General features: G+C 38.5%; 4 protein-coding genes across 6 annotated transcripts; 2 read left to right on the plus strand and 2 right to left on the minus strand.

The window, feature by feature from the left end:
• Window positions 1-1,477: 1,477 nt before the first annotated feature.
• LOC146481855 (uncharacterized) lies at window positions 1,478-21,939 on the minus strand. 3 transcript variants are annotated; one of them, XM_085107893.1, is made up of 7 exons: window positions 18,796-18,959; window positions 17,703-17,823; window positions 12,113-12,232; window positions 10,926-11,081; window positions 8,803-9,325; window positions 8,267-8,512; window positions 1,478-4,574 (listed from the first exon to the last, which is right to left on the minus strand). In XM_085107893.1, the coding sequence occupies exons 1-7, from the start codon at window positions 18,876-18,878 to the stop codon at window positions 4,201-4,203; spliced, it is 1,623 nt and encodes a 540-aa protein (XP_084964019.1). In that variant the 5' UTR covers window positions 18,879-18,959; the 3' UTR covers window positions 1,478-4,200. The 3 variants fall into 3 exon arrangements, with proteins under 3 accessions (XP_084964019.1, XP_084964017.1, XP_084964020.1); XM_085107891.1 differs by having other exon boundaries at window positions 12,113-12,235; XM_085107894.1 differs by lacking the exons at window positions 17,703-17,823; window positions 18,796-18,959 and adding an exon at window positions 21,889-21,939 and having other exon boundaries at window positions 12,113-12,235.
• Window positions 19,291-35,950, plus strand: LOC146481856 (CLK4-associating serine/arginine rich protein-like). The gene is made up of 22 exons (XM_085107886.1): window positions 19,291-19,571; window positions 20,425-20,522; window positions 21,496-21,534; window positions 22,122-22,181; window positions 22,747-22,829; window positions 23,340-23,424; window positions 24,912-25,024; window positions 25,205-25,242; window positions 25,381-25,439; window positions 26,002-26,080; window positions 26,159-26,241; window positions 27,071-27,112; window positions 27,938-28,084; window positions 29,264-29,599; window positions 30,741-30,786; window positions 31,594-31,648; window positions 31,738-31,796; window positions 32,505-32,551; window positions 32,764-32,813; window positions 33,079-33,115; window positions 33,985-34,034; window positions 34,472-35,950. Exons 1-22 carry the CDS (start codon window positions 19,473-19,475, stop codon window positions 34,549-34,551), a joined length of 1,785 nt encoding a protein of 594 aa, XP_084964012.1. The 5' UTR covers window positions 19,291-19,472; the 3' UTR covers window positions 34,552-35,950.
• A 2,261-nt stretch (window positions 35,951-38,211) lies between these two features.
• On the plus strand, window positions 38,212-42,620 carry LOC146481857 (solute carrier family 52, riboflavin transporter, member 3-B-like). The gene is made up of 3 exons (XM_085107804.1): window positions 38,212-39,335; window positions 40,947-41,134; window positions 42,282-42,620. The coding sequence occupies exons 1-3, from the start codon at window positions 38,339-38,341 to the stop codon at window positions 42,474-42,476; spliced, it is 1,380 nt and encodes a 459-aa protein (XP_084963930.1). The 5' UTR covers window positions 38,212-38,338; the 3' UTR covers window positions 42,477-42,620.
• A 2,904-nt stretch (window positions 42,621-45,524) lies between these two features.
• Window positions 45,525-55,167, minus strand: LOC146481858 (dnaJ homolog subfamily B member 11-like). The gene is made up of 9 exons (XM_085107805.1): window positions 55,069-55,167; window positions 54,826-54,982; window positions 52,834-52,937; window positions 51,880-52,012; window positions 51,433-51,658; window positions 49,120-49,177; window positions 48,246-48,357; window positions 46,970-47,129; window positions 45,525-45,971 (listed from the first exon to the last, which is right to left on the minus strand). Exons 1-9 carry the CDS (start codon window positions 55,134-55,136, stop codon window positions 45,916-45,918), a joined length of 1,074 nt encoding a protein of 357 aa, XP_084963931.1. The 5' UTR covers window positions 55,137-55,167; the 3' UTR covers window positions 45,525-45,915.
• Between the last annotated feature and the right edge of the window lie 16,204 nt (window positions 55,168-71,371).

The raw sequence follows: 71,371 nt of genomic DNA on the forward strand, positions 1-71,371 counted from the left end.
AAAAAGCTTATAAGTTTGAACAATTTAAATCAAAGCTACTGATCTTTACCATTTTAAGGGAATGTACAGTGATGCGTCAGCTTTATTTGACTCTGTGAATAAAATCTTCAAGGGCAACCCATTCAAACTTTAGCTTACACATATCTCTAGTGCAGTATTTTCCCGTTTAATATACTGTTAATTATACTGTAACGAGAGGTCTAACTTCAGAGTGTGGATGATAAAATGAAAGCTACTGAGCAGTACTTTCCTGTGCTGTTGTTTCTGCTGTACAACGCAGTTCGAAGCTTTAAAGTTGTGTGACCATAAGCGACGAGTATTCGCCTGTGATGTTAATCAAGCCGTAAAAGAAGTTAACTGTTAAGTTTGTGGATGAAATCCATTCCCTGAGTCTAAGTATTCATATCAGGAAAGCTACTTCGCAGAACTTTCCGATAGTTTTGTTTGTTTTTAAACTTATTTTTACAAATTTCTTAGTTTACACCTAAGGCATTGACAGAACAAAAGCGAATCAAGCACGTAAAATACTGAAGTGAACAACACACCCGCGTGGCGCGGCGAAAACGGGTGGCATTATTATTTAGCTTCACGTTTAGGAATCCATGTTTTCCTGTTCATATTGCCCGGGCAACAACTTTATTTCTTTGTCGAGAACGCTATCAGCACGCTGGGTTTGATAACAGAACTTTGAAAGCTTTCAAAGTTTAAGAATTCAAACATTGCAGAGCAAGGACAAACTATTTCGTGTTGAGCGTGTCTGGATGCCAAGTCCTTATCTCACTATGACAAACGTTTGCTGGTTTGCAAACTTGTTTACACAACGTTGCCATTTTATTTAAAATGTTTTGAATCTTTTTGGCAACCTTTTGACATCTTTTTGTTGGTTTTCTTTACCTTGCAGCCAATCAAATATCAAAGAATCTTCACGAAGTTCTCGGGCAATCTACCACACGTGCGACTATCTCTTAACCTTAATTAAGTACAAAACTGACAAATGTTCTTAAATTTTCCCTTCTAAAAGAAACGTTCACAAAGGAAAGCATAACCCCGATAAATACGGTTTAATGAATATGAATATATGAAACATATATTTGGACTGCGAGTGAAAGAAAGAAAGAATCCCGCATTTATTTACGCAACTAAGAAACCTGAAGAAATTCAGGCTTGAATGCTACATTTCAAAACTTCAAAGATTTGTAATGTTTTGTAATGAAGTGATTGATGTAATTATCTGCTGAACAAAATACGGAAAAATATCTCGCAACACATCTGGCCAATCATGGAAGACACAAGTAACAGGATGAACCAATCAGAACTCGAACAAAAACGTGCAACCGGTGCCAAGCGCGGGAAAACGCATGCCAAGTTACGATTGAGTTTTGTTTTGCCTCTGAGTGGTTTGTATTGATTGGCCGTGTTACAACAAGCCGCACGTGTTTCCGGCCACTCAAAACGTGATTACACTCTGACAACCAGCAACATTAAATCCACACTTTTTTATTTCTTATTCATACGAAAATAGTTATATTTACTGAAACGTGTTGCAAAAATACAAGATAATTTTAAAACTATTTGGAATGTTTTCAGTTATAGTTTCAGCAGAGGTCTATCTACTGTAGTATCATTTCAAACGAATTTCATTGCTGCATTGTAGGCGAACAAGTAGGATAATATATAAAATGGGACTGGCTTCAAAATTAACTTTAAAATTCAATAAAACAGTTACATAATCGCAGCTACCATTGCAAATAACTACAGCTTGGTTATGAAAGATGGTAAATTGTAAGCTTGGCAATGGTCCATTTTACAACTGTGTGTTTAGTAGGCTCGATTTCCGCCGCTCGCTCGGGTCCGGGTCTTCCTCCCCGAAAGAGACTCGGGGAGGAAAAAGCCCGGACCCGAGTGGGCGGCGGAAATCGAGCCTATGTGCTCAGTAACCTACGAATATTTGGCTTTATTAAAAGGGTTGATAAAGAAATTTGGTCACCGTAAAGAGATTCGGGTGCCGGCTGACGTTTCAAACGTAGCCTTTCGTCAAAGCGAATCGATGGGCCAACGCCGCTCTTTACAGTGGCCAAATTACCTTAATCAAACCAAACAGTTTTTCTACTCCCCAACATATCAGCACCACAGTTCCTTTTGAACAGCAGACCTTCACCTTTCAAAAGCTCTATTTTCACTGGACCCTGATAACCTGCATCTACATTGTTTTTTTACGGTTGGGAGCATTGTTCTGTTGTTCGTTCTTTTGTTCTCTCGACCAACCATGTAAGACGTTACAAACGGTGCAGGGGGCCGTTTCTCGAAAGTCCCGTTAACTTACCGGGCCCGATAAGTGTCTTTGGGGATAAATGTTTCTTAACAGAAGTCAATTTTTGTTAGCTTTGAAGACTAAATTTTAAAATCTTATACTTCTATGAAAACATTGGCCAAGTACCATGTCTGTAATCACTGTGTAAGCGGCGAAAAAACATTTAAAAATATACTTATCGGGCCCGATAAGTTCCCGGAACTTTCGAGAAACGGCCCCCAGGTCGCCCGTTTTGAAACCAACTCCCTATGCTTAGTAACCTAGCCTTTGAATGGAAGCCAGACTTGAGATGACTTACAACCCTCAGTGCCTTGATATGTAATATCAAGAAGTTTTGTATTCAGTGATCATTTCCTTTTATTCTTATAACCTGTTTGTTTAATCAAGCACTGATATAGTAAGGAGAAATTAGATGCTGATCCTTATTAGCTTTAAAAAGAGTTAACCTTGGTATGGTCTTGTGCGATTAGCATAAGGGGAAGTATCACGCAAATTTGCTGACATTAAAACCCAAAAATGTTTGTCTGTAAGCAGAAACAAAGAAATAATTGTCAAGTTTCTTACAAATTATCACCCCACTGAGTGCACTTAAACTTTCGATTAGTGCCTCTGGCCAGAGACAGAGTAGGCCGGGTGGATTGAAACTTGAAAAATGTTAGTCTAGTGTTTTTCAAATTCTCGCATTTTTGTTTCCAAAATGCGCTAGCACAGATCATGAGTTGTTCCTGTCAAGAACTAAGTTGATTTCTTTCCTCTCGTCATTCTAGAATTATTTGGCAGCTGATTGAAGGTCTAAAGTCTCATTCACACCAAACAAAACATGTTTAATAACACCAGGTTTAACAAAACGAAAATTGGTAACAGAAAGCTGAACCAATGGCTTTGACATAGGATTCAAGTAAACTTAAACTTATGCTTTCATTTGTGCTAAATCTGTAGTCGACAAAATTCCGAAAGCAACTTTTATAAAGGAAACAATTTTAAACTGTGTTTAACTAAACAGCTTTTAAACGTGTTTCAGCCTTGGTGTGAATGGGGCATTATTTCATCATTTTTAACCAAAATACCAAAACCCCATGATACTTCCCCTTTAAAGTCGATTGGGATCCGGTGTCGGATCCACAAGCACAAAAGCTCAGTCTTATGTTTGTGCTTACCGCGGTGGGACCGAACTGTCCTCCCACAACTGGGAAGCACGCTTCATCTCTCGCTTATGCTTGAGTTGTTAGTAAAACCTAGGCTTAGGAATTCACGTATACGAAAGAGAAACGATTGACTAATTTTCTTTGTTGCTCGAGTTAAAAAAAGTTAGCAAAACTCTTTCTTTCTCCCTTCTTTACGTACGTCTATTTTATATAAAGTAGCCAAATTCAGGGTTAGGTGCATTTCTGGAAATAGTGAGGATTTCAGTCCAATCATGACGAATCTTTTTATGCAACAGTTTTCTCCAGATCTACCCATTAAATAGTCAACAATATTTATAAAACTTTTCTTTTTCAATTGTTAGTTACCCCGTTTTGTTCCGTGATTAGTCTCGATTATTTGCCCTTTCAAATGAAAACTGACAGGTTCCATTTTTTAATGCACCATTCTCCTCTTGTATTTAAGACCACTCGACACGAATATCTTCCTTAAATTGGCTTCATTCAAAAGCCACAGGTATCCCACTATTCTTACAATGGATTCCATTGGATAATTCAAACGACAGATTAACCGAATCTCTGTCATATCATACTCCTACAAGTCAATCATGTAAAACTGCTTTATAAGAAATTTTTTGAATACCTTGACTGACGATTTTCCCTGTTGGAATAAAGACACTCACAGGAATCCCATTTTTATCTTTATATTATCAAACGCAGCCACAGGCATCCCAGTATTTTATGGCTCTATTCAATAGTCACAGGTGTCCCACTTATCTCCACAATTGCCTCATTCGCTTGTAGCTGGTCTTCATCACCCTCTGCCCCAGTCCCTTGAAAACTTCCCACGGAAACTTGTGGCTCACAGGTCATAAGACCAAGGTCCGCTGTTTTGTTATAACCGTACAAGAGTTGGTCTTTTTCCCTGGGATCTACACGGGGCACCCGGCTGCGGAACATCCGTTCGGAGCCTCCCGTCCGAGGGGAACTTTCAAGCTTGGCTAGTTGTTCTCGTTGCATTCTGCGCTGCGCACGGCATTTGCTGTCGATTCGAGGTTTGATGAAGCGCCACCGCATTTCTTCTTTCTCTGGCTCGATTGGAAACTTGTAATTTATGTGAACTGGAGACAAAAAAACGAAAAACTGTATTATTTTTCCGGATTAAGTCAGTTGAACACATCCTGGGTGTAAAAATAAAACACCACGAGCACTTAGTACCGCCAACCAATCAGCAGGCATGCCGTTTTTTCCCAACCAATCAGAAGCAAACCAAAACCGATCGCGTCTTGTCTCAACTACATTTTCCCGCGCTTGACACCGGTTGCATATTTTTCCGCGCTTCGCATTAGTTTTACATTTACGGCACTCGACACCAGTAGCGTTTTAAAGTGGAACGATTTAGACGACACCTTCACGCTTTATTTAACTCTCGTTTTAGATGATGATGATGATGATGATGATGATGATGATGATGATGATGATGATGATGATGATGATAAATGTTATTTAACAGGGTGACTCTTCAGCATAAAATGCTGATGTCAATAAGGGCCCTGCAAAAAAGAAAAGAGCCTAAAAAGCCTAAATACAGCCACTAACTTGAAAAGTAATTTAAAAGCTTGTGATCTATAGAATTCTAAAATACGAGTTTTAAAAATCATGACTGAGTTAAGATCCTTCATTTCATTTGGAATATCATTAAAAAGTTTTGAACCATTAAAATAAAAAGACTTCCTTGCAGTCTCAGTTCTCACTTTAGGAAGCATTTGACGCGACTTATTTTCTTCTATACTGGAACGGCACTAATATGAGCAGACAACGACACGTTCAGACGAGTATCAAAACAACAGATTCGTTTGGCTAATGGGGAAGTGTCACGGGAGTTTGACCTCTTTTGGTGAAAGTGCTGCGACACTAGAGAGGTTTAGAATAACTTTTACGGCAAACGACAGAAATGATCACGTGACCATGTTTATCCTACATTTCCACTCGCTGTTTTCAGTTTCTCAGTAAAGCCGGCGACACACCTGGCGATTTTCGCCGATCGCCGCGATCGGCGAAAATCGCCAGGTGTGCCCGGTGCAGCGATTGCGATTTTCGCCGATCGCGTATAAAATCGCCGATATCTGGCATGTCGGATATCCGCGATTAAATTCGCCGGCATTCGCCAAGTGTTCCCGTTCCCGCGATTTTCTACGCTCATCGCTGCGAATTGCCAGTAAAGTCAATCAATCAGGTTGGGCGATTTTATCACATGAACAATGTTGAATTGCCACATCGCCGCGATCAGCGAAAAAAATCGCCAGGTGTGTCCGCATCAATCGGTGGTGAAAATCGCTTGTGATTTTCGCTGGCGAACAAATTCGATACGCGATCGGCGTATAAAATCGCCAGCTGTGTCGCCGGCTTAAAATTAAGTAATTTTGCGTTAGCATCAAAGGCCAGAACTGTTACGCACTATTCTCATTTACTGTATGTACCCATTTTTTTCAAGAAAACATAAACGCATGTCTCACGTTTGTCGCAAACGCGACTCTAAATATCTCTAAGACCTTCACTTAGCTGCAAAATAATTCTAGATCACCGAGAGAAAGAAATCAACTGAATTCTTGACTTGAAAGTACAACTCACGGAAGGTCTTAGGTTCGACTCCTGACAGGAGCACTCGGATTTTTTCCGAGTATGTCTGTGTCTCTTACTGAGTAATACATCATTCTCAACTCATGATCTACGGGTTCTTAATCACTTTCATTTGAAAACGGAGATTTTTAAGATGCATTTTCTTAAAGTTCAGTTTTCGTAAGTGTCCGTCCGATGTCCATGTGTGCAAGATTTAGAATGATCAAAAACACTTCTTCCGAAGTGAAAAACATGTCAAGTTTTTCTAAAGACCTCAGTTTAAAATCATTTTTGTAACGTTTGCATGTGAACGGAAAGTCGACTCAAAGTGTAGAAGAAATCTTGTTTTTAAACGTTTTCACTCTACTTCTCGTAAACACCGATAAATCTTCGTTTTCAGAGAAGTCAACGTTGGGAAACGTTTTTGAAAGTTTCCATTTATAGAGCGTGTAGTTGTCAGAGGTTAACATGAATCCAACCATACGAAAACTCTCCCCATTGTAAAAACGAATCTGAGTTGACGGGGCCTTTGGTCTGTCGAGCTCTGATTGGTTCAAGAACTCGTGCCACGTGCGCTTATCAAACATACATTAGCATAACCAATCGTGACTTGCGGTTGCACACGTTTCCCGCATTTAGCACGGGTTGCTTGTTTTTACTAGCGCTGGTGATTGGGTCCTTGCATTATCTGGCTATCTACGTTCATTGTGATTGGCCAAATGTGACTGCTTTGGTTTTCGTCGTAGAGTGGTTTTCAGATGAGTCTCGTGTAAGACTCGTGTAAAGCCTGGCACAAGCATAACCATAAGAAAAATCGTGTGGGAACGGCATGAAATAAGCGCAGGTTAAGCATAAGCATAACCGCAAATAAAAGAAACTTTTTCCATTCCTTGTGCTTGTGCTTATCTCACGCATGTGCTTATTTCACAAGTGGAAACCGGCGTCAGGTAAGCACAAGCACAAGCAAGACCCCCATTTCTTGTGCTTGTTTCACATGTGGGAACGTCACAAGCTTATGCTTGTGCTTATCGCACAAGTGGGAACCAGACTTAATGACTTTAACCAATTAGAAGCTAAGGCATCGTCCCCACGTACTCCTTTTCATTTGTTTTGCTGTCCACAAGTAAACGAATAAAACCGATCGAAAATGATACTTTCTGGTTACATTCAAGTACAACTTGACATTGATCCACTGAAGAAGGGCTAAGCCCGAAACCTATGGATTTTTCTTAAACCTTTATTTGGCACTTTGATTTCCCTATCACCTAGAGATATTTCTTAACAATACGTCAGATTTACCAAAACGTTCACACCGGCATCAAATGTGAGTTTGCCAACCTCAAAAGATATCGAGATAAGAGACTAGTTCTGTTTTGTCGCCAACAGTTTGACATGTCTAAAAACTGCTGTTACCACGCTCACACACACACACACCAACATGAGTTCGGCAAACTTGCTGGGTGAGGACGCCTTAGCAAGACGGTGTCTTTTAATACAAAGGTATTTTTCCGCTCTCCGTGATGACGCGGGAAAAGCAGATCTTGAAGGGGAAGTATCACGCAAATTCGCTGTCATTTCCTTGAAAACCGAAAAATGTTTGTCAGTCAGCAGAAACAAAGAAATAATCGTCAAGTTTCTTACAAATTATCACCCCAAAGCAATAAAACTGTCGATTAGTGCCTCTGGCCAGAGACAGAGCAGGCCGGTATGGATTGAAACTTGAAAAATGTTAGGCTAATGTTTTTCAAGTTCTAGCATTTTTGTTTCCAAAATGCGCTAAAACAGATCACGAGTTGTTCCTTTCAAGAATTGAGTTGATTTCTTTCCTCTCGTCATTCTAGAATTATTTGGCAGCTGATTGAAGGTCTTATTTAATCATTTTTAACAAATATATCAAATAAACCCATGATACTTCCCCTTTAACAAGGGCAAGGGCTATCAAAATGCAAAAAGAAATATGGGGTAGCGCGTATTTTTTCAGAGATAATCAATGAATGACATTTTTTTTTTCAAATTGAAGCTTATGCGTGGCTACCCCTAATTTTCTTTTTGGATCCCAGTAACGCTTGCTAAGATCTGCTTTTCTCACATAATTATAAACCGCGCAAAAATACCTTTGTATGTTACCATCTCGAGGTACGCAGAACGTACGCGTAACAGTCAAAGCCCGCAGTGCACTGTACTTTGTACTCACCTTGAATGGCCTTTATTTTGATTGGATCAAGCAGTTCCCGCCCACGTGCTCCGTTAATGTTTGACGCGGCCATCTCGTCTCTACTGAACAACACTTCCAGCAAATTTAGAGAAAGTTTAGCGGGATTTGAACCAGAAACTTCGGCGCGGCTCAGCAACTTGGTATCCCCACAATACCAGACACGACACAGAGGATTGCTCCTGTCTCCAAGCCAACAGCCTTGTGAATAACACAAGTGTTGGAAACCTGAGAAAAGACAATGAGAGGGGGCAGACTGTAGGGAACAGAGGAAGAGGCCCAGCAGCGAAGGGAACAGAATGCAAACAAACCCCTTCCCCACCAAGGCCGTTTAGGAACGGTGTCCACTTATGCGAGATTAAAAATGTAGTGTTCATGTGTAGCTGGGGCCATGACTGAGTGTCCACTTAATTAACCGAGGTCTGTAATTCCTTGAAAGAACTAAATTTAATTTTGTAGGTCATTTAATTCCTTCCAATTCAGATCAAGCACGAAACACCTGACATGTGGATAGATACCTTTCAAAGTGCAAGCAGCACCATTGACAATATCCTGCAATGGAATCTCTGTTGTGATGCTCTTCTTACTTTTGTCCCCTAGTGACAAGATCACAGGAACTCCAACATCAGAGCCCACAGCCCCCATCTCATCTCTCTCCAGTCCTCTGGGGAGAGCTTCCATCTTCCCTTCCAACACAAAAGGCCTGGTAGCTGATTCAGTTCTTGGTGTTGATGTCATAAGCCTGGGTTGGATCCCTTGGTGTATCTGTCTCACTTCACCATCTTGTGCCTGGTGAAAGCCTTGGTTCCAACTAACGGAATTGTTGTTGTTTACAATGCCTGGGTTAACGTTGTCTGTGTGCAAGGCTAAGGGACTCAGCCCTGGGGAAAGGCACAAACTTGGTGACTTGGTGCTGTCTGCTAGAGCTGGAATATTGGTAACCCTGTGGCTTCCACCCAACTTGTTAGGTGACCTGAGACTGACTGTGGACACAGGCATCCCACTTTCTTCTTCTGGTGCTAGTGGGTGCCGTAAGGACATCTGAAAGCCAGATAAGGAATTTTGATTGGCAATAAATAAAGCACATGAGAATGATGTATTATTCAGTAATGACACAGGCAAACTCGAAAATGAAATTCCGAGTGCTCCAATCAGGAGTCGAACCTAAGACCTTCTGATTACTAGTTTGGATGCTCTTCCACTGAGCTTAAGGAGACTCGTGGGAACTAAGACCCTTAAACTAGGTTCATGGGACAAACATCCTGCATACTGCTAGGATGAGAATGTCAAGGAGTGGCATATGCACAATGAAAGGAAATGTGATGTAATATTTTATTTTTAAAGCACATGATCAGGGGTTTCAGAAAGATTTTGAACAGGTGTGCAAATCTTTAGTACAGCTGTGCAGGATAGTTAACTTGGATGTGTTCTTCTATGGAAAAGTTAGTCAAGATGCTAAAAGCAGCTGGGCAAGTTCATATTCACAGACAGCCCATTTGCTGGTGCCCTGCCCATAATGAAACCCCTGTATGATATATCGCTTAATTTGCGCGCGCTTTACAGATTCTGTAAGTGATACTATTAAGCGCGTGCTAGGGTTGTGGTACGCAAATAAGGCGGTCGATAAAGTGATCCCTCAATTTCACATGAAATGGATAATAAAGTTAAGTTTTGATCATAAATAACTAAGTTTCTCGTTTCTGGACTCTTTTTCTTTTCTTTCCAAGCAAAAAAGTCATTCACCAAGACCTTTTGCATGCTTTTCATCTTTGCCATGAAACCTAAGTAAAGCCACGCATGCGCATTTGACCAAAAAATTGTGACTGGTTGTTTTCGTGGAAATGAACTGTTTTCTAAGGAACGGCTCATTAGAATTGTTCTGGATACAAAAAATGGAAAAAATCTAATGAGTACATTTTCTAAAAATAAAGGAAACCTACTATTTATGGATGTTTAATAGTTCGCTGCGTTGCCATGGAAACGATACTTAGCTCAACAAGACGTACGAAAATACATTCTTTCTTAGTTGGTCTTACACCATACCAATTTTGGGCGTCCAGAAATACATAGTTTCCAAATAACGTCTTCTTACATCTGTACACTAAAAAACTGTATTCGGCCACCTTAAATCCTTTCATATTTGCATCTTGCATCCAGCAAAAATTCTAGGGGGGGGGGGAGGAGGAGGGGGGAGGGGAGAGGGTGGACTTAAGATGTCTGAGAATGGAAAAGAATACTTCTGAGCTTTAATATTTTGTTTCAACAAAAAGGAGGATCCTAATCGATCATTAAAAAAAATCAGACATGCTTGCTTTACACTAACCAAACTGGATTGGAAATCATTAATTATTTTAAGGAGCATTAATTTACACTACAGAGAAAAAATTTGCTGGTGAAATGCACTTCAATGAATAACAAAAGTTACCGTATGGTTCATGGACAAAAAAGCATTTCCTTGAACAAAGCGTGAAATGCACACACCACTTCTTGTTTCAAGTGGTCACGTAAACAGCAACAAAAGGTTTCTTAATAACAATATTCTTGTATCAATATTTTTCAGGGAAACCTTTAATATCTTTGATGTTTCAAAATAATGACCCACTTATAAACAAGAATGCAGAAAAATGATAAAACCACTTACCAAATCTGCATTCCTCTTTTTCTCTCTTGTGAGTTCACCTTCTTGAGCTTCACTTGCCATCAAAAATCCTTCAATCTTGCTTCCCAGTGTCTCCAGAAACTTTTCAATATTTTCCAGTTTTTTATTGTTTGCTTGAACCATGTCACTAACATAAGACTGGTGGAACAATTTAAGTCCTCATATTAACAAACAAATTCTACTCACTAGCCTTGAAATATTTCTTACAGTAGTCATAGACCTTATTCATAAATGGCGGCCAATAAACTATTCTTTTATTTTCCTGAAACTTAGCCTTACTAGCCTCGTCAGCATGTGCAAAATTCATTAGAATTTTTACTAAAGAAATAAGAAATGTGCCAAGTGCATTGTTGAGTTATTACTCCTCAGACAAGTGCGAATTTTAATGAATCAACATCAAGTTTCTCCTTACACGAGATAACGTGTAATTAAATAGTGCGCGTTCTTGCCGATCACGACACGATCACGACAGGGCACGCGACAGCGCAATCAAGTAAAAAGTCAAACTGTTTTAGTTTTTCGTCACGTCATAAGCAAGTTCAAGAAGTTAACTCCCAAGTCAAGTTGAAGTTTTAAGGTGTTGAGAGACAAGTTGAAGTTAATTAAAAGTCTGGAAACATCAGTACCCGAGACTGTTCTTTGCGAATCACTGGAGTGACAACGCATTCTGTCTCTGACTTTCTCAGATTTTTTACAGGCAAAAAATCTGACGTGTGCTCCGTGCATATGTACAATTATAATGCACGCACCATACGTACGCTTCGTGCATTGTGGAGTTATACAGAACTCAGTTTGACCAATCACAGTGCTTGCTTGACCTTGGCTATTTTATAATCTAAAATAAGGTTAGTAGCACCAATTAACATAATTATATCAAAAAGAATTTAAATTGGCTGGCATTAATGCATAAGGTCTATTTGAGAGAAGATACATTGTATTTGAACATCAACCGAAGACAGTTCTTGACTATCATTGTAGTAAATGTTGTAAAACACATCCAACATGCTGTGTAACAATGCTGGATACATGCCTTAACACTGACCATCTTACACTATGACAACATTGCAAAATGTTTGATTGAAAGCAAAGCATTTATCCAACAAATTTTTGTATGTACAGCAATGTTAGAACATTATCTAATATGGCTTTAAACAGATGAGCTTTCTTACCAAAGATTTGTTGCAGTTGTCTGTCACATATGAAGATTCCGTCTGTGTATACACATCTAATTTTAGGCAGGAGCTGGTCAACCATTCTCCTGAGGGCTTTTTATCTTTTTTTCTAAACTTCTCCTGCAAAACAATTACATCTTCAATATAGGACAGTGGATACAACAGGCTCTCACTTTAACAAATCGATAAGAGGGTTCGTTTCTAAAGAAACTGTGGTGCTGCCTCGATGGGGAGAGGAAACAAATCTCTGTTTTTATCAACAGAGTTGATAAGGTAATTTGCCCACCATGAAGATATTCCAGTGCTGACATTTCAAGCGTCAGCCCTTCATCAGAGCGGATTGCTCCTTGATCATAGCGAGCCAGATTTGCTAACGCTCAAAATGTCAGCACTCGAATCTCTTCAAGGTGGCCAAATTACTTTATATATGTTTTTTTTTAATTAGTTACCTCTGAGAATGGTGTATTATTCAGTGAGTGATACAGGCAAACTTGGAAAAAGGAAAATCCAAGTGCTCCTATGAGGAGTGGAACCTAAGACCTTCCGATTATTATACTTCGGATGCTTTGCCACTAAGGTTCAGGAGACTCGTGGGAGCTAAGGCCATTAGTTAAATCCTCAGCTGCCTACTTCTCTTTATCTTTCTTGTCATCATCCTTCTTCACCCTGAAATTTCTTCTATCTCTAACTGACGATTGCAAGACTCCTTTAAAGCTAATGGAGGTCAGATGGTCAGAGCAAATTTGATGGGTTAATGCTTGAAATGTTAGCAATTGAATCTCTTTATTGGGGTGGGGTGGCTTGGTTCTCCAAATTTTCCAGTACCTTTTTCAGACCTGGCCTCTAAAATTCGTACCCATTTTCAGACCTGGTTTCTAAACTTCATAACCATTAATTTCAATCTGTAAAATCCACACCCGTTTTCAGACTTCAGATCAAAATGGTTAAAATCTATACCCTATTCAGACCAAAATTGCAAAAAAAAAAAAAAAAAAAAAAAAAAAAAAAAAAAAAAATAAACAAAACAAAAAAAAAAACATACCCTTTGGTGCCGCACATACCTATATAGCTTAATATATACTTTTTTAAGGGGAGTAACCTCCTTCCCCTAAAGGGATGCACAACAACAGACAACTTTGGTTGAGCTTGATGTCCCAAGTTAAGTTATGCCCACAATTTACTAGCCTTTAGATAGAAGACATTACTTTTGGTACGTCCCCTCACATGAAACCAAAGTTCCATCAATTCTTAGAGCACAAATCTTCCGTCATCTGCTATTTTTCTTTACCTTAGAATACTCAATACATATACCAGTACTGCAAACCCAGAATAACTAACATCAAATTATTTGATATGGTACATGCCCTCAATCTCGTACCCAGAGTCCTCAGGCTTTTTGGTCAGCAGGTGGGCGCCAGGAGAGACTCTGGGGACATCGAAAAAATTCAAATTTTTTGATTGGCTGTTCTGTAGCGGTTTCCATTGTTTTACCGCATAAATCCTGCGGTAATAAAATTCGATGTCCCCAGAGTCTCTCCTGGCAACTAACCGCTGGCCAAAGAGCCTGAGGACTCTGGGTACGAGATTGCATGACCCTGTGAATGAAAAATTGTTGAAAGATTCACTTGGTTACACAGGACACCCACTAAATCACAGGAACTGTAGAAGATAAGGAAGCTTTCTCCTTCATTAAAGATCAGTAAAAAAAAATGTATTTACTCTCCCTCATATAAACAATCCATACAGCATACCAACCAAGTTTACAAAATCACAGATCTGAATCTCAAACAAAGTTCAGTTTTATTTTTTGCAATATGATGTTATTGTCACACTTAGCTGAAGTGCACGAGTCTAAAACCAAAAAATTGTGCTGTCAGTTCTAGAGACATTTAATGTGGTTGTAGCGGATGATTACAATAACAGTTCATGAATTATTATTGTGAAATAACATTCTTATTTGTTTGCCAACCAAATAGTTAGAAATATTACTCTTATGACTTTAACATCAAGTCTAACAAGTACATGTACAAAAAAATAAATATGAACTATCTACAGCAAAGGTGTCTTGGAATCTAGTGTAAGTCTGATAACTTAATAGATATAATTTTACAGGTTTTACTTGATAAAAGAAACCTGAATGTTAAAAAAATAAATATGATAGACCCTTGTCACATATGGTGGCCAATAAATTATTCTTTTATAGTCATGATCATGAAAACTAGCCTTATAAACTCGCCTTGTTAGCATAAGCAAAATTCAAAATAATTTTTACTCTTAAATGAGGTAAGTAGGGTTAATTTCTCATTTTACAGTCGTGTGCTTGACAGGTTTCTTTTACAGGTCACTGCGAAAATATTGACCTGTCCTTGGGTGCTTAATATTTACCTGGCCTTTGAGAAGAAGCGAGACTGAAGTTGAATTTGTTTTGATACAAACCTCACTGTTTTCTTGAAAATAGAATCACATTGTTCTTATGGAATATGCTAACTAGTTTGCATTTACATATCAACACATTGAGGTTTGTATCAAAACGAAATCAACTCCAGCATTGCCTCCGCTGAAATGCTAGGTTACTATAAGTGCAGAACAGTAAAATGAGATATTAACAGTTATGAAAAAGGTCTATAATTTTTCAACAAAGAAAACACTGTAAGAAGTTCAAATAAGTTCAACAAAATGTTTTAACCTAGTGTACAATAATAATTATTTATATTGAGCTGGCTTTGTTGGAAAAAAATATATATATTGAAAATTGAATTAATTTTACACTTTTAGTTCCATTGTCAGAGTTCGCATTGCGTTTTTACAGGTTTATGTCACTCTTAGTTTATCAAAAGAATAGAAAACTACCTAGTTAGAAAGCCTTTTTTTTCAAAATATCTTTTTTTGTTCTACTGTTCTTGAGGGTATGTTAGTCACACATGGGACATCTTCTTCACGTCATGTTCACTGCTTGTTTTTTCTGCAATTTTAAGAGTGTGAAAAGATCTATTAGCTCACTGGCTTACTGCACTTTTCAGTAACACAGAAACTCTAAAGTTCAAACCTCAGCTGATGAAGATAACTGTTTAACACTGTGGCTGTTAATGAGACTTATAATGATAAGCCAAGATGATAGCCAGAGGGGTATCTGATTTGGACAGGAATGTCAGTTTTTCTGACAAATTCATAACAAAATTGACCTAATGTATTATTGGCACCTTTAATTTGATGGTTAAAAATGCCTCCAGGACGTGCTTTTCAAAGGCCTGATAACTTACAGAGCCAGAGATGTGGTTTTTCAAGTCTGCTTTTATCAAAAAACAATATTGGACAGGTAGTAAAATTAATTAAAGTGCCTATGAAGCGAAAATTGTCTTTAGGTAGTTATAAAATTTACCCTTTCAAACACGGGATTTCAAAGTTTGAGATTGCTGAGGTAAAAATTGCCGATTTTGTGAGCGCTCAAAGTTGGGCTATTTTGCCTTCAAAAATGGTATTCGAATTGCGTGGCCAAAATACCAGGTGACATTTAACCGCTGACATCACGTTGGTGCCAAGAACTGCAATTCATCATGGCGGAAGAGAAGAAAGATAAGCGACAGCGAGGGCGATATTGCGTTGCTGGCGTCCGTAACAAAGAGAGCTGCCAGAATCGATCGTTCACAGAATCGCTAGACATACTTTTCTCTTTCTACAATCCTTTTCGGCAGCAAGAACGGAATGAAAGTAAACAAACTTTTGGCACCAATGTGACGTCACAACTTGGAATTCAGCATAAAACTCGACCCAGTCCTCTAACCATTTTTGAAAGCAAAATAGCTCAACTTTGAGCGTTTGTAAGATCTACAAGTTTTACCCCAGCACTCTAAAACTTCGAAATCGTATATGTTAAAGTGTAAATTTTATAACTACACAAAAACAATTTTCGCTTCATAGGCACTTTAAAGTCTAGTTCAACTTTGCCAAATGGTCCCACAAAATTATCAAGATTGATGGATGTGTGGAGGCTGGGGCTAACAACTTCATCCCGTATAAAAATGAAAAATAATTTGTGATGAAAACAACTGGCTAACATGACCTTTTCAACCCACAGATTACTAAAAAAAACCCTAGGATTCCACAGATATCCATGGGATATAATTTAAGTTGTAAATGTAAAATGCAATCACTGATTGTATGTTGAACTTCAAAGTTTGTGTGTTATTAAAAGATGCAGCAAACTGTTAAATTTATGACTTTAAAGTAAGTTTTGGTCACTGGTCAAGGGAAATTTACACTTAAAATAATAATAATTTAGAATATTGTTACATTTTAAAAGAAAAATTAATGAAAAAAATGTTACATGACATTTCAACGACCTTTTAAAATGTTTTCAAAATCAATCTTGATAAGAATATTGTTACACTTGTTTTTATTTTTGATACTCACAGGAATATTAAGTCTGAGAATTATTTACTGCTTTGTTTCAAAACATTAGTTTTAATTTGAATCAGGTTTATTTTTTGAATTCCTTTTATACTCATTTACAGTGTGCTGGAAGTTTGTTTGGTTCACTATCATTTAAAGCTAACTGTTTTCACTTGCTGATAAAGACATCTTTTGAGGTGAATAAAATGTTTAGCTTCTAAAGAAAGTGTGGCACTGTGTTGGTTAGAAAATGAAATACAAATAAATGGTGGTAACAACAGAACTGATTAATACAAAGTAAGTACAGTGAATCAAACTCACACATTAAGTGAACATGCACATTACTTAAATAAAAATATCTTGTATAAATTATGTACAGCGGGAGAAAGTATTAATAACCCTTTAAGCCCTAACAGTGATCAGCATCAAATTCCTCCTTGTAATATCAATGCCTATTCAACCCCTGAGGTTATGAGAATTAAGGATATGACCACCCAAGGTGAATTTTCTTGATATTTTAATAACTTCTCCCGAGTAATTTATAAAAAAGTATAGGGACAACTTAGGAGAATTTGTTCTTTGATAATAGGTGTTAAAGGGTTAACATTTTCCTTTACCCTAATGGACATGATTGAGAAAATTTTAGACCTGACAATTTTTGTTTGCATGTGTAGATGCTAATAATGGAGGTTTTCAAAACATTTTTGCAAAAAAATGTCCTTGTTCATCCACATCAGCATGGAAAAAATTTGATCTAAAATTTGCTCACCAATGTCAACTAGGGTTTAGTCATAACATGCAACTGTGATTTGAGCCCTAATGCCACGGGCAAACACGGAAATTTTGAATTTCACATAGAAACAGCTGATACTTCAGTCGCCTTAACACGTTGAAACTTTTAGCTGAAACTTGTGTGCAACGTCGAACAAAACCAGTTTCACAAAGTGGTGCTACACGGTGAAACTCATGTTTTTTCAGCACTGCAACCATTGCGAGCCTTTGCAGAAGTAGAAAGCGGTTCTACTTTTCGTGAAACTTGTCTTGTAACGAAAGTTCGAAAAAGTTTCACTAAACCAACCATGCTACACGGTGCAACGCCTGTTGAAACTTGTTTCGCAGTGCCATTGCACACAAGTTTCACCTTAAGGTTTCAACATGTAACGGCAGCTTTATAAGTACAACAAAACATTAACCAAACCTGAGAGATTTCACTTTGTAGGTCATCAGCTGCTCTTCGCTTCACTCCAGCTTTTACATTGGTTATGTTGTTATTATAAAAGTCACTTTCCATTGGTTCAATACTTGCTGAGTTTTTATCTCTGAGAAATAACAACCAGATTGCATTTGTCAACAGCTGTAAAGGCCAAGTAATATGGGCAGCATTTTCTTGTAACTTGTCGCGCAACAATGTTGCATTCCAAGTTGCGATTGGTTGTTGCTCATATTACCACCTCAATATGCAACAAATTTAGGTGTTACAAAAAGCAGAAACAGCGTCTACTTATGTTGTATGCAGAGGTGGTAATGCGGGCAACAATCAATCGCAACTTGCAATAATTGTTGTACAACAACTGTCTCTTCAATGGGACCAGGTCTACCTGGACAGCTTAATAGAGAGGTGTCCAGGTCGCAAATTTAGTTGGCAATATCTAACATCGAACACCTGTGATTTACCAGCAATCAAAATTGTTGGCAAAACTCCGTATTGTCGCAGTCAAACCGGATGCAACCCAACTGAACAACGTCAACAAGGCATTTGTTAGATCTCAAGGTTAAAAAGTGTCAAATTTCACTTTCATACAATTTCAGCTGAAAAAATTTTGGTTTCCAAAATCAGATAATCCAAGTACTGAGGATATTTTCTTTCAATAGTACAGGTTTAAAGTAGCAGAAAACCGCTAAATTTTGCAAGAGCGTGTTCCGTGAAAGACAAAGGTATCAAGCCTATTAGTTATTCCCATTCCACAAAGCGTGCAAATACGCGAAAGGCAAGACATCACGCACACCACATGTGCAAAATGAACTGCCATTAAACGTTACGCGACTGTTGTTGCAAACTACGTACTACAGTCTTTCCAATTTAAATTAAACTTCTTTTCCCACAAACGTAGAACAAAAAGCAAAATGTGATCGCAATAATGACTTCTCGAGGGTACAAACCAAATTACAAGCGTGCTAAACGTGCAAAGATCAGCGATGAAGCCGTTATGTGCGCGAAAGCGAGAAACCAGATTTACGCGAATAATTAGAGAATTTTCCTCTAATATTTAACATAGGAAAACTGTACTTACTTTGAAGTTTGCATTGTTGACAACAGCTTTTGCTGCAAGTTTAGAAATTGCGTGTTTAACGCACTATAACGCCAGGCTTCCATCGGCAAACGACCGTTCTCGAAGTATTCGCCATCACACTACAACGAAGCCTGGTCAATGCGCGTGATCAATGCGCGAACATCACGCGCGCTATACGTGATAACGGTGACAAGTAATGACAGTGGGGTCCCCTCAGAAGTTTTTACAACGTTAAATTACAAGCACTTTTTCTCAAAAGATTAATATAAGTAGAAATAGATTAACAGTTATAGTAAGAAATGATATCGTAAAATGGATTAAATTTTTAAAATAATTTAATTTTGTAAAGGAAAAACCGCGTAAACGTTCTACAAATCCTAGCATCCCCTCCCTAATATATGAAATGGCTTCGCAAAACGAAAATAGAAATTTCCCGCAGTAATTTCCCGCATTTTTTGTTTGTAAAGAGTATGCGCTTCCACGAGGACACGCTGACCAAAAATCACGAAGACTGTAAACTCAAAGCTTTGTAGATTTCAACTGAGTAAAAAGCAATGTTTTTCGCATTTTTCCCCTTAAAAAAATGGAGTATCTTGAGTTGCAGAGTCAACCGATTTAGCTTGTATAGGTTCAAGTTTGTCTGGTGAAGAATTTTTTGTGAAGGAACGCGGGCGAAGATGTGGCAAGAAGCGAGGAGACAGGAGAAGAAACTCAGGGGCATGATGGTCGATTATCGTAAGAGGGCAGAGAGAAGAAGGGCTTTCTACGAAAGGATGGTTGGATTTCTTTTTAAATTTTATTTTGTTATCGTAGATGAAGAGTTTTGAGACAAGGAAGGTAACAGTTCGAACTTGGCGCCGGAGGAAAGCTGATAAATGAAATCAAATTGATAACTTAGGGAACTGGTCATAACAAGTTTGTTCAAAGAGGACCCACCTTGTCTGGGGTAGAGGGGTTATCGAAGACACCACCTACCTAATGAACACTACCGACAAAATTTTATTGGCTTTACAATTTGATTTGACACAGAAATATTCAGCTACATGTAGCAAGAGTCAGCATTGCTACGTAAACAAGAGAAGTGAGGTTTGAATCTCATTGTCATTTTTTACTGCTGGGGTGGCTATACAATAAAGACACCATCTTTTGAGGTCGAGGAAAGGGGGGTGCAGGCAGAGACCACAATCTATTTTGTCATTTGGCGAGTCCTGTTCGAGTATAATAGTTTTGACCACTAGCCTGGCTTATAAAATCTATGTTATTCTTCAAAAACTCTCAGTCTATCAGTGTAAATAAAATCCCAAGGGGGTGGAGTGTGGGGAAGGGGTGGAGATTTGACCTAAAAAGCAAACGTTTTTATCAAGTTCTTGTGTGTTCATGAGTCAGGTTTATTCACCAGGCTTAAAACATATTAACCTACTAGTTTAATGGACTCAAATATACCTCCCACGAGTCTCCTGTAGCTCAGTGGTAGAGCATCAGAACTAGTAATCAGAAGGCCATAGCTTCCACTACAGGTGGAACTCAGATTTTTTTTCTGAATATGCCTGTGTCAGTGACTGAAACTTTTTCAATTTTTTTTTATCAAAATCCATTATTTTTCTTTCCTTGTGGTTAACACACTTTCAGAAACTAGACCCAACTCAGTTTCTCAGACTTTATGGACAAAAATGTAAAATCCACATTGATCCACAGTTAGCCGCAGCAGGGGATGGCAAATCTGTTATGTAAGTACAATGTGCTTCAAGAATCTTGGCTCTAGGGATTGTTGAGAATTGTGGAGGTTCCATAGCTTACAACCTAAATGTGACTGGCACAAGACCTTGTGCACTTTCAGAAATTTGTAACCAAAAGTTTTGGCTAAATTTTAGCCAAAATTTTTGGTTGCAAATTTCTGAATTTTTTTGTGTCAAATGGAAAGACTTTTTTCTAGTCGTTCCAAACTTGCAATCTCATTGATTGATCAAGAAACATATGTGATGGTGCCAGAAGACAACAAATTGGACATGGAAATTTTGTACAAATGGAACGGTAGTTGGTTGGAACAGAAAAAGTGGAGTACCCTCAAAGTTTTTTCATTTGTTCCGGAAAATGTCCGTTTGATCTGTGTGTACCATTTATATTTCAACCTGTAAAATCCAAAGTTTTGGTTAAGTGGAAAGTGCCTTTGGTAGTACTCAGATTTAGGCTACAGTATAATATTGATAAACTTCTCATATCAAGTCCAGAAACTATAGACGATCAGAAAAGAGGTTTCAAATCTACTGGACCACCTTGAGTAACATGTTAAGGGGCCTCATACCGATGTCTCTTCTAATTGGATACACAGTCATTAATATTATTGTTCAGAGGGTGCATTCTTTGGCCAAAACGATCATTACCACTTTCTAGCCACGTGTTGTTCCTAACAATATAAAGGTGATATTATGGTTGAATTGTAGTATTTATTTATTATCTTGATTCACCCTTTAAGCCCTAACAGTGATCAGCATCAAATGCCTCCTTGTAATATCAATGCTTAGTCAACCCCTGAGGTTATGAGAATTAAGGAAATGATCACCCAAGTTGATTTTCCTGATATTTTAAGAACTTCTCCCCAGTACTTTTATAAGAAACATGTGAGGACAAGACAGGAGAATTTGTTCTTTGATATTAGGAGTCAAAGGGCTAAAAATGTGACCTGTTTTTAATGATATTTAGGATGCCATGGCAAGGAGATTCAAATAATATGATTGACAGGTCAGTGCATATTCCATATTGCTTCAACACTGTTTTCAACAAATACTGCTTTAACATTAGGGCTGCGGCTTAAATAAGTCAAGGCTTAGCTAAGTCCCAAATTACTGTATAAATATGTCAAAAAATGGCAGTTAAGGTCAAGATTTACAGCTGTAGCTAACTAAAGCCATTACATTGTAGCTGTTCCTAGCATTTGTACCTGTAAAAACTGTTAGCACATTTTACAGCTCAGCTTAGCTAAGCCTAAGCCACAGCTTAATTAATCTGTTATAACAGCCCTAGTGTTCTAACATTGTTTCAACATATAATTTATTTGAGTAAATTTCAAGTACATACCTGCTCCCTCCTGCATACCTGTAGCCGTTGTAAGTGCTGGAAAGGATGCGACATTAACAAATAAATACTGGTGATGTTCCTCGGTCCCTCAAGTGAGGTCATCAGCTCACAAACCTCCTGTGGTTTTCGTCAGCGAGTTTTGTTTGCCATTTCTTTTTCTGATGACTTGTACGCATATACTGCTAAGATCAGTAATGACAGAAGCATCTTGTTATAATTTTGCTAAATGTGAGTTGTTATTCATGTTTTAGGTTTGATGTAAGGGCACATCTGGATATTATTCCAGAACAACCATCATCCAACTCTATTGGGTAAGAATTCAGAAATGAATGTCAAGTCAGTTTTGTGGTTTCTACAATAGATATCACAAAATTTTGTCATGACAGTGCTTTGTAACTCATTCAGTTATTAAATTTGCACAGTCAAGGAAGATTTGTTCAAACTGAAATAAAAAATACAACAGAGGCAGTACAGAAATTAGTATGAAATACCTGGCAAGAATGTCAAGGAGAAGGTTATTTTGTTCCTTGTGGTAGTTAGAAAGTGTATTGTTATGTCTCACAATGAAGTCACAACATTTCGACGCTTGGTGCTAGTCTTCTTCGGCAATGAAGTCAACTCAGATTACATGACACCATTTATATCACAAAGGTCGACTGTGACTGGTGCATTTTTATCCTCCATTGTTCCAGCAAGAGGTTGTTTCCTCAGTAGAGGAGTGGTCCACCACCAAGGGCATCTATGCTCCACAAATTTAGAAGAAATAACTACAGAAGTGTTTGCTGGTGACATAGGACCACCTTAAAAATGCTGTTATTTTTCGTATTCAGTTAACTTATTTTATGTTTGTATAACTATATTTTTTTGTATTTTCAGACCCTTAATGGAAACTGATCCTGAGGAGCACAGGTTGAATTACGAGAGATACAGGACACTGGTAATGATAGACTGTAGTGGAGGTCAGTCAATAATTTACTTATTTCCCTTGCAGTCAACCAAGAAAATAACTTATTCCCCACGAGGTCGGTTGGCAAAGGACTCACTGGTAACATCTATGCTAACATAAGAAACTACGCATTTGAATGGACAGAGAACTCAAGACTTTTGGAGCAACAAAACATTGTTGGAGTTAATAAACATGAGTACACCATATGAGTGGTACTGAATTTAGCTGAGTATTATTTCTGCATACATATAAAAGTCAGTAGGAACTAAATGCATGTGTTGTGTGTAAATGTTTTTGGTTTAAAAATTTCCAAACCATTTTTATTTTTATTTTCCTCTGAGCAGTATTCATTACCATAATCTGACACAAAGACAAAAGGAAATAAAAATCAAACCGGTGTGAAAATTTCTAAACCAAAAACAATTTTGAACCACAACATGTATTAAAGAGTTTTGTTCGTTAGGACTCAGAAGTTTGTTAATGAAAATTAGTTTAAAAATTGTTTGAAATTTTCTTCTATTAGCTTCGGAGGAGTCTTACATTCGTCAGTTAGAGATAGAAGAAATGTATGGAGTGAAGAAGGATGATGACAAGAAAGATAAAGAGAAGTAAGCAGCAGTGGAAAACTCATTTAAAAAAACTAATATTTAACAATAATTTATTATTATTCACCGAAGTGGAGGTGAACAGTGGTGGATATTTACCTCGCCACTTCACAGCTCGGTAAATATCCACCACTTTCACTTTCACTTTGTTGCCATTTTTGTAGTTTTTTGTAACAGCTGCCTCATTTATCTAAATAAATTCCTCTCTAGTGACTGTGGCGAAACGGGAAGCCATCTTGTTTCTCTTCAGTTGCTCGGATGTGAATAGTAATTGGCTAATCACCTCCGAGCTAGCCATTCAGCGCGCGCGAAAGGCACTATTCACTTGTGTGGTATATACTAATAGGTTTTATCAACAGAGTTGATAAGGTAATTTGGCCACTGTAAAGAGATTTGAGTGCTGATGTGTAAAGCTTTAGCCCTATATCAGAGCAAATCCAGCTCACTCTAATGAAGAGTGATCCACTCTGACGAAGGCCTTACATTTGAAATGTCAGCTCTCAAATCTCTTTATGGTGTCAAATTATCTTTAATTATCAACTTTGTTGATAAAACCAAACATTCCCTTCTACCCCCCACTGACACAACACCACCGTTTCTTAAGAAACCTGATCCTCTTATCTTATTATTTTTAAAAATGTCCTGTTTCACTCACTGTTAACTCCAGTTTACAGTTACGTTACAGACCTCTCAAAATGTTTTGTAGCAGTAGGTAGAAAGAGTTTGAAGGGATCTTGCGGATAATTAATGTGAACATTGTGACAAATTGTCATCTGTTGCGTTGACAGCAACATTGCTGGCTGCTGGTTCATTTTGAGAGGGCTGAGTTAAAAGATGATCTCATGATCACTGACATTTTCTTTTTTTTTTTTGCTGCAAGCTTACCCATAATTACTAACTCACAGTCAACTCTAATGTACCCACAGAAAAAAAATCAGTTTCTGGAGTTTTGTACTAAAGGGATCTGTTTTCCCAGGAATAGATTCCTGTGGTGCATCTTGAGGTGACTGAGTTGAATTCCATTCATTTCAATCAATGTTAGGTCCGATCTAGTGGTCAACAAAATCAAGATTAATTTTTGTGGTAATTGTTTTTAGCCCCAGTTTCAATATAAAAATAATAATAATTATTAATATTCTCCTCAAGCGAGCACTTTTCTCCAAAATTGCCCGTTGCAAAGTTCATAAAGGGACTGGAACCTAGTTTACACAATACTTAAATAATTTACTTATAATAAAAATTATTATTGTATCATATGACAAAATGAACCCCATCGCCGGAAAGATCACAAAAAAATTAGTAAGTTTACCAAGTTTGGTTATTTAACTTGGTAAACTGACTAAGTTTAATGTGATTTTTCTTGTGTTGGACTCCAATAATTCTGATTAGATGAAAATTTAAAAACTCACCCCAGTCTGCATTTGAACTCGGATTAAGTGCCGTTAGTGGAATCACTGAAACAAAGAAGAATATCTTTGACTGTGTTGCAGAAGTCAAGCCAAGGCAACCATAGGGTTCACATATGACAACACAAGTGCTGGCAATTCTGACAATGATGATGACGACAGTGACAGTGATAGCGACAGTGTTCTAAGTGACATTGGTAAGTGGCTAGATCACAGGAAACTTTGTGTAAAGAAACAACTAATAATATTATTGTAATATAAAACAGAACAAAGTATGACCTATACAATAATATTATCCAGGACATAAAATCTTGACCTTAACCTATCCTTAGCTAATAATGTTTTGTTTTATTTTATTAATTTTTTTAAATAAACAGATGTTACAGTGGATATTGACGAAATTGACACAAATCAGGTAATAATCTTTTGTCCTTAGTTATTGTTTAGATAAAGCTGTGATGAGTTATAATAAAAAATTATTTTTTGGGTGTTATTTTTTATTTCTTGTGATGTCCTAACTGTGCTATCTGTTTGTATTTTCCTTCCTTTTTAGCGGGAGACTTTAGACTCCCGAGGACTGCATTATGGAATGGCTTCAGCTCAGTTTTGCAGGTTTGTTGAAAATAGTACAAAAGTTGATGTTTGGCGTGTTTTTTGCAAATAAAGGGGTGCCTGGAAAAATGCCCAGAGTGAATCTGATGATGGGCTAACGCTCGAAACGTCAGCACTCATTTACCATCCCTTTATGGTGGCCAATTTACCTTGAGTTATCAACTCTGTTGATAAACCAAACATTCGTTTCTACTCCCCACCGACGCAGCACCACAGTTTCTTTAGAAACTAACCCCCTTATACATTTTAGGAAAGTTTGGGGATAAGTGGTTGAAAAGTTTCTGAGATATGGTATGAGATATAAGTAGCTTGAAGTCAAGTCATGTTTAAATAGAAATGCGAGTTTTTCATCTTTTTTCAGTGAAAAAAATTTCAATGCCCACAAAAAGCAGCCTTAATTAACAGTGGCAGCACAAGTTTGCTTGTAATCCTTGGTCTTGGGACCACCAAAGTAAATTGCGAAACCTTAAAACACGGAAGCATTATCCATATAAAGTTCATGATTAACTCTGACTTGCAAAGTTATGTGTAATTGGAAATTGTTCTGTTTGTGGTTTTGCAGAAAGCTGAAAGAAGACAAGGAAGAAATAGAGGAACAACGAAGACTTCGGCAGGAAGAGGAAGAACGATCACTTGTGACTGTAAGTTGAACTGCAGCAGTTATAGTCATCAAGTGGTGTGGTGATCTTCATCGTTGACATTGTTTTTGTATTTCTCAGGGTCGACGTGCAAAACGTGAAAGACGTTCATTACGAGAAAAGCAAAGAAGGAGAGCACATGACGTAGAACAATCACCCCCAAGGTAGCTACCTTTGGACCTTTGTCATGTGCTACATGTAGTTCAAGAAGATGTACTTGCTCCACATTACAGTAACACTATGACAGGACGTTGTGTATCTTGTAATGTTTTCCTTTTGTTTTTTGGTAATGCATCATTTTGTAACAACTCATCACTTCATTTGGTGGTGTGTGACAACTATAGTACTTTGACCGTGTTACATTACAATTATTGTGCAGATAGTACAGTAAGAAGTGACTGTACAACTACAACTGTGCAACACTACAACTCTACAAAAGTCAATACTATGATGCTACAGGGTTATGACTGTGCAACACTACGATGAGATATCTACAATTACTGTAGGATACTGTTATGGTTTGACACTATTAAATAAACGAAAGACCCTTGCAGTTGCGAAAAGAAAGCCTGAAAAAAGTTCAGGCTTGAGCACGATTCAAACCCATGCTTTCTGCGATGCTGGTGCAGTGCTCTACCAACTGAGTTTTCAAGCCAGCTGGGAGCTAGTGACACTATGACGTTTGTAACGACATGAACATTTTGTTTTTGAATGCTTTGTAATGATGTGTTTTTTCCTTAGAGTTTTGAGACAAAGTGTAAGTTCTTTTAGCTTTGTTCTGATCAACGTGTAACTTCTTTCAACGTATTTTGACAATGTGATTCTTTTAACCTCTGATTTCCGCAATGTTGTGTGGCGGACTATGTGTAATTTCTTTTCGCATCTTTGAAGTCTTGTGACGATGTGTAACAACTTTTAGTGTCTTTTGATAACGTGTAACTACCTTTATTTATAATTTTTGCATTATTTTCATGCATTTTCTGTGTTTTACAGCTATGCTAGAAAAGCAAGTCCTACATATGAGCCTTACAGAAGGTAAATCACTGACAAACCCAAAGGCTTTTTATCTTGCAATACCAAAACAGCTTTGAACTTCATGGAGCAAAACAGCAAGTGAACAATGGCAAATGTAATCATCAGAAGCACCAAACAAGAAAATGCTTCAACTATGTTTTTTACAGTTTTCCCTGCAGTCGCTTCATGGATTAATTTGTGCAAGTTCAGATTCTTTAGCTGAGTTTTGAACTCACAGAAAATGTCCTCAATCCGAATTTTGAGTTGCTGTTACTGTTCTTAAAATTCAAGCTGACCTTTTTAAGCATTCTCCATAACATTATATCCCTCCAAGAGCAGGCAACATTTCTCCAAAGAAAACTGAATTAAATCTGAATTTCTAAGGGGATCAGTCCATTACCTCGGAATCATCAGGAATACATGTGTCTATTGTTATTATTATTATCATCCTCATCATCATCGTCATCATCATCATCATCATTATTATTATTACACTACGTTACTTGCCAACCTTAAGCTGGTCATTAATTTTATACCTATGGATTTTATTTAATCATGAATATGTGAAAATTTGATGTGATTTTGTCTGGGATGTTAAGTCCAAAAAGGTGAATGTCTCACCAATTTTGTTAATGTCTGATTCTGATTAAAAAAAAAGGTTTTGAATGTGTCCCCAGCTAAGAAAGAAGAAAGAAAACTTTTTTCTATTCTGCAGTTCTTCTCGTCCTCCTTAACAACTTGGTGTCAAAATAAACTGAGGGAAACAATGTTTCAAGAATGACTCACACAAACAAAATGCCACTGTGGGGCTCCTCGTGACACTTTATGTTTTTCTTTCCACTGTAGGTCTTCGTCACGCTCATCTTCTCGCTCACAGTCTCCAGAAGATGCAGGAAAAGTAGAGTTCATCACAGAATTCAGCCATGTGGGGAATGACAACCAGTCGAGCAAGAAAGCGGGCGGTGATTCTCAATCGCATACCTCCTCTTCCCGGTCGGTTTACTTTACTTTGTTATCAGCTAGCATCATGAGTCCAGCTTTAGGTTGACTGTAAGAACACATCGTCGGCCCTTAGGTATACTGTCTTTGGTTGTCTGCCAATTTTTTGAGAGGTTATGCAATAGGCTTTTATCACAGCAATTTCCAACTGGTGAAATTTTGATGTAGGTCAGGTACATACATGAACTTTATTTTCACTCGAATTTGAGAGTAGCTGAAAGCTAGTGCCTTTCAGTAGAATTAAAAGAAATACATATACAAAACCAAACAATAAAGGAAAATAAATAAAATATGAGCACGAATATGAGAGATCTAATAGTCTTAACTATTTGGATTAACATACATGTCAAGATTTGCAATCTCGCTCTTAAATTTGTTTGTTTCTGTACAAGTTCGTATTTTTGTCTGGGAGGGAATTCCACAGTTTTGCAGATAGTTAAAAGAGTTCAACCCATGGGTTGTAGTCCTAGGTTTAAGCAGTGCAAGAATGTTGGTGTAACCATCTTTATTAAATCAAACAAAACCCTGGGATGGTATCAAAACTACTAACAGGGAAGGGTGTTAGGTGAATTACAGGAAAGGTCTTGGAATAGAAAATAACTATAGAAGAACGTAAACAGTCCAAGTGACAATTGCTAGGCCAAGTTTGCTTGCCATAGGGCAATATGCCATCTTTTCACTCATTCGTTAATGAAGATTGTTGTTGGGTTTATTGTGGATAGCGAGAACATTAGTCAACCCCTTTAGTACCTCATCCAGATGATTGTCTTAAAGGACTGCATAACTAATATGAGGCTATTCATTCTATTAAAACTGTTAGAGAAACTACCCCCTCCACCTTCCCTTGCTTCTCCAAAAGAGCTTTGAAGTTATTTCGACCCTGGGCTTATCTGCTCACAATTTTCTTGTATTTTATGGTTTGGATATTTATTTTTAGCTAATTTGGGTTTTCTTTTCTTTATCTTCCTGTTGATGCTACTTGCATGTGTGATGACCAATTCCTGAATGTTGACGATTGCTATGCCATCACAAACCTTGGTATGTTAATACTATTTATTAATTTGCCACAACTTTATGGTGGAATTTCTATGTACTTATTTCTTATTCCCTTTATTTGTATTTGTCTCTGTCTCATTAATGTAACTTTGCTGTTGTGCAAATCAACGTCAATAGTACTTCAGAACGCAAGAAGTCGAAAGAGCGTGACAGATCACAGTCACACAAGAAACACAGGAGTAGAACACGTTCACGGTCACGTGACCGCGATCGACGGCATTATCGTGAAAGATCCCGTGATAGAAGTAGGTCACGCGACAGAAGCCGATCACGCAACAGAAGCCGGTCGCGTGACAGGATCCGTCACGGTGGCCGTGGTGACAGGTATAAACACCACAGTCGCAGCAGAAGCCGGAGTCGTGACCGTGACCGTGACCGTGATCGGCGAGAGCGTGACAGTATGCGTGACAGTGACAGCAAGGATCGGAAAGGGCTTCCTACTAAAGCTTTAGGGTGAGTTGGTTTTGTACCTAACTTCTATATTTCGTTTTTGTTGTCCTTGCTGTTTTTTGGTTGTTTTGGTACTTTAGGAAATGATCATTTGTTATGTTCAAACGGTTTTGTACTTGTCTATAGTTGTGTATGCCACATTTTGAAATCAGGGGATTTTTAGTTAAAATTTGGAAAAGGTTAAAATGCGTTGTTGAGAATGGCGGTATTACGGGACATTTTTCAGTAAAAGTAGATCTCACTCAGTTAAGAAAATATCGCAGCCTTTGTAACTGTCAAGTAAATCTTGTAGGTGTTGAAAACCTGCTATTCTTTCGAATAAGAACTAAAATGAGCTTCGGTTTGTAAAGGCGCGCAACGGTAATTTCTTTAGAATTTCCTCCATTTGCTAAGCTTACGCAAGTGAATTTCAGTTGTCGAAATACTATTGGCTACGGGTCTTATATGACAACTGCCCTTCAGTAAAAGCTCCTGAGTTCTGCCTGTAACAGAATGAGTCAAGATCTGCAATAAACACTATGTTCCTTGAAGAAGATCTGGTCCACTTAATGTAAGAAAGATCTTGGAACTAACGTAACAGGGCAGCTCTCGCTTAGCCATGGAGCCAAATTCCCCAACAGCCCCTGTTACAGCGGGACTCACACAGAAGTATTGGAGGCTGTTGATATTTTTCAATAGCTTTCAAGGCAATACCATTGTCTCGTAAAAATTGGACATGTGGCTTCTCTTCACAGGTTATAAGAAATACATTAAAGAGACGAGAACTGAAGAGCGTTAGACCTTTTTCAGGAACCAACTAGCAGCTACTCATGTTACTAATGCCAGTGTAGTTACTTCAGAGATTTGTACTAGCCACGCTGGTGACACAGTTTTCCAAAACGTTGCATCGCCTGTTTTTGTTCCTGATGAATAGAAAAAGTAAGCTTTGTCTTGGGTTGGTTGAAGCTCATAGCAAACGCGTTTTAAGCGGTCTAAGAACTCTGCAAACCACCGCAAACGTGTGGGTAGATTTCTCTTTGTAGTGCTTTCCGAGCGTTTCTGTTTTTGGCAACCATGATTGAGGCATACCACAGTTCGGCAGGTAGGCTCTATTTATGTAAACGTTAATATTAATTAAAATTGAATATTAATTCTTCAAACTTAGGTTGTTGAAAAACAAACCAACGCCCTCGTCAGGCAGTAAAGACAAGGTAAGCGATTGTTTTATAGCATTTTAACTGATATTGTTATGTGGTTTAATGATTTACTCCATCCCTTGTTAACAAAGTGTTGGTTTTTTTGCATTGCTTATATTTTTGAGATTGCATTCCATATTGTGTTACACATTGCATTGTATTTTAACCTACATATTGCACACTACATTTGTCATCATATTTTCGTAACTCCTATATGTTGCATGGAACGTATCATATAACTTTGCATATTGCCAAAGTACATTGCGTATTGCATACTACATTATTGTCATCTTTTCTTCATGCCCGTATGTCGCAGGGAACGCACCATATTACCTTGCATTATGCCAAATTACATTGAGTATTGAATTGCATATTGTATTCCTTATTAGATTGCATATTGCATCACATATTGCATAGTACATTTATCGTCATCTTTTCTTAAAGCCCGTATGTCAGATTGAACGCATCATATTACTATGAATATTGCCAAATTACATTGTGTATTGCATCTCATATTACATATTGTATTGCATTACATATTGTATACTAAATTCATCGTCATCTTTCCTTAAGGCGCGTATGTCAGATGGAACGCTTCATATTGCTTTGCATAAAGCCAAGTTACATTGTGTGTTGCATTGGATATTGCATATTGTATTGCATATTAGATTGCGTATTGCATTACATATTGCATACTACATGCATCGTCATCTTTTCTTTACACTCATATGTCGCGTGGAACGCACCATATCACTTTGCGTATTGCCAAATTACATTACATATTGCATTGCATTGCATATTGTAGTTGCCTGTTATTTGCAGATGAGCACTCAGGAAAAGATGAAGAAACGAATGCAGATGATGCTAAACAAGCAGTGTAAGTTATCATTTTGTTACATGGCTTGGTCAGCTGTTTGCTGGTATCACTGTCTACGATTTCAATATAATTTTTCCATTTGTTTGCAGTAAAAACGGACAAAAAGGAAGATAGAAGAAAACGAGAAGTGAAAGAACAAGAAAGACGGGTAAAAACATCATGTCATAATAATAATTTAATAATTTAAAAATTTTTAACGCGAAAGTATCTATATAGATATAATCAAATGCGCGGCCATCTGGCGTTTATATCATCGTTTGATCATTTCTTAAATTCACTTTCCCTCGACATAAATAAATAAAAATTCAGAGAACTAAGGGGTTGTTTACATGGAGGGAGGAAGATTCTAGAAGGCGAAACAACTTTTCGTTTGGTTTGCATTCAGAAATCTCGGTCGGAGTGGCTACCAAGTGGAGAAGAAAAATTGTCGGTCTTTAACAGCTGAACGCCCGGCCTCCGCCTTGTTTGTTCGTTTTTTTGTCCCTAGTACTAGGACCTTCCAAGCGAAGGTAGTTTACATGGAGCTACGATCTTCCCATCTCTCAGCTAGGAAGATCCTATCGCTAGAAAGATCCTAGCGCTAGGGTCAAGTACAACCTTTTGCATGTAAACTGGATGCAGAAAATATATGGCGCTAGGGTGATCCGCCTTCTAGGATCTTCCTCCCTACATGCAAACAGCTTCTAAATGGGGACACTCAGGCGAAATCGAATTGGAATTGTCAAAAGTTTGTTTTTGAGGTATTTGACTGCGCTGTCCCTGCTCCAATCGAAGTGTATTGCGTACCTTGATTACTTTGCCAAGCGGAGTTGGTTATTGATTGTCTCGTGCTTTGCTTTTTGTTTCATTTTCACAGGAGCGGGAGGATGATTTGCGTGAGATGCAACGAAAGTGGCGTGATCGGTAAGTCCGATTGTTGAAAAACTTAGGCGGAGAGATCCTGTTTTTACCAACCTGTTGGCTAACTGCCATTGCAACGTTAACACACGTCAATGTGAGTTTGCCAACACGGCGTGTAAGCTGTAGTCTGCGGTATACACGCACCTTGAGAAGAGATTCTCAGTGTGAATCTATTACTTTACTTTTACTTATTTACTTTACTTTTTTGTGTTTAGAGAGAGAGAAAGAGATATATATGACAGGAGTCGATCGTCTTCTCCGAGAGGTAACTGCATCAAAGGATTTTGCTTATCAACGGCTTTCAATTCAATATACACGCTGACTCAAAAGTTAGAACCACCTTGTACAGCAAAATGAACCGTATAAAAGGAAAGTACTGCTCAGTAGCTTTCATTTAAATGATCACACTTTAGGATTTCATCCAGACTATGGGCCACCCGGTGGCAAAATATGGATGTCCTGTTTTATTGCCTATGAAACTTGCTAACCTACAGATTATCTTCAAACAAATGTTTACTTTTTATTCTCAGGAAGACGAAGAAGTGTATCTCGATCGCCGCAACGGAGGTAAGAGAGGTTCTCATAAGTGAACGTTGCAAGGGACAGATAGGGATTTAAGGATGGTACCACCTTCCACAGATCTATTTGAGCTGCTGGAATCCAAAACGAAAATTGTGGGTTACCGTAGATTCTCCTAGATAATTAAACAACAATAACTTTAAGAAGCACTAAAATACATAGCAATGTGTGGCATTTTAGACCGAATTGAAGCTTCATTATCCTTGAAAACTGCGTGGTTACCAGAAATTTTCTTTTTGGATTCTCAAAAAGCCCTTGCTAAGATCTAGTTTTCCCGCATAGTCATAAACTGCGCAAGAATATCTTTGCTTTAGTAGGCACCGTCCTTAAGAAACCCGAGTTTCTCGGACTATCCCGAAATGCGCTGAATGTATGCTCAATAACAAAAGGAGGAACTGTTGTAAATAGATCAGAGGCTTATAACCTAACTAGAATTATATCAATGAATGAGACCATTTAATGAGGGTGGACATTCATTTGTCGTATGCTTCCGAATAAACCCCTTCAGTTTTTGTGTTGCTGTTCGTTGCACGATAGAGTGGTTTTCTAAAACCAAAACCAAAGTTATTACTCTGAGCCAATCACAGGAGGCGCAAACAGCGCAATAAGCCAATCAGAATTCAAAGCAAATATCTGTCGCCCGCGTCACGCGCGGGAAAACGCATGCGAACGAGGCACGATTGGTTTGGGATTTGCTTCTCATTGGTTGTTAAGTGCCAACCAATCTCATAACGTATTAAAGAAAACCTAAAGCAAACGCAATTTACTTTCGACACTCGATTGAGAAACGCCCTAGTTATTTTTGTATGTTGTTCTTTTTCCTCAACGATAATTCGTTACATCTCATTATTCTTTAGGCGACACAGAAGCAGATCCCGGTCAGAATCGCCAATTGATCCACAGAAAAGTAAGTAATCTGTTGGGATTTCCTTCTTTTAAAAAAGGAAAAAAATCCACTCGTGAATCACTGAAAAACGAATATCACTAAAAGAAACAAAAACTCGATAAATAAACGGGTTGGTTGCTAAAGAAATTGTGGTAATGTATCGGTGATGTCTAGCGCTCAAAACTTCAGTGTTTGAATCTCTTTACGGTGGCCGATTTTTTCTTGTCAGCTCGGGTGATAAAAATCAACTTTTTGTGCAACATTTTCACACTCAAGAATTTCAACCACAAACGACATTCATCATTTGAATGTTCACACTTTTCAATGATTTCGTCAACCACCTTGCACAGCATAATTCAGCATAAGGAGCAATCTGTCCACTCCTTATGTACTGTCTAAGGGACTGTCACACCTGGGATTCCTGTGGCACTGATCAGAAGCTCGTTCTTTTTATTTAGTTCCAGTTGTAGATATTGATGCGCATGCCCAAGGCGAAGAGGTTGTGGAGTACGTGTATCCAGTTAAAGAGGATAAGTGATTCCAAGTTTACCAACTTGATGGTGTTGAATGAAAAACCGTACTTGTGTTGTGGAGTCAAAGAACACTGCAAAGGCAGCCTCATCTCCATCAAAGAAAAGAGCTTCAGATCGAAGCCTCTATGAAGAAACTCTGAACATGGACTCAAGTCTATACTAGCACGTTCATTAAACAATACAATGGCTCTTAACCTGGGTCATACCACTCTGTACGTTCCTTATTCACATTGTTGTTTGACGGTCAGATACTACTGTACATCACATTTGGACTTCTTAGTTAAATTATTTTATAAGGGTCACACATACAGAATTTCGTTCACACACAACTTCACATAATAATGACATCACAGGGAAGTACTGCTCAGAAGCTTTCGATTAAATGGTCAAAATGTAGTGCTGTTTTCATATAACTTGAAAAAGTATTGGTATTAAAGTTCAAAAGTATTCGTTTATAACTTCTTTGTAAGCATAATAAACCGTTCCAGAGAAAAGTACTGCTCCGTAGCTTTCATTTGAATGGTCACACTTTAAAATTTCATCCACAGACTCAAAGTTAGAACCACCTTGTACAGCATGATAAACAGCACCATAGGAAAGTACTGCTCAATAGCTTTCATTTGAATGGTCACACTTTAGGATCTCATCCACAGACTCAACAGTTAGAAACACCTTGTACAGCATAATAAACAGCACCACAGGAAAGTACTGCTCAGTAGCTTTCATTTGAATGTTAAAGTAATTGCCAAAGACTTCCTAGTTTTGAGGGGAATTTCATTGTTTGATTGTATATTTCTACGCTTAAAATAACTACATGAGATACTTGAGAAATGGAAGAACTTTAAAGATCACTTGACGTTACTAGAAGATCAGTTTGAATGATACACAGAAACAGCGGATCCTGTCATTGAATTTGTTCATAGAAGATTACGATGAGACTGGCTCTCTGCGTTCCGCTTTCAACAGTTAGTTTTGCTGTGTTTGGTTTGTAATTGAACGTTTCTAAAAGCAGCAATTGTTGAAAATATATTCGGGGTAACAATGTCTGATTATAAAAAACTGGATTATTTTATTATGCAATTCCAGGGATTTAATTGGCTTAGCGGCCATGGTACATGAGCCATTTTATACCATGCCCGAGAAATAGAGACCATTAAATTGTCTTTTGGTTGTTCTTGCAAAGCGAAATCAACAAGATCTAGCAATATTTCTTGGTTGTTTTTAATAAAACAAGTATTCCACTCACGCTTGTTGGATATGAGATGATTATAGCCAACTTGGCGCTACGCACCTCGATGGCTATCTGTGACCCCACATCCAACGAACGCTCGTGGTGAATAATTGTTAAATAATCAACACCTGTATTTTACGACCTGTCGTAATAAAGTGGAATGCTGTACTAAAGTTTTGCATCTGTTTGGCGTTGAATTTCTTCTATCGTGATTCGAAAATCAACCGTAGATAGAGCGGTTTGTGTCGTGAAACCATGACGAAAGTAATCACAGCGGACACAAACAACACATTGAAGTAACCAAGGCCCAGTTGTTCAAAGCCCGATAACGGTAATCCCACTAATCCAGGGTTAAGGTGAACTTTGATTCGAGTTTTAATTCTAATAAATAAATTTTCCCGAAAGACTTATTCTTCAGTTTTGACTTCGGGGCGGACCATTACAAATCGCGGGAGGGAGGGGTAAAAATTTTTCAGTGGATGAATTTTTCTTTTTAGTCTAATTTGTCTGCATGAATTTTTTTTTCGACGTGGAAGCTCTGCACGACTTTTTTTTTCGACAGAACTTCTTTTAATATTAAAGGCATACAAAGCTCCGCACAGTTTAATTACAGTGCCGCTCAAGGTGACACTCTCTTTGGGGTCTCGATTTTCGCGAAATTCAAGTATCGCGACTATCGAGAAAGAAATGAGGTACTAAATGTATCGCACCTCATGACTCGAGGCATCTTTTTTTCACTTGTCAAGGAAACTCTGCTTCGTCGTGTTGGTCGGTACCATTTTTTAATTACAGTTGAACTCAAAAGCGAAAAGCGTGAGAAGTTCGAAGGCAATATAGTACGTATGTTCAGTGTTGTTTTCTCGGTCGAAGAGAAAAACGTCTTAATTGTCCAATCGACAAATGGATCGTGCTTCAAAGAGTTCACAAAGCATACGATAATTTTTACAGCAACAACCCTGCCATTCCCACCCGATACCTGAGAGAAACGCTAACACTCATTCTCAACGAAAATTATTTTCAATTCAATGGAAGGAACTACCTCCAAATCCACGGTACTGCCATGGGCACAAAGATGGCCGTTGCTTTTGCAAACATTTTTATGGCCGACATTGAAACACAAATTGATAGCCAAAGCGTCGCCGTAAAACCTACAGTTTGGAAACAGGTTTGGTTTGGAAACGTTACATTGACGATATCTTTCCGCTGTGGTGCACTAGTAATTTACACGATATAGAACGGTTCATCGAACAAGCAAACTCATATGATCCAAGAATCAAATTTATGGCTGAAATCTCAAATGCTGAGACTACATTTCTGGATAAAGTTGTATACAAAGGCAATCGATTCCATCACCATTCCATACTGGACTGAAACCTTTGTCAATACACGCATTTTTCCTCTAGGCACCCACCAGGAGTCAAAAAAAGATTTGTTAAAGGTGAAGCACTAAGACTCCTACGAACAAACTCCTCAATAACAACATTTGAGAAAAATATTAAAAAGTTTAAATCACGACTCCTTGTTAGAGGCTACCCAAATAATCTGATTAAAAAAAATTATCAGATGTCAAATTTGTAGGAAGGTAATCGGCATTGAAGCAAAAAGACAACACCCCCAGACAAATTTTGCCTTTTGTAACAATATCAACCCTCGTGCTCAACCTCAAACATGTTTTAATAGGAAAATGGCGCTTAATACAAAGCCAGCCTTTCAGGCCTACGAGAAATCTTCAAAGAGTCACCAATTTTTTTTGGATGGTGAACTCCTTGCAGGAATTTTTTTTTTTTGGCAATTTTCCTTTGCAGGAATTTGTTTTTGGGAATTGTCACCCCCCCCCCCCCCACCCCCCTTCCGTGATTTCTAATGGTCCGCCCCTTAGACTTCTCTTTACCTTCCTGCAGTCTCTGATCAGGTAATTCATGGTAAGGTACCATAAGGTTACCCACATAACCCTAACCCTGACCCTCCATATAGTCACCATCTGACCTTGAGCGACTTGTGTGCATGGTATGAGTACCATGATCTAAAGTTTTGGCCAAAGCTGGGCGTTGCCCAGTCTCCCAAAACCCAACTCCTCACTCTGCGCGTCACTAGCACCACTAGTACCAGAGACTGAACACCAAATCTGACAATAAACTGATCAGATCTCGCTTCTAAATTGGTCTAGGTCTGTTTATGGTCAGGAAACGTCATGCGTCAGTCGGCTCAGCAACGCTCGAATCTTAACCAAACAACAAGACCAGAGAAAATTAAGGTGGTAATGAGTTTTGTCGATAAAAACCAATACCAATATTCAAAAACATGGCCTTGGATAGAATCTCAGAGCCTCTGTTGGCCGTGAAGGCCTGGGAAAGTTGTCCGTGAAAGGTAATTTTGGTGTAGTTTTACAATCAAAAACAATCGTTTAGAACGGTGACCGCTGGCTGATACATAACTTCATAAGAACTTTCAAAAAAAAAGAGAGTCACGCAAACTGTAAATGGAAAAGACTTGTTGATTATGTAATAAGCCTAGCCTGCTTCGCTGAAGAAAATAAAGACAATTAACTGGCAGCCTAAGTTATGGAAAACTCAGAAACAAGTGTAAGGATCCGCTGGAAGGAATTCCTCTGCAAAAGCAACATTTCCTGGTCGACCTTCGCACTGATTTGCTTGTTTGGTTTAGGCTCGTGGATAGCTGTGAACGGTTTGTGGGTCGAGCTACCAGTTTTGGTAAAAGATGCACCAGAAAAATGGAATCTTCCATCGTACCTGGCGGTAATATTCCAGTTGGCTAACATCGGTCCAGTCATTTACGCAGTAGGGAACCATTTTTTCCCGGCAAAAGTACACGAGAAATCGGCGATTCCTTTGATTATTTCAATCGGAGCAGTTTCCTGTGCTTTGCTCGGAGTTTACTGGAATAAAACAAGTTACATCGGCGGTGAAGATCACAGTGTTGTTCTCTTTATCCTATCGTTTTTCTTGGCCATAGTTGATTGTACGTCGTCTGTGGTTTTTCTGACCTTCATGTCCATCTTTCCTTCTTCTTACATAACTGCTCTGTTCGTTGGTGAAACATCCAGTGGTCTTCTTCCCGCTTTTGTGGCCCTCGGTCAGGGCATAAACAGTGGAGGCGGAAACTGCAACTCAAATGCAACTAATACCTCTTCTAATAAGCACGTTACAAAAGATGACGGACTGAGATTTGGTCCAGAAGGATTTTTCTTCTTCCTGTTTGCAATGATGATTGTATGTGGACTGGCGTTTTTGGCTTTAAATTATTTACCAGTGGCTAAAAGACAGCATGTAACGCAAAATCAAAGTACAGACAGTGACAGTGAAAATCGGCCACTTTTTGGCGAATTCTTTGAGGGCGCAAGCAGCACTAATGACAAACCTCAGGATTCTTACATAAGCAGTAAACTGAATAACAGCCAGACATCAAGGTGTGAAATGAACAGACCAACAATTTATCTCCTATGTGTTCAAGCATGGATAAATTGCTTGTCCAATGGTGTTTTGCCGTCAATTCAAGCATATGCCAGTGGCCCGTATGGCGATAAGACATACCACTTAGGTAACAAACAAATTTAGTTTCTTCTAGAGTCAACATGACTTAATTCCACCACCCTGACTGAGAAGGGGGGCAAACTGCTTGCAGTCCACCTTTTCTCTTAAGATTTGTCCAGTGTAATCAATCCGTCAAGCGCGAGCTACAATAGGAGCATGAACGAGAAGGGATCAATTCTCGTGCGCGCTTTCTTCTACCAATTGGCTCCTCGTCCCATTTTTCACTGTTTATATCACTACACAAACTTCAAGAGATAAATGGACTGCAAGCAGTCTAGAAGGGGGGTGGGGGAGACAGGCGAGGGAGGGGGAGGATGGCACCCTGAATGAGAGGGGGGAGGCATATGGGACTGCTCCTTTCAACTCTTTAAACCTCAATAGTGACCACCATCTAAATTCTCCCTACAATGTCATTATGTTTTCAAGCATACATATTATGAGAAGAAAGGAGATGATCACCAGAGACAAAATATCTTGATGTTTAAACAAATTCTCCCAACTAGTACCATAAGAAACAAATGGAGAGCAGTGAGGAGAATTTGCATATTGATAGCAAGGTAGCACTGACCCCAGTTGTTCAGAGAGCAGATTATATCTAGTGGATTAGTCACCATCCACTGGATAAAATTATGAAGGGGAGTGTGGACTTTTGATATGAGGTAAAATCCGCCTTTTGTTGCACAAGCAAATACAAGGCAATTTGGAAGGAGAATCTGGTAATTAAACAGAAGTAACTTAGAGCTTTTTTCCTGGCAGGCACCCTTTCAAATGTACTCCAACTAATGCATTTTATCCACTGGATAAGGTTATCTGCTCTTTGAACAACTAGAGCCAAACTTTTGATCAAAAGCCCCAAGTGCCCAAAAGTGACTTTACCAACCTACCATCCCACGGTTTCCCTGCAATCTCATCATACTAGTAGTAAGAGTTAATTGGCACCTTAATTTTTAATTAAATCCTGTGTTTTCTACAATCCTGGCCCAATATACCGGTATTGTTCTGGACAGAGGCCTCGCTCCCAGGGGGGGGGGGGGGGGGGGACTCGGGTATATTAGTTACGGGGAGGTGCGAATGAGGCCAAATTTTGAAACCCAAAAAAAGTCCCGTCACGCTAAGGAAAACCCAAAAAAAGTCCAAATTTTTTAAGTATCAAAAACAATAAAAGTACAAAACACCAAGAGAATGTGAGATATTTCATGTGTCCGACTTAATTCATTCCTCGTGCATCTGTCACAAAACTTTAAGCAGACTGCAGTCATTTTTCAAAGTCGAGCGCAATATATCTTTGTTCAGGAAAACCAAAAACGGGAACATCTCGTCTCTTTTTATATCACAAAATCAAGAATGGTAGGGCAGTATTTTCATCAACCCCAAAAAAGTCCTTGCCAAAATCTTAAGGGCAAAAAAAGTCCACTAGAAAATTTCAAACCCAAAAAAAGTCCCAAGCCGAGAATTTCAAACCCAAAAAAGGTCTTCGCACGTCCCCGTCACTAATATACCCGAGTACCCCCCCTTGGGGCCTCGCTGGGATCAATCTGGGCATGATTTCCAATGAGTGATTCAAGTTCGACTCACTGAACCAATATCTTAACATCTGTCTATCAATTTTAATCCACAGTTGCCACACTGTCCAGTATTGCCAGTGCTTTGACTTGCTTTGTTGCGCTGTGGATTCCCTGTTCTTCTTCCAGGCTGGTTACTGTATTTGCCAGTGTCTACACAGTTCTTAGTGGTTACATCCTCGTATTGGCTTCAATGAGCCCAACTCCACCACTTTATAATTCAGATGTTGGCAGCGTTATAATAGTAAGTATGGATTTGTTGTCAGGGTGCTGGGGTCTATAAAAGAGTCCATAAAAACCTGTGGCACCACACTTGTTATCTGGAGGTCCCAGGTTCAATTCCCGCTCTGACCACTTGGATCTGTTTCATGGTCAAGTCACATTTTCAAATCCAAGGCCACACTTTGTAAATACATGTAGCCAACTGGTTTGCCATCCACCAGTTGGGATTTTTAACAAAGGTTATGTTCAGTTAATGGTATATTTATTTCACTGATTTATTAAGTGTCCCCAATTAGTGCTACAGTGCTAAATACTTCAGACACTTGAATAGTCATTGTTTTTTCTTTCTAATGGCACATATAATTTGCTGTACTTTCCCTTACACTATCAGAATCATTGTCATGGACTGGGTTTAGCATTGTGCAAGTTGAAGAGTGTGTCAGGGGGGACCTCGGACTCTTGGCCGCCATATAAAATAACCAAGGTTGTTGTTGTACCTTTCTGGGCTGGGTTGTTCGAAAGCCGATTACAGCTTATCTACGATTAAAAGTTAATCAAGGTTTTTATTTCGCTCGTTAAAAATGGCTTTAAAGGCTAGTTTCAAGCTCAAGGTAAAGAGAAGTCTAGGTCAAAACTGAGGGCCAAAAATCTTTGGAAGAATCGTATTGATTAGTAAATTATTAAACTCGAACCAAAGTTCATGTTAACCCAGGTTTAGCTTGATCAGACTTTGAACAACTTGGCCCTGGGTTAAAAGTTATGGTTTATCATTGCTTATGGGGACTGGCATCTAAAGTGTCTACAGCTATGTTAGAACCCGGGTAAAAGCTGACAGGAAACATTGTAATCAGCATTGTAATGGTTGAGCTTTCATAAACACTCCTTTCACTTTTGCCAGGGTCAGATTTCACCTCCCCCCGGGTGTAATTTCTAGTTTTGGTTGCGCCTGCTAACAAAACCTTCACAACCATCCCCTAAGGCAAGCAAAAAGGTCACCCTAGCTCATTGATTGTAGCAAACAGAAACCATGTCCATAATTTCTTGATTTTTTCAGTTGGAAGTATAATTTTTGCTAGCTAGTAGGGAGTTTGTTTGGCCCAGAGGGGAGCAAATTTTGCTATAATTTCATTTTTGACTTTCCCTCTTTATTATAATTTTTTTAACTGCAGATTCTTGTCAGCATCATAAGTGGCATTCTGATCAGCTACACTAAACTGTCCATCTCAATGATGATGCGTAACCATGGTTATCGAGCATTGTTTTGGTGTGGCGTCAGTATACAGACAGGCTCTTGTATTGGTGCGGTAATCATGTTTCCACTCGTGAATATCTTCAAGCTCTTTCACCAAGCAAAGAGCTGTTAATTAATAAGGAATGAAAAGTACTTTGAACTCTTCAAGTTCCAGAAGTGACAATCACCTGAATTCCCTTAAAGTGCCCCTAACCCTTCAATTTGTTTTCTTTTGGTAGATTTCCATATCTTTCAAGAACTCATTTTCGAACAATTTTTTGAGAAATATTGAATCCTTTTTTTTTTTTACGAGCGCTAGAAGTAAAGGCAGTCTTGTCGATATTTTCACCTATCGTTCGCATTAGTCCCCCACTCGGCCAAATGTGTCCAAATATGGAGCGTGACATAAGAAAAGGCCATCGTGCAAAAATATCCGAAGATTCGCAGTAATGCTTCAATTGTAAACAGAGAAAATGGTTGAAAAATGTGTGGTTTTTGGATGCAGCAACTCTCGAAATGTAGAGAAAGGAATCAGCATGCATAAGATTCCTTCTGATAACGATCCGAGACCTTTGTGCTTTGGAATGGTGTCCTTTTCTCACGTCAAAGCTAAGAAAGTGTCAAATATCGGACGCTTCTCATGGGCTCGTTCCTAATGAGCCCATGAGACAAAAATTTGTCCAGCAGGGCTTAAAGCGCGCAAAAATTTAAAAATTTCAGTAACTTTTAGCGCTCGTAAAAAAAAAAGGATTCAATGTTTCTAAAAAAAATTTTCGAAAATGAGTTCTCCACAGATATGGAAATCTACCAAAAGAAAACAATTGAAGGGTTAGGGGCACTTTATTATCACTACTTATCAGACATTGAGGTCATAAGAAAAGTGAGGGAACTACAAGTCGACAACAGAATCATGATGCTTTCCTTAGATGAAACTTTTCTATTTTTCCATAGTTTTTGTAGTCCAACAATATTTTAGGATGTTTCAACTCACAATACCTTTGTGAGGCACAATTCAATAAAAGACATTGTCTTTTAAGGATGGTGCCCACTTTTGTTGCTGCGCATATGTTCTGCGCATCTCGGGATACTCAGGTTTGCTATGGGTGGTGCCTACTAATACATGTCCGGGTTATTTTTGGGCAGTTTAAAGCTACGCAGAGAAAGCAGAAGTTAGGAAGTGCTCTTGGTATTTAAAAAGAAAATTGGGAGGAACCCTGCATTTTTCCGAGATAATAAAACTTCAGTTTGGAATCAAACGCCATACATTGCTTTTCATTTAGTCATAAACTGTGCAAAAATAGTTCTGTATTAGGAAACACTGTCCTTAATCTTGATGTAATCTAGAAGATTTGAGTCTATAACAGGCAGTATTTTCCCTTACAAACTGTTAATTTATCATTGGAGTTAAAATTGTTGGGTATAACAAGGCAAAAGTTGCTCAATTTAACCCCTCCTCCTTCCCTTCAAAATAAAATTAAATTTAAATCAGTAGCAGCTGAATCAATAAGTTTTACCTTGTTTCAGCAAGAGCTTAAAAGCTTACAGTATTGTGAAGTTTTTTGTTTCTTGAAATGAGAGGTTTTAAGGAGAAGCAATACACATAATCGATAGTTACATGGATGGAAGCATGTTTACATACGAAAAATGAAGAGATTCTTTGGAGAGCAAAAAAGAAACAAAGTTGTTTCACTCTTCTAAAAATGTTTTGGGACATTGAGTAAATTAGTTTTAATTAAGTTATGTGATGTTAACGGATGGTCTGAAAGTGCTGTCATTTGATCAACCCATAAATAATTTTCTTTCATTGTCGCCATGTTGGTGTGCTATCAACAAAAGATGTCTCATTAGCTTCTTTTTTGTTATGGTAAACCAACAATCATGGCTGTCACACCATTGTCATTTGAATTTCAAGGGATTGGTTACATACTCTCTATTCAATACATAGTAGTGTAATAATAAATTATTATAATTTATGAAACTAGTAATAATCGTGGATTTGTAAAGTGTGTTTGATTTCTAGTGAAATAATATGGCATCCAGACCGAAGCAAGTCAACCCGCGGGGCTTCCCTTAGCCAGCGGAATTCAAAGCTCTCGCATGAAATCAAGGCAAGTGGTCAGCCATGAGTCCAAGATGGCGCCCAAACCCTGAAATAGCACAGCATCCAGAAAGAAGCGGCACGAATAGTATGCGTTCTCCTAATGTTTAACGCAATTAATTATTAACGTATAATTACATGACATGGCTTCTCAGGGAGTTTTAATAAAAAAAGTTAACTTCACGTGTTATGATGTGGTTGGTTAATAGAATGCCTTTATGCTGTTGAGGGTCATAGTAATCGGAGGCCAAGTCAGTTTGTTGAAGTTGCAAGCTTATAGGAATGGGTTAATGAAAGTTGACATGGCTTTCTTGACAGGAGAAAAGCATGCAATGTGTGTGCAGTTGCCGCCCAAATATTTGCAAAAAGATGCTGATGAGCATACAAGGTGCCAACTTAAAACCATTATTTTTTGAAAAGTTGAACTTCTTACAGTCAGCATATTTGCAAGTTTACAACTACCGTTAGTTACCAGGTTTTTTATAGCTTGAAATTTGGTGACCATGTTTTACAATAATGGGAGACAATGTGTCTGAGTGGTTAGAGGCACCAACTCAATCTGGAAGTGCTGCATTCAAATCCTCCCTCATAGTGAACATTGGGGAGGGAAGATTGCAGAATGAGCCAAAAGACCATCTGCAAGGGAGGCTAATTTGTATACAGTCAACTGGTAAGCCTCCCTGCCAGTTGGGATTGTTAAGAAGTTTACATGTACATCCAGTCTGTCGTGTTTTTGATTAAAATATTTGCCATGAATATGGTGTACACTGCCCCACAAGCTTCTAGCTCTGGATCTATCCATGTATAAATAGATTTACTAAATACAATGTTTTCTAGAAACTAACAGCCTCTTAAATGCTTTGTACTGATGATAAAAACTGATCAGCATTGCTTTGGAAATATCTTCAAACAGCTGAACAGAAAGAAGAAGAAATACAAGGCTTCTCGTTGTTTTCACTTTAGAATCAACATAGATTACAAATCCATGCTTCAAAAATAATTATTAGACTTCACTTTTCACTGCTTTAAAGTCAGGAGTATTGCAAGATTTTCTTGTTACTCTTTGGTCTTAATTGCATAGCATGAGTTAATTTTTTTTTTATTTTTCTTTGTAAAATTCATCACATTATGTACAACAGATATTAACCGTACAAACAATTCAAATGTGTTTTATGCATCAGCAGAACCCAAATGTTATGACAACCTTGCAAATAATTAACTCCCAAAATTCTTTTGAGGAAACTTTGGAACAGGGAACAATACAAGCTTTTTTTGTTATCTTGGGAATGCAGTGGTAAAGTTAATTATCAACCCTCCCATCATCCACAGTCTTGGTAAAACGTTGATGAAAATGTTTCAAACTTTTTCCTTTCTTTTCAATATTTAAAAACAGTTTTATAAGGCAACAAAGAACTAGAAAATACATTACTACTACTAAATTGGAAGGTAATTAAAATTATTTTTAAATGATTTTCTAAAGTCCGTTGTATGGTTTCTGTTGAGACTGCTGCTTCAAAATACCCTTAAGAGCTGAAAGGAGAAAAGATATACTTGTCAAAATCATAAAATTTCAGTACCATAAAATTCCAAACATATGTTCTAGGATTGTGGTTGTTCAAAGGACTTTCTTTGGGGTGGGGGGAGAGGGGGCTTATTTTTTGGGCAGGAGTCATTTTCAAAGCAGGGGGAAGAAGGGAATTTTAAATATCAATTTTGGCTGGATTTGAAAATGAAATTAACCTGCTATCGCTGGGATTTGAAGGGAAGTATATTTGGGGTGATTTTATCCAGTCTGCTTACATTTGGAAGGTTTATACCTCCCGTATCAACACGCAAATTCTCCTCACAGGTGTCCGTACATTTCTTATGTATGTAGTTGTGAGGAGTTGTTTGAACATTGAGACAACCGTGTTTTCCTCTATTTGCATACCCAGTATGCTCAGTCATGAATTGATATTAACAGTGAGGAAAAAGATGATGATTTCATTACTAATAGAGTGTTTTCACATGACGTCACGGCGGCCATGTTGGTGTCCCAAAACAAAGAAATGGCGGCCATGTTGGTGTCCCAAACTAAACCTCTGGGAATTGAACTCTCTTTTTATGCAAATACTTTCTTTTGTTTCAGTAAACCAATATGGCCGGTAGTCACGTGAGTGAAAACGCTCTATAAGAACTGGAGGGGTTAAAAAGTGTTGTCCTACACTGTAAATGGTAAAATTGTCCTTTGTGATTTGAACTGGAGACAAAACAACAAATAACATTCTTGTGACTACAGAATGTTATGAAACAGTTGAGCTTGAAATGAATAAATTTTAACGGGCAGTCAGATTTGGTGAGGCATAACAATGTGAAATATCACCTCTTTCGTCCTCAGAGTGCAACATTCTTGAAACTAACGTTACTTGTACAGGGCAAGTTTCCATTCACAAAAAGCATTATGTGAGTGCATGAAAGGCAACATCAGCATGTCAAAAAGTTGTAATTGAAAATGAATTTATCGATGAGCACGGCTGTGTGTAACCCACCTTCTTTCTCGCTATCTTCAAGGCCACCTCTTGGAAACTCAACATCAAAAGTAATATAAAGATCTCCTTTTACATTATTGTTTTCATAGTTTGGCATTCCTTCGTCTTTCTTCTTTATACGAGCACCAGGCCAGGTGATTTTTTCACGCACTACATGTACCTGTGGAGCAAAAATGTTAAAAAATGATACACACTTGTAGCTTCAGCTTGTAGAGAGGGGGGAAAGATATGGAGAATCAAGAAGCACGACATGAGAACTCGGACAAACAGGCAGGAACGAATAGAGAACTGTCATATGTGAAAGGGCAGAAGCAGATGAAACAGCTTGATAGCTCAGCTGGTTTACTAATGTAAACAATACTGGAAGCAGAATATATAAAATATATATATTTGAACAGCAGATGAAAGAATGAATAAGTGAATGACTGACACCGCAAAAAGAAAGCCTGAAAATTTTTTTGAATGCACTACATGCATGGATTCAAACCCATGACCTCTGCAATACTGGTGCAGTGCTCTGACTACCGACTGAGCTATCAAGCCAACTCAGGGAGCCTTTGTGAATTTGTAATATACAGTACCCGACAAGGTGAAGTGATGGAAGTGAAAATTAGATACGAAATACACGTTATACTGGTTGCATGGCTTTAAGGACGGTGCCTACTTTTGTTACTGCGCATATGTTCTGCGCATCTCGAGATACTCGGTTTTCCTATGGGTGGTGTCTACTAATACAGGGATATTGTTTTTTGCGCGGTTTAAAACTATGTGAAGAAAGCAGAACTTAGCAAGAGCTTTTGGTATCCAAAAAGAAAATAGGGGGTAACCATGCATTTTTCTGAGATAATAAAGCTTCAATTTTGAAAAAAACGCCATACATTGCTTTGTATTTTATTGCTTTTTAGAATAATTGTTACTTATTTATCTCTAAAAAATATGTGGTTACCCCCAATTTTATTTTTGGATTTCAATAGCCCTTTTTAAGATCTTCTTTTCCCGCATAGTCATAAACCGCGCAAAAATGCTTCAGTATTAGTAGGCACTGTCCTTAAGTCTTATACAATCTTGATTTTTTTCAACTTTTCTTTGCAGCTGCTAAGTTGCTAAAACCACTGAAAGGATCTTTCACCCAAACATTATTTGCAATAATCAGTTCAGTGAACTGAAATTTCAACACTCAGTGATTCTTTTATATTTTTCACAATAATTATGCAGTTCAGATACTATGTTTCCATTTCATCAATAATTATTAAACACAAGCATTCAGACCACTTACCTTATGGCCATCCAAATGTTCTATGTCCATTTCAAATCCATTGAGGGCATCAAGCAAAGTTATTGTCACATTTGTATAAAGGTCATCTCCATTTCTTTTAAACCTGTCATGTCTGTGCAAAGAGATCAACATCATTATCAACAGAGACGCTTGTGAAAACATGGTGGCAGATCAAGGAGAGGGGAGTTACCTTTTTGTCAAAGAATAAAAGGTTTACCGAGCCAAGAGGTTTTGAAATAGTTTCTTAAACATTTTTACTCTGGATCCTAACATTTTAAAATCATCTTTGGCACACAAATCAGGTATCGTGCTCTAGTCCTGTATTTATATTTTATACACTAGTAATAATCAAAGATTTGGGAGTGCATTCGATGATCTCAATCCTACGCTCTCTCTCCTTTGCCATGTTGGTGATGATGTCATCCCCCCACCCCTGCAAAACCTGCAGGGGAGGACAGATACACGTCCCAAGATCCATTCATTCGTTGAATCAACATTGGCCCCATACAAGCTCGACTCCAATCTGTATTTATTTAGGAGTGCATTATTTCTACGTAGAATGTAACAAGCCATCAAATAGATTTTGTTATCCAACACTCCCAGAACACTGAGACCATATTTACATTCATTTATAGCAGATAAGCTTCACAACCATTAGCCAAGCATTGACTGGAAAAAAAAGTGGACTGGACTCACTTGTATGAGAATTGATAGAAACTTTTTCAGATTCTCTGAAAGGAGGGTTAGCATGTCGGACTTTCTATCGAGAGACACACTATTCCAAGGAGTTTATCGAGAAGAAACTTGTCAAAGCGATTCATTTAACCTCCAGAATTTTTTTCAACCAGAAAAAGAAACTACTAAGCTACATTACCTTAATTCTCTGATGATAAACTTCAAATCACCTGGATCGCCGTCGATGTGAGGTTCACCTAATAAATGAGTAGAACAAAGTATATTTTGTTCAATATTTTAGTGTAATCATATTAAAGATGTTAATTATGCAAGCCTTTCTAACTTTGTATGCCTTTGTTTTCAAAAAACCTGTTGGTTCTTCCCAGAAACACATACACATGTACATTATCTAAAAATATATGTCTTTGTCCTCAAAGGTAAGGTGGAGGGCTTAATACTGGATAACAGTAACATCTAATTAACAAAATTTCACTTGAGAAGGAGGAGAGCAGCATGCTTGAGTGGTTAGAGTGTCTGTAATCCAGAAGTCCTATATTCAAGTACCACTCTGACCACTAGCTGGAGGTGTTTCTCAGTAGCCATGAGTTCAACTCCTGGGCCTCGCCAGTTGGGATTCTTAACCAAGTTACATTCTATTAAAGGGAACCTCCACTCTGACAACAAACTTTGACGTTAAATTGTTGGAAATGATCATTTTTTACGTTATTTAATGATCAATGTGGTTACTAAGTAAACAACGATCTGCCATATTGAATTTTACTTTTATGTCAACTCTGAGGAAGACCAGTAAAAACTGGTCGAAAGGTTGGTTTTAAGAATCATTTTAACCTAAAAAGTATCTGAGACTGAGAGGCAAAAGTTTCAGAGAAACGACATTGTGTGGTTCCAGAAAATATCCATACCCCCACCACGGAGGGAATTGGAAATTCCAGAGGGGTGGGGGGGTTAATGGCCCAGGAAATTCCAGAGGGGAGGAGGGGTGAATGGTTGGATAAGTTTCCAGAGGGTCAACTTCACGTTCATGTCAGACATATCGAGACAAAAATGTTCAAAATTGTAATTTGGAGACATTACTTTGTTTAACTGTTTTAAAGAAACCCTTGTTACATTAAAAACATGTTTCCCTTCTCCGAAAAGCCTTTGTAAGCGAAGTACTCCAACTGAGACAAGAAATCTATGTCTGCGTTGCGTGACTCAGTTATTATATAAAAACTGTTGTTTGTGAAACTTTCTTGCGTCGAAAATATTGTTTACTGGCAACAATTGAATTTGTATCAATGTTTAAATTAAAAGGGAAAATTTTGTATGGCTATAAAGTGAAAGCCCCAATTTTACATAAAACATTGAAATATTTGTTTGTTATTTTTGTATGCTGTGTAGAGTTACGGGCAAAGGTCAATTTCCGGGGTCAATTATAACTGGTTTGTCAAAACTGACCCGTGTTAAAACTTACTTTGTCCAAAGTATTTCAACTTAAAGTTCAAAACTATTAACTTAATTTCTATGCCAAAATTCAACAAAATAGAGCCAATTCAACATTCTTTTAATGCGTTATTGATCTCATACAAAATTTGCATAAGAACATGAACATGCTAATTTCGTTTTGCGGCTCCATTTCGTCTGCGGTTTCAAGTTACGATCTGAAAGCTCTATTTGTCCCTATTTGTCTCCCTGCCCTGCTAATCCTTATTTTGTCGATGCTATTCCGATTCAATAGGAAAACTATTGACTAAAATAACTAGACTGAATGATTACCAGGAGGAAAATCATCAACTGAGTAGAACTAAAGCGATAATCTTTTTGATCTCCTAAAATTTGCATAGGAACGTAAAGACATATGCAAACTAAATGAAAACACATTTTTGCATTGCCGGACTTATTCCAACAATTTAGATTTAAAATCTTCAGCGAAGCTAATGGTAAAGTTTGATGTCAATGACCACAGGTAAATATAAAATACAACAATTATTTCAGTATCAAGAGCTTTTTGGAAAACTCTACCGGTGAAATTGAACGGCGCGCGCGCTCTCCAATAACGCATATTTTCTCCTCGTGTAGGCAGTTCTTGATATTTCTGAAATGTTCCCATCAAACTGATCTTTGAGGCATTCTTTTGAAATAAAACTTTTCAAGAGGGGGGTGGGGGTGTATTCTGTATTTAAGGAATTTCCGAAGGGGTGGGGGGGTTAAAAAAATACCTCGAAAATGGAAAATCCAGGGGGGTGGGGGGGTCCTATATGAAATTCCCTCCGTGGTGGGGGTATGGATATTTTCTGGAACCACACATTATTATCTTTTTGAAAAAACCATAAAATATACATGACACGTCTTTGAACCTACAGTTGTCATGATTGAGCCCAAATATGCTGTGGAAATATTGGTTTCAGAAAATATGTCAATTCTTGTCTATAATCGCAGCCACATTTGGGGAAGAAAGATCAAAGTAAGGTTCGACAACTGAGATCAAGTCATCATTAATTTACTTTCATACCCTCTGCAACGAACGGATACTCTTGGCCGTCACGCATTCCAGGTTCAACCTCGACTTCTAGAAGTTTTTCCTTTGTAACATAGGTAACTGCAGGACACTCGTCACAGATGTCAACAGGGGACATCTGGAACCTCCCTGGTCCAAGCTGTGTAGTTCTCATCTCTTGGCGACAGTTGCATTTCCTTGTTCCTGGGACTGTCTCTGTCACTGGTTTATAACGCAGTACCTGTGCAGAAATTTTAACCCTTTAACCCCTCATATCAAAGAACGCATTCTCCTTTCTTGTCCCCATACTTTTCTTATATAAGTACTGGGAAGAAGTTATTAAAATATCAAGAAAATTCCCCTTGGGCGATCATATCCTTAATTCTCATGACCTCAGGGGTTGAAAAGGCATTGGGCAGGTGCAAAAACAACAACAAACTGAAATGTTGAAATGAAAATCACCTCTATAAAGTTGCCATTGTAAAGTTCTTCTAGCGTGACTTCCAGATCCATTTGAATATCACTTCCTTTTGGAACCTCTCGCTGATGTGAATGCTGTGCTCCCTCAAAATGAAAGCCAAACCCTCCAAAGAAACTAAATAGCAAAAAAATGATACATTTATAATGTGCAGTTCCAGAAAATATCAATACACCCCCGCCCCCCAAAGAAGGTTTTTTTGTTTTGCAACCCCGTGCCCCAGGAAATTCCACTTTACCTTCATACTTTGCTTCCAAAAGTTTTACTTTTAAGGATGGTGCCTGCTTTTGTTAATGCGCATACATTCTGTGTATCTCAAGATACTCGGGTTTCCTATGGGTGGTGCCTACTAATACAGGGATTTTTTGTGCGGTTTAAAACTATGCAGAGAGAGTAGAACTCAGCAAGTGCTCTTGGTATCCAAAAAGAAAATTGGGGGTGACCATGCATTTTTCAGAGATAACAAAGCTTCAATTTGGAAAAAAAAAAAAAAAAGAGCCATACATTGCTTTGTAATTTATGGCTTTTTAGAATAATTGTAGCTTAATTATAATTATCACTAAAAAATGCGTGATTACCCCCTTTTTTCTTTTTGGATTCCAACAGCCCTTGCTAAGATCTGCTTTTCCTGAATAGTCATAAACCGCACAAAAGTACTTTGGTATTAGTAGGCACCGACCTTTTATTGTCTATAAGAGTATGGAACATAGGAAACTGGCATTGATTTCCTTTTTACAATACCATGGAAAAAATATGAAAGGAATTGGCTTTATTTTCCCTTGAGAAAGTGTGCATTGTTATGTTTGACGCCACTCTTACAGACAATAGCTACGAGCAAATCAGCTTGTGAGAATTTTGACAGTTATTGTAAAAAGAAAAATAGAGTGATGTCCTGGCCTTGTGGATTGCCCATAACACAACACATCTAAACACTTTACCTTGAAAATGGATCAAATGGATCTCCTCCACCACTGTGCATGTTTTTAAGTCCTTCTTCTCCTTGTCTATCATAAGTTTTTCTTTTTTCTTCATCAGTTAACACCTAAACAAAGGATATAATTAAACTACTCTTTAGAATGAGTTTGAAACCAGAGAGAATGTTTGATTACTCAAGAAAATATTTATAGAGTAGACTGAAATTTAGCAGTATTTTTGATTGCAATTAAACAAAAAGCAGTGTTTGTTTAAGGACGGTGCCTACTGTTGTTACTGGCATACGTTCTGCGCATCTCAAGATACTCGGTTTTCCTAGGGGCTGGACCTTCTGACACAGGGATATTCTTGCGCAGTTTAAAACTATGGAGTGAAAGCAGAACTTGGCAAGTGCTCTTGGTACCCAAAAAGAAAATTGGGGGTAACCATGCATTTTCAGAGATAATAAAGCTTTAATTTGAAAAAAAAAAACATACATTGCGTTGTATTTTACTGCTTTTTAGAATGATTGTTGTTTAATTATCTCTAAAAAATACATGATTACCCCCAATTTTCTTTTTGGATTCCAATAGCCCTTGCTAAGATCTGCTTTTCCCATATAGTCAAAAACTGTACAAACATACTTCAGTATTAGTGGGCACTGTCCTTAAAAGAGAAAATGACTAACAATTGGCTGGGCTTAGCGTCAAGGGATCAATAGATCATGTGTTTCAACTTGTACACATGCTAATGACACAAGAAATTATAAACAGTAAGAAATCGCAAATTATGCAATTTAATGGAATATTTTAATGGTGAATATAAGAACAGTAGGAAAGACCCAATTCTAATGAACTGTTAAAGTTCTTCCTTAAACCTTGCCTTGAAAAATTATGTTGAACACTGACGTTAAATTTCCACTGTCACAAATTTTTACAACACTCTGGATACATGGGATATAAACCCAACTGGCATTACAAACAAAAATAAAATAAGAAGCAATGTATGGATGTCTTGCATAAACATGAAACGTTGACCAGTGTGTAACAAGCCATTCACATAATACCATGTCTAATTTTATTTATGTCTTTTAAAAGCACAAGTTAAACTTACACGACAGTAGAAATCCACCTTTGGCAGTAAAATTTGACAGGAACATTATAAAGCAACCACACTACTAAGATCAATTTAAGTACTCTGAAGTCTTGATTATAATTTCTGACAATTAAAAAAAATACCGAGTAAAAACATTTAAGATTTTCAGAGATAATAATTAAAGTTTGCACGACGGCACCTCCAGTGTTTACCGGAAATAACCTCGCAAGAACATAAACCAATCAGAAGCGGACACCTTGAACGATTTACATAATACACAGTAGCGTAATCGCTTGTCAAAAATATATTTGAAAAGCTGAAAAAAAAACTCCACGTATCCGAAAAATATAAATTTGTCTTTGCCTCGAGACTCGAAATGTAAGAGATTAAAGGAGTTGAATTTAGCGCGAAATTGCTGTGCTATAAATCGAACGCTGGCTGCATGGAAATGAGTTAAGATGGATTGAATTAATACCGTTGATTATCCTCGTTGCACAAAATTAAGCAATGACAAATTGAGTTCAACAAACACGCAAGGGTGTAAGCTAACAGAATGGCAAATTTTCTAGTTATAAGACTTCAAAAATATTTCTAAGCTTACTGCGGAAGTTTAAAAGTTTGCAGCGTACTAAAGCTTACGTACTTTACAAGACGCAAGCTGAAAATGCGACCACCTGTAGGTGTAAAATGCAAGTACAAGCTTTGCTTTCTAAATGTTTTCAAAAACTTTCAACAAGCTTAAAGTGGAACCATTACACAGTAAAGAAAATGAATTGCAGTGCCTGATTTTAAGGTTTCCTGATAAAGGGAAGTTCTGAACTTCCTTAATTATTCATTCAAGGATTTTCTATATAGTAACGACTATGGCCTTGAAGACAGATGGCAAAAATGAGTTTTAACTTGAAATTATTTTGATAACAAACCTCATATGCTGCACTCAAGTCCTGAAATCTTTCCTGTGCTTTGGGATCGTCTTTATTCTTATCGGGGTGCCACTTCATCGCTAATTTTCTGTAAGCTCGCTTGATTTGGTTCTTGTTGGCGTCTCGAGGGACGCCTAAAATGGCGTAAAAATCCCTCCTGAAAAAGCATAAAAGCAGCAACCAATTATTTCAAATTTAAAAACAAAATAGTATGACAGCAGACTAAAATGATTTCTCTCGTACCCTGCTAAAATTTGTAAGCAGCACGACAAAACCAGAGCAGAAATAAAATACACGTGGAAATCCGCCATTTTGCCGGCAAGTTTTGCAGAAGACAGCAGATGATGCTAAAGAATCCTGGGAACGACACGGAGGCATATCCCTTGAACACTTGCGAACGTTGGCGGGAATAATCCCTCGGGTTCATACGGGAAAAAAAAGTCGGTTAAGAAAGGCATATTCCACATTTCCATAGAGTTGTGAAGACATGTGTAGAGATTTGGGAGAACGATGTGTTGGTTTGGAAAACAAACCTTATTCGGGGGCGTCTATTTGTACCAAGCGGCCCTAGTGTTAGCCTGCGCAGAGAAGAGCCGGAGTAATCTCGTTCCCCGATCTCAGTCGTCGGTTCGGGAATGTCGAAATGTGAGATCTCCCCTCCGCCTGACCGTGGGAGATCTGGGTACGAGATTAGAGCCGGAGCAGATCTTTTGGCTCGTCACGCAATCTTTCCTCCCCAACGAGGAAAAATTGCGTGACGAACCAAAAAAGTGTCTGCGAGGGAGGAGAGGGGGAGCTAGCGCGATGACGTCTCGTTTTTCTTTTGAGAACAGGAGACGTCTAACTACTCATGACTACATCAACGGAAATCCGTCAGATTGTCTAAAATAACAAAACAAACGCTTTCCCTTATACCAAACTTGCATTTAATATATGTCTCAAGTTGAACTCGATGAGTAGACTCTAATGATCCTTACACTTTTATTTAACAGATTAGCACACAGGTGTATTCATGGACATGAAAAAGTTCCTGAACACCCAGAGGCTGATTCACTTAGCACGAATATTCTCTGCTGTGTGTTTCATTTTATGCCTATGTGCGCGCTCTCATTGGATGAAATAGGCTCGCGTTTCGTGTAAGATAAATCGTTACGAAACTCTGACCCAGCGTCTGTATACGCATGCGCACAGTGAGGAAAAAATAAGTCAGAAAAATGGAAATGGAAATTTTGTGAAAATGGAACGGTAATTTCCCTTGCAACCGGTTGAAGCGGAAAAAAGTAGAATCTCCGAAAGTCGTCGGTTTGTTCCGGAAAGATTTCCGTTTGATCGGAGCGCCATTTGAATCCACCGTATGGGAAAAGATGGCGATGTACGTACATTTACTTATAATTCTTAGAGTGTGAAAACCCTAAAAACGCTCATAAAACGCCCAGAGAGACTCTACAAACTTCAAACCTAACATACACAACGAAAAAAATATATTACATCACATTTCCTTTCATACACAATGTTGTTAGTACAGGGACGAATTTCGCCAAAAATATGGCTTTCTATGTGCCTATGGGCTGTGTTAAGCTCGCAAGGTATTTTGGTAAGACGTACAGCCGCCATCTTTTTCAGTTCGCTGGATTGTAACCGGTTAAACCGGATTGGAAATTGCCTAGGGCTCGTTGTATCAGCTTCGCACTCCCGACTTAAGCGAATGATACACGGTTCAACATCGTTCAACTTGGCTACAATTATCCCATATCCAAGGAACGCGAGTGCAATAATTATTTCATCAAAAACAAACACGAAATATCGCTATATCTAGCTGGTTTGGTGATATTTTGTTTCCAAGCTAACGCACACACTTACCAAACTTGTGGGGCGTGGTATAATGGCTCATATAACATCACGAGTGACCGCGGAACCAATCAAAACTCTAGAATTGCTTTAACTGTCCAAGGAGCCAGTTTTAAACAGGATGTCACAGTCTGGACAGATGTGCAAACTTACTCAAGAGACTCTTGTCTCTCATCCAATTTATAGACGTTTCCACCGAGAAAAAAATTGCAGTGAAATAAAAGAGATCGCTTTTTCTTGCTTAACTTTCGTCATTTTCTCAGGCATTTTGAATTAAATTCTTTATTTGCGCGTGTATCAATTCAGACCGTTTTCTTTCTCAATATGGCGCGAGTCTTCTAACAGAAGCGAAAGCTACTCTTGACAGATGTATCTTCCATTGAGAGCGACAAATGGGACGAAAAAGCGTTTCTTAGCTTTCCGCTACACAAGCAGCGTTGTGAAATGATCACATTCTAGTTCTTTGTTCGTCGTTTCAGTTTTTGGCTTTACGTACAAAGTTAGCTATAAAGATGATTTTCGTTATGAAAAAGATATGAAGAGGTCATCGTGATAATTTTAATTTGCGGCTTTCCCTGTGTGTACGTGTCTTGACATCTTGGCGTAATGATGTGCCTAGGTAGAAATCGTCTATCAGAAAAGATGCCTTTCCTATTTATTTAACTAATGGTTTGTATAATTGGCAGTTTTAGTTAAAACACCTTCAGGGTGATATTAAATTTAGCGACGTGGGTATTATGTTTAATATCACCATGAAGATGACCGAATATTCAAAAGCGTTAGATCTTTATTTTTTAAGAACATTTTTTGGAGGTTTTTATCTCAGTCTAAAAATGTCATTATTATTATTATTATTATTATTATTATTATTATTATTATTATTATTATTATTATTATTATTACACGACGTCTTTGAGGCGGATTTATTATCACCTACTTCACACTGAGATAGTAAAACTTCTCATAAGCGTGAACAATATCTCCATGATTTGGTCTAAGTCGTTGCGAGAGAAAAAGAATTTAGATATCATTGCTGAGTCTCAGTTCTCAGGGTAAATGACTTCCTCTCTGCTATAATCTTGCTGTGTCAGGCTGTCATCCTAGCTGTTTGCATTCTGATATTGGAAGCTCTATTTCACCTGTCGCCTGGGTAAATAATGTCTTGATATCAATGCAGACAACCCGCACAACTCTTTAAAAGTGTTCCGCCGTTTTAGTTAACATAAAAGTTTGTCTTTGACTTAAAAGTGCATCAGGTCCATTTTTGAAAAGGTGAGGAAAAACGTCCTATTCTTCTACATTTTAGCCATCTTGACGAAAATGTTGTACCGGTGTCTTTGTAAAATCTAGGGTAGATTTTTTTGGTGTGACTGTACTTTATGAACTTCAGAGGCCTAGAAAAAAGCATGTCGCAGGTGTTTTAAATGGGGGTATTGACAGTAATGGTTTTTGTGGAGGGAGGAAAACATCACAATCTAGAGAACAACCTTCGCAGCAAAGAAGAAAGCAGTGACATCATCTACCCACACATAACAAATACGGGATTTGAACCTAAGCTGCGGTGAAGGTGAGGGGCGATTGTTCACACCACTGCACTGTCGGCAGTTCTCCTTAAAAGTACTGTTATACGTCTAGCTGTTTTTCCTGAAACTTATCGTAGTAGCAACGCCATTGCGAAACAGGCTGAGAACGGAACTGAGCGTATGACTTCTCCTATTGAAGTCCTCGCGTTTCAGGTTGTAGAAAAAGTAGACAAGTTCCTCTACTTTTCGCAACTTTGCGAGATGCGTTGCAAGTTGGAGACAAATTGTCCCTCATAACCTTCCATGCCTTGCAGCATCATGTGTTTTCTCTCTCGCTTGTGCGATATGCAGAGTGGGGTCCCGGAGTAAGTGACCAGGTGTCGGATGTGAACCGAGTTCAGAATTTTCACAAGCGTGCAGCATCGCTTTACCAGAAATAAAGGGTGGTTTTTGGCACCAAAGTAAAGTTAATTGCCGCCTGTCTTATAAGAGTGTATTTTCTTCGAACGAGCCTCTTGTTTATTCAAGTGAGGCAACTCAGTGCGCAATTTGTCTAACCGTGAAAAGCAAACTTGTGCACGCAAAGATTACATAACGCCAATTGTTGGAACACTACGAGTTGAACTCGGTGTTACAGCATGAAAATGTTTCGGGACGTCTTCGTTCCCCAGAAACAAACCTTCCTTTTCTCAGTTCCGACAAGATCAACAGCCATGTCTTTGCAGTCTTTGCGATGCAAAGCGACATATTTGTTCAACAACCTGTGCTATTAGTGTATATAGCCACTATACCAATGTTGCAAAGTCGATTCTACAACTTGAGTTGGGAAATTGAGATAAACATCTACTTTTCCTGCTCAAGACATATCTTGAATTTTCAGGCGTCAAGACAACATAGGGCGGTTCAATTAAACTGCAAGACGTTCTTGTAATAAAGTTCGTTTCAATTAGAACAAGTTTGTCACGTCCACGCTAATAGAAGTCGCTGCGCTAAGAAATCCGCAGGTTTTTACGACTTTTTCAATAAAATCCGACAGCAACTTCAAAAAGATAAGTATTTATTTTCATTAACCTTTTAAATTCGCTTGTGATTCGGAAAGATTGATAACGTATTAGGGTCTTGATCCTCGATATTCTTATAAGTCTTCCTTGAATTTATTCTGAACTACTTTTGAAAAAAACTGAAATCAGTAAACTTGAACATTGCCCCAGTTCTGCTGCATTTTCCAGTCGCATTTTATAGTTCCTTCGGCAATTAATTTTTCCACGATGTTTTTGGTGCACCAGTGAAAATTTGCGGAGTTTAGAAACACTATATTTTAATTCCACAAGGAAAAATTAACTTTCAACCATACTGAAATGCATGGGGCACGTTTTCATTGTATTTTCATCCACATACCGTTATAGTTGTATTCAGTGTAATTAAAAGTCAAGGGTTTGAAAAATTCAATTCAATCTAGCTGGTTTGGTGACATTTTGTTTCCACGCTGACGCACACACTTACCATACTTGTGGGGCGTGGTATAATGGCTCATATAACGTGGCCGCTGAACCAATCAAAACTCTAGAATTGCTCTAACTGTCCAAAGAGCCAGTTTTAAACAGGATGTCACAGACTGGACAGATGTGCAAACTTTCATGACAGACTGTTGTCTCTCATCCAATTTGAAGACGTTTCCACCGAAAAAACAATTGCAGTGAAATAGAAGAGATCGCTTTTTCTTGCCTAACTTTTGTCATTTTCTCAGGCATTTTGAATTAAGAGTGATTGTCAGTAAAAATCAAAGAAATGGTGGCCACGGTCAAAAAATCGATTTCGGTCATACTTTGTTAGTTTGAAGGCCTAGGTAAGTGACTGAAGGATATGAGGTTAGTTTTTTGAAATATTCCATTTAACGGCAGAAAACCACGAAAAACGGTCACCCCACCGGAAGCTCAGATTTCACCTAGCGGAAACTCGAAATTTTACACTTTTCAGCTTCTCGCTACACAGACGTTTACATAGCTGTGAATCTTTCTTAAGTATAAATGAATACATTGATTGTTCCTTAGTCAAACCATGGCAATAACTTTTATCTCTACTCATTTGTGAGTGAACTGAGACCCGATTAAGAAGACACACTTTTCTCATTTACGCGAAGGTGTAAAATAATCCAAACTCAGCGGCGAAAAAAGCTGACCGGTAGTTCTTCAAATCCTCTGATATTATAACCAAAGACAGTTCAGTCATTGATTTTTAGGTCTACGTTTTTAAATCTTTAGGATCTAGTAGCACTTTTGCATGAACGCCGATCAAAATTCGATAAAATTCAAATTGAGCGCCTTTCAAATCTGCAACTCTACATAACAAAGCACTATTGAATAAATTCACTCCTCGGCTAAAGTTTGTACATAAACATGAGGGTTTTACGTTTTTAGTGTTTCGAACCGTTTTAAAGTATTTATTGATGTTAAATATTGTCTACACAGGTAAAACAAACTATGAAACACCAAAATTACCACGAGCTGAAATTAAATCTCACAGGCTCGCTATCTAATATGTGTCACGCACGAACGACTTAGCTACAATTAGTACAGTAACAAACAGATATTTACATCTGTTGATTTAAAATAAGTCTTATTTTAAAATATGTTAGTCGACGATGTGCCAGGTTCCCCAGTTAACTTGCTGAAATAAAAATAAAAGAAAATATCAATTCAAACTGAAACGATTAGAATTGATGTTATTAAGAATGAGAAGCTTTATGCCGTCGATAGCCAATCAGAAGTACCTGTTCTCACGAAAATTGCATCGTTCTCTAAATAAATAAATCGAGTTATCTTTATCTGTGAAACATTGCATCTAAAACCAGAGATTATTGTCGGGGAAGTTCATAGAACAACGATGTCTTGTTCGTTCTTGAATATTGTTGGTGGGATTTGCGGCGTAGACGAACGCACAAGTTCTTCAACTTCCGTCACGCCACTCACGCTGTGTAACAGGGATATAAAAAATCACAAGAAGTCGTTGAAATTTTCCGGAATTGAAACGGAGGTAGAATTAATTTTGGCGAAATGTGGATGTTTTCAGAAGCCGGCGAATTTATCGGATATGACTATCTGTCCGGTTCATCGTGCCAAGTTATGTATAGGTTGGCGAAGGACTGGTAATCTTTGCACCATCCCAGAAGTTGTTTCTGGTCACTGCAAGGGGCTGAGGAAGGCACCCGCACTGGAAAAAGGAATAAATTTATTCCAATCCACGAAGATATTTGAGCTTTCAAAAGAGCTCGTCCCTGTGGGCTCAGGTAAGCAACCAACTACTTGATGTTCTACCAAACAGGAACTCTCTCCAATGAATTATTTTTAGTCTATTCATTCTGATAACTTAAGATTATATGATAGATTCCTTTGTTTAAACGACGGAGAGTAATAAGTAGGGCTGGTGAGGGTCATTTCATTACTTATCTCTTCATTCAGTTATCCAATCCAATATTTTTATAACAACCTTTACTTCATGCCTCTCATTTTTTTATGGATTGCGCTTATATTAGTGTGTGCACTGTATAATGCCCTACCCACTTTGTCGCCAGGTATGTGAGTGAGTGAGGGGGTGAGTGAGTGAGTGAGTGAGTGAGTGAGTGAGTGAGTGAGTGAGTGAGTGAGTGAGTGAGTGAGTGAGTGAGTGAGTGAGTGAGTGAGTGAGTGAGTGAGTGAATGAGCAAGTGAGTAAGTGAGTGAGTGAGTGAGTGAGTGAGTGAGTGAGTGAGTGAGTGAGTGAGTGAGTGAGTGAGTGAGTGAGTGAGTGAGTGAGTGAGTGAGTGAGTGAATGAGCAAGTGAGTAAGTGAGTGAGTGAGTGAGTGAGTGAGTGAGTGAGTGAGTGAGTGAGTGAGTGAGTGAGTGAGTGAGTGAGTGAGTGAGTGAGTGAGTGAGGGAGGGAGGGAGGGAGTGAGTGAGTGAGTGAGTGAGTGAGTGAGTGAGTGAGTGAGTGAGTGAGTGAGTGAGTGAGCGAGTGAGTGAGTGAGCAAGTGAGTGAGTGAGTGAGTGAACAAGTGAGTGAGTGAGTGAGTGAGAGAGTGTCCATAAACAGGTCCGCAGTGCGTGCACAGCACTACCCACATGTACGCAATGTGTTTTTTTATCTCTCAGTTCGTACGCGCGGCCCGCTAAACTTTAACTAGTTTCCATTCCCGCGCGCCTGATTGAGCTCAGACACATAATAAATATTTCAGTAACCTCGTTACGTTATAATTGCGCATAATTGTATAAAATATAACATTATTTATTTTCTTTCGAAAAATCGTTTTATTTGATCAGGTTATCTTTTTAAAAAGTGTGTTCAGTGAAGAGGTAGATACACTAATGGTATGGCGACCACCTCAAGGCTGCCCCCGCGATTAAACCGGCCAACCAGCGTGTAACTCGCTAATTACAGTTGTAAATCCATTCAAAGTCGTAGGGGTAAAAAGTTTGAAATGTCTCCGCAAGAAGCCAAGACAAATTCAAAGTAACAAAGCTTGACGTACAAGATTGATCAAAGATCTACTTAAATATAGTTTTGTGGGGAAATGGCCATATTGGAGTGATGCAAGGACCGTAATTGTGCTATTAGACGTAAACATATAATTGTCAATGTGACGTTTCCACTAGTATACTGTGCAAACTGTTTACTTTGTGGGTGGTTGGGGAGAGAGAATAGTATGGTTGTTAAATCCTCCCCCCCCCCCCACACACACACACACACACACCCCCTTCCCTCCTTTTTAACTGTCGTAAAAATGACAGTGCACATTATTTATTCTTCGGTACCTTCTTTGGAAACGTCTTAGTATTTTTCATCGAATATTGTCAAAATTAAACTTTATTTTCTCTATCAATGACAGACTGTACTGTTGTTTGACAAGCGCAATCAATAAAACATGCAAGTCGTAAAACTCATAGTGTTTTCTATAGTCGCATTGGACAACAGAATGAAGAGGATACAAACTCACGCTCATTGGAGACAGTTCCTACCTGGTAGTACATTTTGCAGTTGTTATTTACCTGAGCCCGTACGGAGGAGCTATTTTGAAAGGTCAAATATCTTCATGGATTGGAAAAAATATATTCCTATTCCAGTGCGGCTACTTTCCACAGCTCCTGCTAAGTGACCCGAAACAACTTCCGGTATGGTGCAAAAATTACTTTTGAGAATGATGTATTACTCAGTAAGTGGCACATGAATAATCGAAAAAAAAAACCGATTCCTTCATGGGACAAACATCCTGCATACTGCTAGGATTGGTATGTCATGTGTGGCATACGTGCAATGGAATAAATGTGATGGAATATTTTTGGGCCTGGAGAATAAATGAGAATGGTGTATTATTGAGTAAGTGGCACAGGCATAATCGGAAAAAAAAGAAATCCGAGTGCTCCCTCAGGACCAGGCTGCATTTCATGCAGGATACGCCGAAGATCTTCGGCGTGGGTTTGAAGAGCGCTCGGCGTACTGGCGTACGATCGAAGTCGTTGGCGTACAGCTGGCGTATATCTTGTGGCGTAAGCAGTACAATCATCAAAGTAGCTAGAAAATAAATTTACTCGAACAGACCCCAAACATGTCGGTGCCAAAGTGATTTAGTTACCTGCATGACGTGATTTACCCAAGTGACCAGGCTCCAGAGCGCGATTTTGTCACGCTAATCTCCCGCGCAAAATCGCCGGCCCGCCATCTTGTTAAGTAATTCCGCTGGTCACATTGTTGTCAAATGTCAAGTTGGCGGCTTGGCGTGGAATTAAGACGTCCTTGGCGTACCTTTGGCGTGATGTTGACGCGGAATGCACCCTGGCCTCAGGAGTGGAGCCTATCGACATCATGTCAGGTTATGCCTAACCTGACACGATGAGACGAACGGGTGGTCATCTCCAATAAATTCGTTGGCTTTTAAAAACACGCAATCTTGCTAAAATCAATTCTTGTTCAAGTCCGGAGAGTTTTAGGACTGTGCGATGTTTTATATCCTGGTTACACTGAGCGTGAGTAGTGTGACGGAAGTTGAGTAGCAAGTGCGTTCGCCTGCGCCGCAAATCCCACCGAAAATACTCAAGAACAAGCAAGACATCGTTGTTATGTATGTCTATAATCTTCACCAACAACATACTCTGGTTATATGGTTAAGTAGATTTGTTTATTCAGAGAACGGTGCAGTATTTGCTTTTCGCGGAAACAGTTACTTCCGATTGGTTATCGACGGCACAAAACTTCTCATACTAAATAAAATCGATTCTAATTGTTCTAGACAGTAGTTTGAATTACTATTACGGAATTTTTTTTTATTTCAGCATGTTAACTGGGGAACCTGGCACATCGTTGACTAAGATATTTTAAAATAAGACTTATTTTAATTAAATCAATCTGTTTGTTACTGTACTAATTGTAGCTAAGTCGCTCGGCGTGACACAGATTAGAGAGCGAGCCTGTGAGATTTAATTTCAGCTCGTGGTAATTTTGGTGTTTCGTAGTTTATTTTACCTGTGTAGACAATATTTAACATCAATAAATACTTTAAAACGGTTCAAAACGCTAAAAACGTAAAACCCTCATGTTTATGTACAAACTTTGGCCGAGGAGTTAATTTATTCAATAGTGCTTTGTTATGTAGAGTTGTAGATTTCAAAGGCGCTCAATTTGAATTTTATCGAATTTTGATCGGCGTTCATGCAAAACTGCTACTAGATCCTAAAGATTTAAAAACGTAGACCTAAAAATCAATGACTGAACTGTCTTTGGTTATAATATCAGAGGATTTGAAGAACTACCGGTCAGCTTTTTTCGCCGCTGAGTTTGGATTATTTTACACCTTCGCGTAAATGAGAAAAGTGTGTCTTCTTAATCGGGTCTCAGTTCGCTCACAAATGAGTAGAGATAAAAATTATTGCCATGGTTTGACTAAGGAACAATCAATGTATTCATTTATACTTAAGAAAGATTCACAGCTATGTAAACGTCTGTGTAGCGAGAAGCTGAAAAGTGTAAAATTTCGAGTTTCCGCTAGGTGAAATCTGAGCTTCCGGTGGGGTGACCGTTTTTCGTGGTTTTCTGCCGTTAAATGGAGTATTTCAAAAAACTAACCTCATATCCTTCAGTCACTTACCTAGGCCTTCAAACTGACAAAGTATGAGCGAAATCGATTTTTTGACCGTGGCCACGTTTTTTGAATTTTCCTCGATTTTTACTGACATTTACTCTTAAATTCTTTATTTGCGCGTGCATTAATTCAGAACGTTTTCTTTCTCAATATGGCGCGAGTCCTCTAACAGAAGCGAAAGCTACTCAGCTTAACAGGTGTATCTTCCATTGAGAGCGACAAATGGGACGAAAAAACGTTTCTTAGCTTTCCGCTACACAAGCAGCAATGTGAAATGACCTCATTCTGTGTTCGTCGTTTCAGATTTAAGCTTTACGCACAAAGTTAACTATAAAGGTGATTTTCGTTTTGAAAAAGATATAAACAGGTCTTCGTGATATTTTTAATTTGCCGCTTTCCCTGTGTGTATCTGTCTTGACATCTTGGCGTAAGAATTTGCTTAGGTAGAGATCCTTTATCAGAAAAGATGCCTTTCCTGTTTATTTAACTAATGGTATGTATAATTGGCAGTTTCAGTTTAAACACCTTCAGGGTGATATTAAATTTAGCGACGTGAGTATTATGTTTAATATCACCATGAAGATGACCGAATATTCAAAAGCGTTAGATCTTTATTTTTTAAGAACATTTTTTGGGGGTTTTTATCTCAGTCTAAAAATGTCATTATTATTATTATTATTATTATTATTATTATTATTATTATTATTATTATTATTATTATTATTATTATTATTATTAAACGACGTCTTTGGTGCGGAGTCATTATCACCTACTTCACACTGAGATAGTAAAACTTCTCATGAGCGTGAACAACATCTACATGATTTGGTCTAAGTAGTTGCGAGAGAAAAAGAATTAAGATGTCATTGCTCTCAGTTCTCAGGGTAAATGACTTCCTCTCTGCTATAATCGTGCTGTGTCAGGCTGATATCCTAGCTATTTCCGTTCTGGTATTGGAAGCTCTATTTCACCTGTCGCCTGGGTAAATAATGTCTTGATATCAATGCAGGCAACCCGCACGGCTCTTTAAAAGTGTTTCGCCGTTTTAGTTAACATAACAGTTTGTCTTTGACTTGAAAGTGCCTCAGGTCCATTTTTGAAAAGGTGAGAAAAAACGTCCTATTCTTCTACATTTTAGCCATCTTGACGAAAATATTGTACCGGTGTCTTTGTAAAATCTAGGGTAAATTTTTTTGGTGTGACTGTACTTTATGAACTTCAGAGGCCTAGAAAAAAGCAAATCGCAGGTGTTTCCATGAGGGTATTGACAGTAATGGTTTTTGTGGAGGGAGAACTCTAGAGAAGAAATCTAGAGAACAACCTTCGCAGCAAGGAAGAAAGCAATAACATCATCTCTCCACACATAACAAATACGGGATTCAAATCCGAGCCGCAGTGCAAGTGAGGGGCGATTATTCACACCACTGCGCTGTCATCAGTTCTCCTTAAAAGTACTGTAAGTTATACGTCTAGCAGTTTTTCCTGAAAATTATAGCAACGCCATTGCGAAACAAGTTGAGAACGAAACCGCGCGGATGACTTCTCCTATTGAAGTCTTGACGTGTCTCAGGTTGCAGAAAAAGTAGACAAGTTCCTCTACTTTTCGCAACTTTGCGAGAAGCGTTGGAAGTTGGAGAGAAATTACCTCTTATAACCTTCCATGCCTTGCAGCTTCATGTGTTTTTTTCTCTCGCTTGTGCAGTATATACAGGCCGGGGTCCCGGACCTAGTGGCCAGGTGTAAAAATAGATGTGAACCGAGTTCAGAATTTTCACAAGCGTGCAGCATCGCTTTGCCAGAAATCAAGGGTGGCTTTTGGCACCAAAGTAAAACTTAATTGCCGCCTGTCTTATAAGAGTGTATTTTCTTCGAATGAGCCACTTGTTTATTCAAGTGAAACAACTTATAGTGCGCAATTTGTCTAACCATGGTAGGCAAAGTTGTGCACGCAAAGATTACATAACGCCAATTGTTGGAACACTACGAGTTAAACTCGGTGTTGCAGCATGAAAATGTTTCGGGACGTCTTCGTTCCCCGAAACCAAACCTTCCTTTGCCCAGTTCCAACAAGAACAACAGCCATGTCTTTGCAGTCTTTGCGATGCAAAGCGACATATTTGTTCAACAACTTGCATTATTAGTATATATAGCCACTATACTAAAACTAACTATACGAAACTAAGATAAACATCTACTTCTCCTGCTCAAGACATTTCTTGAATTTTTGGTCAACACAACATAGGACAGTTCAATTAAGCTGCAAGACAGTCTTGCAATAAAGATCGTTTCAATTAGAACAAGTTTGTCACGTCCGCGCTAATAGAAGTCGCTGCGCTAAGAAATCCGCAGGTTTTTACGACTTTTTTCAATAAAATTCGACACCCCAGTAACCTCAAAAAGATAAGTATTTATATTCATTAACCTTTTAAATTCGCTTGTGATTCGGAAAGATTGATAATGTATTAGGGTCTTGATCCTCGATATTCTTCTAAGTCTTCCTTGAATTTATTCTGAACTACTTTTGTAAAGAACGGAAATCAGTAAAAACTTGAACATTACGCAAGTTCTGCTGCATTTTCCAGTCCCATTTTATAGTTCCTTCAGCAACTAATTTTTCCACGATGTTTTTGGTGCACCAGTGAAAAATTGCGGAGTTTAGAAACACTATTTTTTAATTCCACAAGAAAACAGTAACTGTCAACCATACTGAAATGGGGCACGTTTTCATTGTATTTTCAACCACATACCGTAATAGTTGTATCCAGTGTAATTAAGAGTCAAGGGTTTGAAAAATTCTATTTAAACAAGGGAATTTTTTCACAGCAAAGGCCTCAGCCAACTTAATTTTAGATACTCAACCTAAGAAATACTTTTTTCTTCTGGAGAGGCGATATAATTTAGGGTGGTTAATAATTAATTTTCAAAAATCACAAGTCCACTTAAAGGAAATTAAACAAAGTTACGGGAAGTGGAAGTGGAGATGTGATACGTGTGCTTTTAATACTAATATAAAAAGGAAATATCACAATTTATTTAAGACGAACTTCCCGCTATATATAAAGCAGTACAGCTCAAAGTTGTTGGTCAACAACTCGCAGAACAAGAAGTACCAAGACTATCTAACACTGTTCGACTATGGAGATACAGTGTGGGGTGATAAAAATAACGACACGCTTATGGGTCAGCTGCAAGTTCTTCAAAACAAGGCAGCCAAGGTGCTGGCTGAAGTTCATCATCGTCTGGACCTAAAGCCCCTCTTAAAGAGACGACACTTCCATCGCTATATTATGATGCAAAAATATCTGTTGAGGGAAATTGATTTTAAATTTGACGCCAGACGTGTTACGATCAACGTAAGGACACCGAGCATCAACACAACTCAACAACTTTAATGGCGGCGAGCAAAAGACCACGAGGTCAGATTACATAACAATAAATCACGTGATACAGAAATGCATGCTAATTTATGCAGTATCACAACATCTTCCCCTTTGTAAAAAAAAGTGTCTTACTGAGCCTTGTAAATTGCGACTGAGTTTCTTACCAAAATAAACAACAATGTTCAAAATAAAGTTTCTAACAAAGTATACAGTTTAAGTTGCAAAGTCCTGAAAACGGGCTGGTGATTTGACAGTACGACCACTCCTTGTAACAGTTGGAGGGGATGCAGCTTCCACATGTTCAGCAGCAGGTTTCACAACAGGTGGGGGGTCTGTTTGTAGTACTGATTGTAGAGGCTCAGCTACTGGTTTTGCAACAGGGTGGAAATCTGACTGCGGCACTGATCGCAGCTGTCGGCGATTTCGACGGTAGGTTCGACCACCCGATACAACCACATATGAACGGGGGCCAATCATTTTCTTGCAAACAGCTTCTGACCAGGTAGATTCTTTTGGCCTCTTCATCCTGACAGTCTGTCCAGGTTGCAACTCAGATAATGCTGTACCTTTCAGGTTGTAGTAGAAAGCCTGCTTTTGCTTAGAGTTAATCAGTTTATCTTGCACAACCTGTGGGGGAACTGACTTAGGCTCTAGTTGTTTACTTGACAGCGGTAACAAATTGCGTGTTCTCCTGCTGAACAACCTTTGTGCTGGGGATGAACCAATTTCCGTAGGCGTGTTACGATAGTCTAGGAGGGCAAGATAAGGGTCAAACTTTCCATGCACGGCCTTCCTCATGATGTTTTCACAGATTTTTATCGCACTTTCAACCTTTCCGTTACTTTGGGGATTCCGTTGAGAGGAAGTGATGTGTTGAAAGTGCCAGTCACTTGCAAACTTTGCAAACTCTGCAGAAGCATATTGTGGTCCATTGTCAGAAATGACGATTTCCGGAATTCCATGCCGGCTAAACTGCATTTTCAACTTCTCAATAACAGTTCTGGAATCTGTCACGTTAAGCTTATCCACCTCGAAGAAAGAAGAATAATAATCAACAGTAATCAGGTACTGCCGCTGATCAAACAAGAACAGATCTGTGCCAACCTTTTGCCAAGGCCTTGATGGAATTTCATGTGGCATTAGTGGTTCTCGAGGCTGTGCTGGCTTGTACAAGTTGCAGATATCACACTTGAGAATGAAATCTTTTAACTCGGCATTCAAGCGCGGCCAGTAGAACACTTCTCTGGCTCGTCTAAGGCAGCCCTCAATACCAAGATGGGACGAATGAACCTTTTCCATCATTTCCTTTCTTAACTTGGCAGGTACAATGAGGCGCTCACCCTTGAACAGCAAACCATTTTGGGCTGTGATTTCATCTCGAACTTGGAAGTATGGCTTGACCTCAGCTGGAACTTCATCTAGGGTTTTAGGCCAACCTTCTAGGACATTGGACATGAGGATCTGAAGGATGTCATTCGAGGCGGTGCCCTCTTTGAATTCCTTCAGTCGTGCTTCTGAAATAGGGAGATCCTCCACAAGTACTATCTCCTCGAGCTCATTGCAAAACTCGGTCTGTGAAGGAGGTTCGTCGAGATAGGCTCGAGACAGGGGATCAGACATTACCATCAAGCTTCCTTTTTGATACTTGACATCAAGGTTGTAACGCTGTAAGCGAAGCAACATCCTTTGAAGACGCTTGGGAGCAGAACCAAGGTCCTTCTTAAAGATGGCTTCAAGGGGTTGATGATCTGTTTTAACATGCACTACATCTCGACCATACAGGTACGTATCAAACCTCTCACATGCAAAAACCACGGAGAGAAGTCCCTTCTCAATCTGAGCATAACGACTTTCCGCTGGAGTTAGAGCTCTTGAGGCAAATGCAACTGGCTGTCCCTCCTGAAGTAAGGAGGCGCCAAGTCCACTGAGAGACGCATCACTTTCAATTGTGACTTCACGATTAACATCATAAAACTTCAACACTGGAGCTTCACAAACAAGACTCTTGATACTTTGGACAGCTTCATCATGAACAGGCAGCCAACACCATTCAGCATCCTTAAGCTCCAGTCGCCTTAATGGCTCGCAGAAACTTGACAGATTTGGTAAGAACTTTGCTAGGTAAGTAACCATGCCAAGAAATCTTTTCAAGGATTTGACATCCGTCGGGACAGGCATGTCACGTATGGCACGAACTTTGTTTGGGTCAGTCACAACACCATCCGCTGAGAGTAAATGGCCCATGAATGGTACACGTGATAGGCGAAGCTTAATCTTCTGAAAATTAAGTGTTAGATTCAACTCACGGCATCTTTGTAGAAAGGCGGTTAAATTCTGATCATGATTCTTCACTGCTTCATCTACCGTGTCTCCAAATCCACAAACAAGGAAATCATCAGCAATTACTTCAACTCCATGCAGACCCTCAATGGCTTCATGCATCTTCCGCTGCCATATCTCAGGCGCAGAACTAATGCCGAATGGCATCCTCAGCCAACGGAAACGGCCAAAGGGGGTATTAAATGTGGTAAGGTAACTGGAGTTCTCAGTCACTTTAACTTGCCAAAAACCACTTTTGGCATCCAAAACACTGAAAACCTTGGCATTGGTGAGACGAGAGGTGACATCTTCCACTGTCGGTAAGGGATAGTGAGAGTGCTTAATTGCAGTGTTCAAATCTTTAGGA

The sequence above is a fragment of the Pavona decussata genome, unplaced genomic scaffold (assembly GCF_977016875.1).
Source record: "Pavona decussata unplaced genomic scaffold, jaPavDecu1.1 SCAFFOLD_48, whole genome shotgun sequence".
Taxonomy (NCBI): domain Eukaryota; kingdom Metazoa; phylum Cnidaria; class Anthozoa; order Scleractinia; family Agariciidae; genus Pavona; species Pavona decussata.

Bases quoted from the DNA above. Each gene is read 5' to 3' on its own strand.
- LOC146481855 (XM_085107891.1), bottom strand. From the start codon at position 18,878: ATGGAAGCCTGGCGTTATAGTGCGTTAAACACGCAATTTCTAAACTTG. The intron at 17,824-18,795 runs GTAAGTACAGTT...GTTATTTCTCAG, and splicing joins TCAACAATGCAAACTTCAAA to AGATAAAAACTCAGCAAGTA. The intron at 9,326-10,925 runs GTAAGTGGTTTT...TCTGGCTTTCAG, and splicing joins AAAAGAGGAATGCAGATTTG to ATGTCCTTACGGCACCCACT.
- LOC146481858 (XM_085107805.1), bottom strand. From the start codon at position 55,136: ATGGCGGATTTCCACGTGTATTTTATTTCTGCTCTGGTTTTGTCGTGC. The intron at 51,659-51,879 runs GTGATTTTCATT...ATTTCTGCACAG, and splicing joins ACAATGGCAACTTTATAGAG to GTACTGCGTTATAAACCAGT. The intron at 47,130-48,245 runs GTAAGTGGTCTG...TTTGCTCCACAG, and splicing joins AACATTTGGATGGCCATAAG to GTACATGTAGTGCGTGAAAA.
- LOC146481857 (XM_085107804.1), top strand. From the start codon at position 38,339: ATGGAAAACTCAGAAACAAGTGTAAGGATCCGCTGGAAGGAATTCCTC. The intron at 39,336-40,946 runs GTAACAAACAAA...TTTAATCCACAG, and splicing joins CGATAAGACATACCACTTAG to TTGCCACACTGTCCAGTATT. The intron at 41,135-42,281 runs GTAAGTATGGAT...TTTTAACTGCAG, and splicing joins ATGTTGGCAGCGTTATAATA to ATTCTTGTCAGCATCATAAG.
- LOC146481856 (XM_085107886.1), top strand. From the start codon at position 19,473: ATGTGGCAAGAAGCGAGGAGACAGGAGAAGAAACTCAGGGGCATGATG. The intron at 19,572-20,424 runs GTTGGATTTCTT...ACACACTTTCAG, and splicing joins GGGCTTTCTACGAAAGGATG to AAACTAGACCCAACTCAGTT. The intron at 26,242-27,070 runs GTAGCTACCTTT...TGTGTTTTACAG, and splicing joins GTAGAACAATCACCCCCAAG to CTATGCTAGAAAAGCAAGTC.